This window comes from Amphibalanus amphitrite, unplaced genomic scaffold (genome assembly GCF_019059575.1).
Source record: "Amphibalanus amphitrite isolate SeventyFive unplaced genomic scaffold, NRLGWU_Aamphi_draft 002113F_arrow, whole genome shotgun sequence".
In the NCBI taxonomy this organism is placed as follows: Eukaryota; Metazoa; Arthropoda; class Thecostraca; order Balanomorpha; family Balanidae; genus Amphibalanus; species Amphibalanus amphitrite.
Genome location: NW_024883606.1, coordinates 1 through 65,484, shown reverse-complemented (window position 1 = coordinate 65,484; position 65,484 = coordinate 1). Strand labels below are relative to the sequence as shown.

The following is a 65,484-nucleotide window of genomic DNA, read 5'->3' as shown; positions in this document are numbered from 1 at the left end:
TATCAGAATTTGGCTTATTCACAATTTAGGCTCTGGCCGCCGGCTAACAAGTCCGATCAGGCTCATTTTTTGTTTACGCACTTCTATGAGTATGCACCCCTTGGTATATGCTTTAGATAGGTACCCTTAGGGTACCGAACATTTATTTCGAATTTTTCAGGTCAAGGCCAGGTCATCCTAGGTCACGGAAATTTTATATCATGTATCGGTCACGTGACGCATGTTTAATGGTCCATTTAACTCATAGGTTTCGGAAACTAGGTATCGTCTGAGTCATTTGAGGTCATTTTCAGTCGCAGTTAGCTGAGGTCAGGTCACTAATTCAAGTAAAAAAGGTCAAATTTTGAAAATGAAAGTTTTCAACAAAACAGGTGACTATCAGATGCTGTTTGAGCTCAGGAACACGATGGTGTTATTTATATCCTGCACCTACGATGTCAAAAACGCACTGAAAAATGGATTTGAAAAATAGAAAATTGTGAAATTTTGACTAGGAATGCGTACCTATAACTCAGCAATTCCTGAGGATATTGCGCACCTGGGTGACCGTCACGGCACGTGTCACGTGCTAATTCAAGGGCATCAAAATCGCTCCACAACGTCGGAAGGAAATTTTACCAGTATTACTAATTAATTGTTGGGTCGAGTGCTTATAACAGTGACCTGCACACCTCATTTTGGATTTGATCCGACAAGTGAATGTTATTCAATATGCATACCTATCCGCCGATGCAGTGGCGTAACATTCGACATGGTGATCGCCCTGATCGGTACCTATCTCTGTGGTGCATTCATTTACTCGTCTCCCTGCCGCGGAGACCCCGACCCGCTGCCTGCCCGCCCTCCCGTCCCATTTCACACTGCCGTTTACCTGTCTCCTTGCCGAAGAGACTCGCCGCCCGTCCTCCCGCCCCTGCCGGCGCTGCTGTCGTTGTTGTCGTCGTCGTCGCAAGTACAGCGGCTGTGGCGGCGAAGGCTATGGCGCCTGCCAGCGCCGCAAACCCGGCCAGCGAGCCGAGCATGCCGCCGTAGCAGTCGCACTCCTCCAGCATGCTGCGTCCGCCGGCCGCCGGCCGCGGCAGCGAGACCGGGCTGCGGGCCGCCTCAGCCAGCCGGCCGGCCGCGCCGCAGGTGACACTCAGCAGGCGGTCCGGGTCGACCAGTGCCACCCGCAGCGCCGCCCGCAGCCGGGGCGGCACCAGCGCGGCCAGCGGCGTCGCCTGCTGGCTGCGACCGGTGCCGCCGCTGGCCAGCTGCTGCACCAGCGCGGCGCCCAGCGCACCCAGCGCCGCGCCACTGGTCGCCAGCCCCAGCAGACTGAGCACCGAACAGTCGCAGCCGGCGCGCGGAGACACGGCAGCGCCTTCTGACGGTGCCGGGTGAGGTCGCTGGGCGTCTCCTGGCCCAGACTGACCTCTGCCCGACCGCTGTGCTGCGCCACTCTTGTCCTGGAGCTGGCCGTCGGCTCTGCTACGTTCCCAGCGGACTGCACGCTTTAGTCTGTGTGATCTGATGCCGTAACGAGGGCGGTACTGAGGACGTGGGCTTCTTTGCACACTAAGTTCAAAGGCTCTATTGATTTCATAATTGTTAGAGCCGACTAATTCACGGAACTGATCACTGCCCGTACCCTCATGGGATACTTTTAGTTCACTGATGGCATGAGTGTCCGTTCTACAAGACTGAGTGTGATAACGCACTGTCAGGTGACTACTCGACGGCGCTGAGGACTCTCGAGAGTGCTGGATTGACGGTGCCTGCAAGAAGCCGGCACCGCGTGTCAGCCGCTCACTCTCCGCCCGCACCGAATGGCAGCAGCACTGCACTGAGAGCGCGACCAGCAGAAGGCGGCACAGACGGCGCGCACCATGACCTCATGGTGGTCACTCGGCGAGCGGCGCACTGGCCGGGAGCGCGCTCACTCCGCTCCGCAGAGCACCACGGCACCGAGTCGCCAGCGCTCCGCTCTCGGACGACAGGGTCGTGACGACAAGCGCCGCGCACAACGATCCGCTCAGTCCCGGGTGAGCTGCCGCCCGCACCGATCCTGGCGCGCGGAGCGGGGACACGGGACTGACGCTCCGCTGCCGCCGGAACGCCCACTCCTCGCCAGTGACGTCCTACTAACGGCACGGCACCCAGCGCCGCCGCACTTTAGACGCCCCACTGCAGCTGCAGCTATGAGCGGGTCAAGTAGCCCGTCGCCAGTTCCATGATGTGGTCTGATGACTTTACGCCACTGCTGGGTGACGCGTGCCTAACGCCTCCTCTATATCTTTTCCAAGCGGGTTACTGAAAAACCGAGCGACGAAGAGACGAGGTTTTTTTTCTGGAACACACGGGGAAAATGTATCCGATCTTCCACGAGTGAGCAATGGAAAATCCTCCGACCCTTATATGTAGAGATTTATTCATACTTTTTTAAAATGTTATATTCAAATGTTTTTATTTATGAAAACGTTTCGAGCTGTTTGTTTTAATTCATACATAAAGTGAGCCATAAAGATTTAGGTACCCATCGAAAATCAACGCGCCCGAGACACGAGGGCACTATGGCACGCGCCCGCCGCACAATCTTTTCTCTTATTTTCCTCGATCACTCATGTTAGAACGATGCTGCGCCGTATGTCATTTGCGGTGTCTCAAGGACTAAGTAGACTGGCTTTTTTTGCAGGATATATCAGTTGACTAGGCCCATGGGGCTGCTGGGATAAATTGTGCCCAACATTTTTTAGGCCAAAGAGTGTTCAGCATTCAGCAGCCAACACCCAATGCCCAATGGTGATTCCTGAATTTCAGGAGCGGCGTATGTGCGTTGAGACGACCTCGCATTTCATTAGCGTAGCAAAGACAGTGGACGAGCAAATACAGAATGAGCTACACTGTGTCGCGGAGGCACCGAAGGCGAGAGACAGGTCCGAACGGGCCGAGAGGTGTATTCCGAATGAGTACAGTTTGTCAGCGTCGGTGTCGGCGCAGAGCAGCGGTGATTACAGGATACCGACCGGTCCACCGACCAAGGGCTATATTTGGGTCGGCGGCCGGGCTATGACGCGTTGGGGCGCGTCTCCGAATGACAGCGGGTCTCGAACGTGTGTGCTCTTTACCACGATATAAGAGAAGGGAATCGGTCCCACAATTGCCAGGACTGGTCATTGGATACAAATTTACGATACATAAGTATGCAAAAGATGGCCTACCTATGCCAGTCCATTTGGAAATAAGGTGAATTTATCGATGAGTAATTATTTATGGCGCACCCTGTAAGTCTCAATACAACAACCTTCGGTGCTTCGGTTATTGACCCACCATCACTTGAATGCTTGAAACCCTCGAGAGTCGAGACTCCATCTTTGCATCTCGGAGGGATGCAAAAATAACATATTCTTATCTTTGCATATCAGAGGAGTGCAAAATAGAAATATCCTTGCACTGTAGACCCAATGGGAAAGAAACCTCGAAAGATGCTAATTTCGAAACGAGAAATGGAATAATATCTTTGCTTATGGTGGTCACTGAACATGATTGGGCCGTAAAAGCTCCTGATTAGTGCAAACTGCAAATATCAGCCAAAGCTACACAACTGCTATTTTATTCCAAAACCCCATGTCAAAATTGGTATATTTCTTATAACGGTTACAATAGGTCCCATGGTCCAAATCAAATGGATTTTCGTGCATAAATTACACTCTAGTCGACGATGATTCATGTATCCTTCTATCTGCAGTCAAAGATAGGTATACATCGACAGCACGATAATGACAGGTAATGATATAAATTTGTTAAATGACATGGGTTTTATCAATGACGTTTTAAGTACGGCTCTCCAGGTATTAAGTGGTTGGTTGCCAACATCACAATAAGCGATTTGCATTGATGAATACGCCTAGGGGAGAGCGGGGCCAGTTGAACCACTTTTTATATAATGACATGCACAGCGAGATCTAGTTGTCATATCGAAAAATGCACAATGCCATGAAAAAATATGCTCTTTTGGCTTTATTTTAAGATGTGTAAAATTATGTTTCAAACATATTTTGCTGCCAAACGCATGCTTATAAAACAGCTCTACGCCCGTTTCAAATGACCCCGATGCGAGGGTCAATTGAACCAGCCCATGGGGTCAATTGCACTTATCCTTAACAATGGGATGTTTTCCTCTTTAAGGTTACTTTCTTAAGGAGATATTTTGTCCGGTTTACTTTTCCAAATGCTACATTCAATAGGTCGTTGGAAAGCTAAAAGTGCAAAGTTCCTCAAAATAGGTGACATAAAGTACATAGACTATGGTAAAATAGGCGGGTGAGAAAAATGAGAAATATCTCAGGATATAGTGTGCTTTCAAGCAAGAGGCTGGAGAAAAGGGGGTCAACAATTGAGCTCTATTAAACTACTATTTCAGTTTAAAAGCTCATTTCAAAGGTGGACTATTTCCTTTAATGTTTACAGCCCCTAAACAATAACCATTGCAAAGGTCACCGGGGTCCATTGAACCGGCCTGTGGCCCTGTTTCAGCTGACCCTCAGAGAAGCGTTTCAATTGACCCCATCCGCTCCCGCCATCTCGCACGCGCCGTAAAGCACATGTCAAACGAGCTGGAGGGACGGCAGCATGCTGAATGAAGGGCCAAATAAGGTGTTATTCCGGAGCCAGGAGTTCTTCTTTCAGCAAACAAAGATATATGAGATATCACAAAATATTCATAAGAACGATTTCTCCCAAACGCCGCTCAAAAACACAAAAACAAGTGTTAACCCGCGCCCTGATGGGGGGCCATTTTGGCCCCCCCTGTGGTTTTTCTTAAATAGCGAGAAAACGGCGGCGCGCAGCGCCGCCAAATTTTGGGTACCTTACCGGACTTCAATTTGACACCTTCACACAAAATTTCAAGTCACAGGTCACCTCAGGTCAGGAGTTATTGAGGTCAAACTGAGGTCATGTTCGAGTAAAAATGAGCAAAAAAATGACATCTTGAAACGCTCACCAATTCTACAGTTAACAAGCAATTTTAAAGTTCTTTATGTGGTTGTGTAGAGAAAAGACGGCGCTACAAAACTGCTATCTCGGATTTTCGAAATTTTTGGATTTTGACCCCCAAAAATCAAAAAATTGATTTTTTTTAGAAAAACTCAAAACAATTCCCAAAATTTTTTCGAATTTCGAAAAAAAACCGGAATATAGAGATAGTCCCTGCGCTCTTCGATTACATACCATTTTAGATCGATAACTCTTTTTTTTGGGCCAAGTTATAGCGAAAAAACTGTTAAAAAATGATAACGTCAAATTTTGAACTCAATTTTTAGCAATTCTAGACCTCGTAGCCCTCAGACCACCATTGAACTCCCCGGACGCGAGCTGCATCGAATCGATACCCATTTTATGCAAAAATATGAACTTTGAAATTTGACCTAATTTGACCTGACCTTGACCTGACCTTGACCTTACCTTGACCAAAACGTGACCTAAGCTGGCCCTTAAGTCTGTCTGACCACATAAGCGCATTTGTCATGTAAAATGGACCATAAAACATGTATCACACGACGCTTTCATATTGTGACCCCCAGTGACCTGACCTCTGTGACCTGACCTGGTATCAGTGACCTCAAATAGCAAAATATGTGTTTGAAGAACATTTCACCATCGATTATTTTCAATGAAATGCATTTTACACGATTTTACAACGCATTTCTTGAAATGCCTGTAAACGGTGAAATTCGACCTTTGACCTGACCTGTGACGTCATCGGTTTGACCGAGGTCAATGAAATTGGGTCACAAGGTAGTTCCCCGTTGGGGCTATCCAACACCGTTTACCGCTTGTCGCTATGTTGCGCGGTTCTCGAGATCTGAGGGGGGGGGGCAAAATGGCCCCCCCCATCAGACCGCGTTGCTCGGCAGACCCCATCTGGGCGCGGGTTAAATCAAAATTACCGTCCGTTTGCCGCCCAAACGCCGTTGACAAAGAAAGTGGTCGAGCGCGGATGCGCAGTGGTGTCGGCAACGCCATATGTTGCATATATGTTGAAAATAAAGCCATGTTTCATCTGACCCCGTGTTTCAACTGGCCCCGCTCTCCCCTAATGGCTGTTGATAACCATTGCCGAAGTGTGTGCACGAACCCTCTTCTCATTTTATTGAGTCATTTTACAGGAGTGTCTCTGTCATTCAAAGATATTACACCAAAAGCACATAGGCTAACCAACCACTCTTTTGCTGGAGGGCCGTACGTGAAAAGGCATACCTACCCCTACTTAGCATAAAGAAGACGGCACACAAGTGCAATGCAATCTTTTATTGGTAAATGAAGAAAGATGATCATCATATGATAAATGTCAGGCTCAGATATCACGATAGCTTGGTTCATTAGTCGATAGCGTATTTCACAAGCCCCAGGGCATTTCCGAGCTACCAAGTCATAATACAAGCGTTGGGTTATACGCATCAGGCCCCTGAAACTACCCTGTTCCCGTCAGTTTTATCAAATATGCGGTGATCAGTGCTGATCCCACTGCCGACCGCTGCGAGCAGCCTCTTCCGACGCCGTCCGATGGTGACCGCCTCTGTTGACTCTCCTCCTGGCCCCTCATCTCTGCGGACGGCGCAGAGCGGCACACGGCCTCCCTCCGGGCTCACCAGGAACGCCTTCTTATCCAGCGGCATCGGGTGTGGCGGCGTCTCTGCGGCGTCGGCTTCAGCGTCAGCTCCCGCAGCATAGTGACCAGCGCCACCTTGGCCTCGAACAGCGCGAACCGCATGGCGATGCAATTGCGCGGCCCGCTGCCGAACGGCAGGTAGGAGCACGGGTGGCGCTTCTCTTTCTCCTCGGGCAGGAAGCGGTCCGGGTCGAACCGCAGTGGGTCCGGGTAGTACTCCGGGTCCCGGTGGATGGGAAGCACGGTATCGCTAGGAGCGTGCCTACGTCGATGACCAGGTCCGAGCCGGGCAGCGTGTACTTCTTGGTGCAGAGACGCGCTCGGTGCGCGGCGCCGGCGAGTAGAGACGCAGCGTCTCCGAGATCACCCGGTCCAGGTACGGCATGTCCATGACGGCCTCGTAGGTGAGGCCGCCGTGACGCTCGACGGCGTCGTCGACCTCCTGCTGGACACGCTGCTGGATCTCCTGGTCCAGCGCCAGGCAGTAGGCGGCGAACGTTAGTAGCGTGGCGGTGGTTTCGTAGCCGGCGAACAGAAACAGGATCGACTGCGCCACGATGCTGCTGTCCGAAAGGATCCGCTTGCCATCCTTGTCCTTGGTGTCCATCAGCAGCTGGAGGAAGTCGCGGTGGAGCTGGGGTTCTTCTCGCGATGACTTATCGTCTTCAAGACTGCGCTTCGGAAAAACTCGCCAGCCTTGTCAACGGGCGTGGGGATCAGGGCGGCGAGCTTTGCTGAGACACCCTGGACAATGAATTGAAGCATAGATAGTGGATCGAAGTCACTCAGACTTGCCGACATGGCCGCAAACTTGCTATTTGGGTCGGTGAAAGAGTTGCAGTTGATCCCAAAAGCGCTAGCTGCAATATTGTCCATCGTGAATTTCCCGAAGGCTTCTTTGATCTCAACCTCACCCTTGTCTACTTGCTGAGCGTTAATGTACTTCAGCAGATTCTGAGCGTTATCCAGTGTCAGCTGATACATCGCCTTTAGTTTGCTAGCTGAGAAGGTTGGAGACATCACGGAACGTGTTTCCTTCCACTTGGCGCCCTTAAGAATGATCAGCATCTCTTTGAAAAGATCATTTCCGAGCTGGTCGCGCTGATCGGTAAAGTGGTCGAAGTCTTTGATAGTGATGGCTTTAATCATCTCCAGATCTCCCACGAAAAGCACCGCTTTCTGAGCTCAAAGTAGCCACAATACTTCTTTCCTCCGTGCTTGTGATAGAGCCAGCTGTCGAATTCACCCACCTTCGTGAACGGCGGTCCGAACTCGTTTCCCCAGGGCAGACATGGTCGCGGTCCAGGCACACCGCGCGACTTCCAATAGTCAAAGTTCTTGGTCAGCATATAGTAAACAAACGCGACGATAAGGACTATTACCGTCAGCGGGAGCGGCGAGCAGAGCCAGCGGAGCGCCGCCAGCGGCGCCGTCAGCAGACCCTCCAACATGGCGCGCTCTGTCACACCGTGACCTCTTCATTGCTCGGGGTTACATGAGCAGAGTTAATACGCATTACAAACGGACTACAATGGTGAGCGAATAGGAAAATCCGTTCCTGATACGCATTTACTTGCTCATGTAACCCCGGTAACTGTCACCGGCGGTCCTCGGGGGAGTCAGCGCGCACTCAGTGGGGGGAGGTGTCGCTCCACCGCACCTCTGGATCTGTGTGTCGTTGCAGCTGTCGGGCGGAGGTCCCGTCCGCTGCGCTCTCCCGGTGCGACTGCAGCCGCCGCCGCCGCCCATCTCCGTCAGCGCTGACCTTGGACGTCCCCATCGCGCCGGGCTGTAACGCCCACTGACCCTGGGGTGCCATATTGGCGAGACAATCTGCTGAGTCACGTCTCGGTCTCTACGACATGGCCACAGGCGGAGTCAGTGGGCGTCTGGGATCCTAAATAGCTAAAAGGTGTCTACTTGACCTTTGCTCTAAGAAATAAATTTTACAACCTTAAAACTGCATATAATGTCGAATTTCCCAGATCCCGCTACCAGCAACATATTTGCTACCGGTGCGTTCAACTATTGGGCACGATTCTATTCACCACCTTGACCTGGTCACGGCTGGATCCGCTGGTAGGCAAGGAAGAAGTTTATGCCTGCCTGGCCCGTCGCTTATCCCCGCCCTCATAGCGAGATTGAACTTGAATGAGGGCTGTAAACAGATAAGCAGATTCCGTGCTAAGTGTGCTGCGGAACTCGCTGCACCGATAGTTTCGATAGCGCTAATGCTATACCTATAGGACGCTTATGACTCCCGTACAGGGGGGGGGGGTGGAACGGACCCCCTCGGTTTTTCGCGAATAACTCGCGTAAAAAGCGGCCGATCGCGACGAAACTTTCAGTACCATCGAGGGTAAACAAGGGCTTAAAGCCCTTGTTACACTGCCGAATTTGGTACACGAATGTGCACGAATATGCAAGTCATCCTATGTTGCGAACCGATTCGGGATCTTTCTTCCACGGTCTTGGCATTTCGCAGACCAGTCGGTGCCCACCGCGCGACTTTTACGGTTCGTCACGACCGCCACGAATATTTCATGAAAATGAAAATTTCGTCGCCGTTCGCCGAACTTATGATAAACGAACATGATCGCCAAACACTCGCCGAGTCACCGCCGACATGTCGCTACGTGCGCCGACTTGTTGCCAAGGTATCGCCGACTATTCGCAACAAATTCGCCATTCATTCGCGATGTTCGCCGAATCATGGATCGGCTTCGACCCGCGCACGATTAGGGGGGCCCCCTTCCGTTGCCTGCAAATCGGGCTCTGTCGGCGAACTGTTCGCCTCTGTCGGTGAACGGTTCGCCGATTTCCTACACGACGTGATTCGGCGACAGGGTCGAGGCCAAATTTCGGCAGTGTAACACGGCCTAAGAGAGATCAAGGTAGATACCGGCTACGAGTATTGTTCTCATTTTCGAGAAAAGAATATGAAACATGGCACCGGCCCATATCACCCCCGGACCCATACCTCCCGGTGTATTTTGATGAATCGAAAAAAACGCATTATTTATTGAAAGTTATCTCGAGATAAAATAGTTGATCCCAGATGCCTAATATCAGGCACATCTAGCAGGCGAAAGGCAATTTCACGTACACAGAGTGAAAAACCGGGTCTAGTCACTGCCCACTGGAAGAAAATTGCCTTTTCCGAAAACCGGCCCATACCTCTCGGGTCTCCCCTACCTACGTCTTGGGGTAAGTTTGGGGAAAAATGGATTTCTGTGCAGTTCGTAGGTACCTACTAGCCTAGGTAGGCATACTGAATACCGAATTAAATTTTTACTTCAGATGGTTCAAACGCAAAAGTTTAAAATGACGTTGGGCCGCTTTTGTTGTAGCTCGTTTAATTCTACACCTGTTTCTGTTAACCCGCGCCTCGCTGGGCTATTTAGCCCGCGCGCCCTGCTGGGGGGAAGGGGGGCAGATTCTGCCCCCTGTCAAACTTCCGAATCGATGGTCGTAGAAAGATGGGAAAACGGCAATCGGAACACTCAACAAGGCAGATCTTAAGAGCTGATTTTTTGCTTTAGTAGGTCAGAGGTCAGGTCAAGGTCAGGTCAAGTGTACAAAATGCAAGTTTCTGCAGTATCGGCCTTGCACCGTGGTGCCAACGAATGGACTGGGACTGAGTGCCCAAAACGTGTTCTTGGCTACCAAGACAATATTCGTTGCATACAATATCATGCAAAGGTCAAGGTCAAGGTCAGGTAAAGTCACCAAAAACGAAATATAGAAAAGGCCATGTGCGCACGTATTTTATGGGTCATTTTATTCATAGAATTCAATAGGCATACTCAATAAGTGATATGGACCACATCTGGATGAATTTCAGGTTGAGGCCAGTTCAAGGTCAGGTCAACTGAGGTCAAATTTTGAAGTTGGTTGTTAACCCGCGCAGGGCCGGTGCTCCGCGACTTCCGCGCCGGGCCGGGGAGGGGGGTTTCTGAACACCCCCCTGTCTAACGTGGCTCCTGGGCCACGTATAGCGACACGCGATAAGCGGTATTCGAAAGAGCGTCAAAAATCATGACGGAAACACCTCAGTCATTTTTCGGGTCAGGTCAAAGGTCAGGTCGCCAGAGGTCATCGAAGGTCAAATGTACAGGCCATTTCAACAATTTTGGGAACTGCCAACGGCTAACTCGGGAACCAATAGAGCTACAGCGCCTCGAAAAAGCGCTTTCGATAGCCCTTTTACAGGCCTTTCTGCGTATTGTCCTAAGATTTGACCTCAGGCCAACGGTTTAGCCTCCAGAGAGCAAAAAACTGTAAAAATAGCCCTTTGCACCAAAAACAGCTTTTCGGCAATAGGTTTTGATTCAAGCAAGCCACGACATTACTTTTGACAGCATCGTGTTCCTCTCGTCGAGACGCGTCGAATGGACTATTCGCTGACCTTGAAAGGTCATTTTTAAAATTTGACCTCAGGTCAAGGTCATGACCTGACCGGAAAGGGTCATGTTGCATATCAGTCGATCCGCATCATCGAGCTGAATACATCTGACGTGTTTTCATCGCTCTAGCACGTCTCTATCAAAAGTTAGAGCCAAAAAACTGCTGGTGACCGTTTGTGACCTGAGATGACCTCAGGGGCACACAGAGGGGTCACAGGTGCATTTTTCCGATTCAGTGTGTCATGTTTACTCATGAACCGATGTTTGAGAGGGTTTTGAACACCATTCGTCCACAAGAGGCGCATTTCAATTTTCTCCCATTGACTTAGGTACCTATAGGTAGGGTATGGTGCCTAATTAGCGACCCCCTTAATTTGAACCGCCATTGCTCACGCTCTGTGGGTGCCACTGTATTACTGGCTTGATTTTCGGAGAGATCGTTCATTTTTCTATTAAAATATAGTCATTTTCTGCCCCAATATTCACTAACTTATTTGTAGTGAGCATTTTGGCAAACCATTGCAAAAAACGCTAATAGGGAACGCTTCCCGATTAGCGACCGGGGAGGGTCGCTAATAAGTCTATGGGTTTCCCCATATTAAAAATGGCAAAAAATGCGACGCCTGAAAAGATGAAATGTTATCTCAAAAAGGTAACCTATACGCAAAGCACTCAATCACTCGAACAGGAACGGTTATCCAACACATTTACGTAAGTAAAAACTGATCAAGTGATGCACCGAAGGCGAAAAGAAGGCGGAAACCCAAATTTTGCGGGCTATCTCGTATGATATTCGAGGTCCGCGCTGAATTCGGCACCCCTGCAGTCCGTGACAACATTTGACATCCCCTGCCACACATTGCTAGCTTCAGCAACACCTCATTTTCATTTCTCACTTTTCCCCTTTCTTTTCCTTCTTGAGCTATTTGCGACCATGTCAGGCGCAAATAGGAAATATGAGTTGCGACACATTTTTAACCGCCATGCTGTGCACAGTTAAGCGATTCACTATGGTAAAACGCAATCAATTGAAAAAGGAATGTCGATTCAGAATAAAAAAGATGCATCATGATAATGTGCATCGCTTTCATCAGAGAGGGCCCAAACACCACGTTTTGGATAAGAAACTCGTCATTTTTTTATTTAAACTCACCTGAAACGTCCCACCAGAAACATCGACAACCGTAAAATAATTTAATTTGATAACCAAAGTATGGCTGACCTTTTGACGATGTTTTTTACCCCGTTTTCTCCTGCCAGTTTTTCTGTAAGGAGGTAGGTCGCAAATCGGAAAGGGTCGCTAATTAGGCACCTTACCTAATGGAGAGGTCGCAAAATTGACGTGACCTTAGGTCACCGATATCAAAATTCCGAGATAAATATTTTGTACATACTGTTATTCTTATCAATCGCTAGAAGTTTGAAGGCGATCGTTCAGAATTTTGGATTTTTTTATGATTTTCCCCCAAAAGTCAGTTTTTTTAAAAAATAAAAATAGGTATTGGGCTCAAATCGAAAATTAAAAAAAAAACAGGATGGCAATTTGATAGACAAAGTAGAATAACGTATAACTTTTTGTTACGTCTTGATTCCTTTAAAAATGAAGATGTTAGCGGTGTTTGAAATTTTGCCGTTTTTTTAGGCGAAAATGGCGGACATGACGTCACTTAAACGTCATTTTCTCAAAAATTTTGTGACGGATTTCGCTCATCATTTTTCAGGGAACGTGTTACATTAATAAATGATACGGTAGGTACTGAAAGTTTGACGTCGCTGGCGTAACGTGTTTAGAAGTTATTGGCGAAAAACGGGAGGGGGACAGCTTCTGCCCCCTCATTATACGCATTACGCATTTTAGTAAAAATTTCATAAATAGGTATAGATCTTTCAAATCCATTTTCAGTACGTTTTTGACATCGCACAGCTGACAGCAATATAAATAGCACCATCGTGTTTCTGAGCTCAAATTACATCTGATAAGCCCCTTTTTTAAAATGTAAATTTCATGTTCAAGATTTGACCTTTTTTACCTGAAAGTGCCCTGACCTCAGGCAAATTCAGCTGAAATTGACCTCAAATGACACAGACGACATTGTTTTCGAAATCTTTGAGTAAAATGGACCATAAAACATGCGTCACGTGACCAATACATGATATAAAGTTTCCGTGACCTAGGATAACCTGGCTTTGACCCTAAACATTCAAAGTACAAGGTCGGTACCCTCAGAGTATCTAAGGCATATATCAAGGAGTACGTAAACAAAAGCCGGAGGCCAGAGCCTAAATTGTGGACAAGCCAAAATGCTAATAGTTTTTACTTTTGCCTGACCTGTGACGTCATCGGAGACCCAGAGGTCAATAAAATTAGGTTTCGCTCGACAATTTTTCCAGGGCTATCAGACACCGTTTAACCCTCGCCGGCCGAGGGGGGGGGCGGGTGCCGCCCCCCCCATAGGGTTTTTTCGCGATAGCTCCGAACACGCTGGCGATAGAGAGCTGAAACTTGGCATACCTGACCTTTGATCCAAGCCGGATCTTTTGACACCAACCGCATTTTTGGGTCAGGTCAGGTCACTGACCTATGACGTCATAAGTGAACCTCTGCACGGTCTTCAGATGTCGCAACTTCGCAACGCCCTCACTGCCAGAGGAGATGTCACAGGGAAATGAAACTTGCAGGATCTAGTATCCATTATGAGTCCCACAACTTGTATATCTCGGATTTTTCCTAAAGGTCATATGAGGTCAGGTCATTTTCGTGACCTCACCATTATAAGTCAATGGGGAAAAATGAAAACTGCTATTCTGGCGCCGGGAATGATCTCCAACTATCTCAAGCACACAGAATCGTGATTTGATGCACTCCTTGCAAGGTTAGATGCGTCACTTTTGCAATGTTGACCTTGCGTGACGTCATTTATGACGTCATCAAGGTCATATTAGTTTTTCGTCGATAACTCTTGATCAAATTGAGCTAGCGAGTCGGGAAAGCCACCAATGGACTCAGGAAGACCTGCCGAATCGAATGATATGCGACATGACCTCTTTCGACCAACTTCGTGACCTGGGGGTGCTGACCTGACCTTGACCTGAGGTCAAACACCCAAGTTGACCTGACCCGGACAAAAAGTATATCATTCGACGCGCCTGAGCGAGACGAACACGATGCTGCCAAAATCGGCGCTCTGCGGCCGTTTTTTGCGAAGTTATTCACCAAAAACTGAACCGTACCTTGGGGCACTTGACCTGACCTCAGAGGTCACCGGTTGACCTAGGACCTTAAATCGGGTACCAATCTCTGCGTCTCGTAACGGCGCACACGCTCGTTTTTTCCGCGACGCGCTAGCTCCACCAGGGGCGAAACGGCGAGGGGGGGTCGTACCCGCCCCCCTCGGCCGGCGCGTATGTAGAAAACCAATAGGTCCGGCGAGGGTTAACCCGCGCCCTGAGGGGGCTGCCGAGCAACGCGGTCTGATGGGGGCATTTTGCCCCCCCCCTAAGGTCTCGAGAACCACGCAACATAGCGACAAGCGGCAAACGGCGTTGGATAGCCCCAAAGGGGTACTACCTTGTGACCCAATTTCATTGACCTCGGTCAAACCGATGACGTCACAGGTCAGGTCAAAGGTCGAATTTTCACCGTTTACAGGCATTTCAAAAAATGCGTTGTAAAATCGAGTAAAATGCATTTAATTGAAAATCATCGATGGGGAAATGTGCGTCAAACACATATTTGCTATTTGAGGTCATTGATGCCAGGTCAGGTCACAGAGGTCAGGTCACCGAGGGTCGCAAATTAAAAATATCATGTGATGCATGTTTTATGGTCCATTTTATATGCCAAATGCGATTATGTAGGACAGGCAGCCCTTGGGGTCAGTTGAGATTATGTTTTGGTGAAGGTCAGGTCAAGGTCAGGTCAAGGTCAGGTCAAGGTCAGGTCAAGGTCAGGTCAAGGTCAGGTCAAGGTCAGGTCAAGGTCAGGTCAAATTAGGTCAAATTTCAAAGTTGATATTTTTGCATAAAATGGGTATCGATTTGATGCAGATCGTCATGGGGAGTTCAATGGTGGTCTCCGTTTTGCGCTACGTGGTCTAGAATTGCTAAAAATTGATTTAACCCTCGCCGGACCTATTGGTTTTCTACATACGCGCCGGCCGAGGGGGGGGGGGGGCGGGTACGACCCCCCCTCGCCGTTTCGCCTCTGGTGGAGCTAGCGCGTCGCGGAAAAAACGAGCGTGTGCGCCGTTACGAGACGCAGAGATTGGTACCCGATTTTAAGGTCCTAGGTCAACCGGTGACCTCTGAGGTCAGGTCAAGTGCCCCAGGGTAGTAGGGAAGTTGGGGCAATGCCGGAGTTGGGGCAAAGCCGAAATTCGAGATATTTCTAAAACCGTACGACATGGATGCCACGTCTCAGTGATGCTCTGAAGCTTAAGTGACTTCAATTATCGCATGTTTGTTACGAGTCGTCATTTGGAATACTTCGGCTGTGAGGGCGCCAAAAGCGTTTTCAAGGTACGTTTCCCTTGTACTACATGCGCCCTTGAAGCTGCATTTCTTACTCATTATGCTACCGTTTGTCTGGCCAATTCGGTCAAGTAATCTTCAGCATGTCTTTGCATAAGTGTGCTGCCTATTTGAAATTTATACAGCACGTTTAAAAGTTATGGATCTGCAAATGAAAGTATGGCTGGCTGGGGTAATGCCGAAAACGTGCAATTACGCACGTTAAAGCACGCTACGTGGACTTTACTGAGCTAGAATAGCAACGCGTATTTTTAGTCAAACAAATTACACTTTCAGCCGGCACAACGGCCTGTTACCTATAAGGAATGATTTACCTGGTATTTTTTATAATCACACAATTTTAACTTCCAGTGTGCACCAAGCGTCCTCAAGCTCTTAAAACGCGTGTCAGCTTTGATGAATTTTGGATAAAGTTTGAGATAAATTGGCAAAACATCAATGTCGGCATTCCTCGTAGATCATTTATCCCATTTCGGCTTTCCCCGCAGTCCGGGGCAACGACGAAAAAGTCAGTTCTTTGATATTTTAGTTTTTGCGCTTAACGGTATGCGAATTCATCAAATGCGCCTGGTATGTTTGAAAGACAAAAGACTGGCCTCTCGAATGACGCCAACAAGAATAGCTTATGTTGTCTACCTTGCGTGCTACGGGCGTCAGAAAAAAAGTATTCGGCGTTCCCCCAACTTCCCCTACGGTTCAGTTTTTGGTGAATAACTTCGCAAAAAACGGCCGCAGAGCCGCGATTTTGGCAGCATCGTGTTCGCCTCGCTCAGGCGCGTCGAATGATATACTTTTTGTTCGGGTCAGGTCAACTTAGGGTGTTGACCTCAGGTCAAGGTCAGGTCAGCACCCCCAGGTCACGACGTTTGTCGAAAGAGGTCATGTCGCATATCATTCGATTCGGCAGGTCTTCCTGAGTCCATTGGTGGCTTTCTCGACTCGCTAGCTCAATTTGATCGGGAGTTATTGACGAAAAACTATGACCTTGATGACGTCATAAATGACGTCACGGAAGGTCAACATTGCAAAAGTGACGCATCTAACCTTGCAAGGAGTGCATCAAATCACGATTTTGTGTGCTTGAGATAGTTGGAGATCGTTCCCGGCGCCAGAACAGCAGTTTTCATTATTCCCCATTGACTTATAATGGTGAGGTCACGAAAATGACCTGACCTCATATGACCTTAAGGAAAAATCCGAGATATACAAGTTGTGAGACTCATAATGGATACTAGATCCTGCAAGTTTCATTTCCCTGTGACATCTCCTCTGGCAGTGAGGGCGTTGCGAAGTTGCGACATCTGAAGACCGTGCAGAGGTTCACTTATGACGTCATAGGTCAGTGACCTGACCTGACCCAAAAATGCGGTTGGTGTCAAAAGATGCGGCTTGGATCAAAGGTCAGGTATGCCAAGTTTCAGCTCTCTATCGCCAGCGTGTTCGGAGCTATCGCGAAAAAAACCCTATGGGGGGGGCGGCACCCGCCCCCCCTCGGCCGGCGAGGGTTAAAGGTAGTGTGCCAGCTTTCCTGGACCGTATGGAGTTAATGGCCCAGATAAGGAGAACCGGATTTTTAGATCTTATCCATACCTTCAAAACTCATGGAAACGTCTTAAATTCTTCAAATTTTGAGTACCCCAGTGCGAAATTCGCCCCGACGGGTTGTCGGTCGTACCCCAACCACATTTCGCACCACTATGAACAACAAATGCACACACTGAAATCGCTATTACCGATATGCTCATCCAATCAAGTTTCGATAAACCCGTTCATCATCATCTCCTGCGGTTTCGAACACGCCTGTTTTGGTGGTGCGGTAGACCGCGCCCAAAGCCAGGGCCCCGGTAACGTGAGGTAGCCGAGTCGGGGCAGCGTGCGCTGACCCAAGCCGGGGCCGCGCGTCCTCCCGGTGTCATGTGATAGCCCGCGGCTGCCCGCGGGGATGCGGTAGACCGCGCCCAAAGCTGCGGCCCCGGCTTGGGTCAGCGCACGCTGCCCCGACTCGGCTACCTCACGTTACCGGGGCCCTGGCTTTGGGCGCGGCTCCTGTCATACTTTGTGGTGCGGTGGGTGGTCGTCGGGCCGCGCGCTCTGACTTCGGCCAAGAAATATGCGTCAGCTGATCATTGTCATTTCTGCCACTTGCGTGTGGTGAAATGGGGTCATAACTTAAGAGACGGCTTTTTCATATCAATTATTTACATAAAATCATATTTCAAACCATAAATAATGTTCGACAGCCAAATAAAGAAACAATACCAATACAGGCTTACAGTTTAAGGCTCGACATTGTGTTGTCTACGATTAGACAGCTGATAACTCATGCCCGTACGTCGTAACTCTATAATGACCTTTGCTTATTGTCACATGTGCGCCGCATTCGCGATTGTTGCCGACGCCTGTTTGCAGGTGAGCCCACTACAGTTGTTATACATATCGAAAAACCGATAAACTTTTAGGCGAAAAAGGCACTATTCCAGGCCCATTTTGATTTTTTTTTGCGATATTAGGTAAAAACAGAAGCTTATCATAGGAAAAATAAAATGGGAAATCTTTCAAAGGTGGCACACTACCTTTAACCCTATTAGTGGCAGGGGGGGGGGGGTTGTTTTTATCCACCCTCAGGTTTTTCGGGAATATCTCCGAAACCGCTGAAGCTACGATGCTGAAATTTTCTGACTTTTCCTAAAACTAAATTGGGCACATTCCCTGAAAATTTCAAGTTCATAACTTTACCAGGGGCGGCTCCAGAGCACTGGGAATTGGGGGTCCTATTCGTGAAGCGAGTCATTTGGGCGAATATCACGATGCTGCACCAGTTTTACGAACAGTGAATGAAAGGTATCATGTGATACATATACCTACAAAGTTATTGTGCATCCTTTTTTGACACGTTTTTGCTATAATAGGCGGATCCAGGCGTCCAAAAATGGGGGTTATTTTTTACCTCCCAACATAGGTTCCCTGACACCGCCTATGCATGACCAATACAATTTTAGTCGTTCTCTCATAAGAAAATTGTAACATAACAAGACCATTGCCACCCTTTTTAGAAACATTACCAACAAAAACCTTATTTACTATACTTTTTGTGTACCCCCAATCTCAATGATCTGTATCCGCCTATGATTTTTGAAAATGCATATTTTTAGGATCCATGTGAATTCCTGGTTCATTCTCTATCGATCGGCAAAAGTTGCGTTAAGATTGGTTCAGAAACCTGGCCGTGATAAACAGTATAAAATGTATCTGCAATTTGCCCGTTTTACCCCCCTCTACCCCCCCCCCTATTGACATTTTTAATTTTTTTTTTTTAAATGTAGATCTCGTTGAGCCAAATCGAATGCCGTTTGAATTTTGAAAATGGGCCGGTTGGATCTCGAGATCAAGGGGGGGTCGTAAACAGCCCCCCCTGCCACTAATATGGGGTAGCCAGGAGCCTGCCACTAATAGGGTTAAAAAATTTGACGTCATCAATTTTTAAGTTTTTTCGCTATACCGTGGCCAAAAAAAAGAGGTATCGATCTAAAATTGGGTATGTATATCGAAAAGCGCAGAGACTATCACATATATTCCAGTTTTTCGAAAATCGAATTTTTTTGGAATTTTTTAAAGTTTTTCCAAAAAAATAGATTTTTGATTTTTTTGGGAGGAAAGTCCCAAAATTTCGAAAATCCGAGATAGCAGTTTTTTAGCGCCGTCTTTTCTCTACACAACCACATAAAAAACTTTAAAATTGCTTGTCAACTGTAGATTTGGTGAGCGTTTCAAGATGTCATGTTTTTTGCTCATTTTATCTCGAACATGACCTCAGTTTGACCTCAATAACTCCTGACCCGAGATGACCTGTGACTTGAACTTTTGTGTGAAGGTGTCAAATTGATGACCGGTAGGGTACCCAAAATTTGGCGGCGCTGCGCGCCGCCGTTTTCTCGCTATTTAAGAAAAACCACAGGGGGGGGGGCAAAATGGCCCCCTCATCAGGGCGCGGGTTAAATTTTGACGAACGTTCCAGTAGTTTCGGAGGTAGGAGAGGGGGGGGGGGGGGCGTCACTCGCGTTATGGAATATACCCCAGTCATGCTCGGGTTAAAAGTGATAGGTATATTTCCTTTAGCTTAACACTCGTCATTTGGTCTTGTTGCTCAGTGATCTATGACGATTAACACACTAAAACTGATTAGGCCAATGATAATGCAGTTAAATTAGATGAACTGCTATCATGCTAAGCGTTTCGGAAGTACAGCACGACGCCCACGCTTCGCACGCTGGAGAGAGCCTCCGGCTGTGGCCTGTCACATCACAACTCGCGGGGTCTTTCGCCACGCTGGTCGTCACCGTCACGGAACGGTGACCATTGCGGACAGGTCGGGAATGCGGGAGGATCCAGCATTGAGACTAATGCGTGCACGAGCCATGCTCTGCAACTGCCCCGGCCCCCGTTCGCGGGGTCGGCCTGCACTCCTGCTCGACGAGACGTTTTACGAGCTAACGGCACTCTTTGGCTGAGTTTGACAGGAAACGAAGTAGGTAGGTACCCCGAACCCAGCCAGCGTCACGCAAGACATGGCTTGTGTCGTTTTTGAAGGATGAGGCCTGAAAACTTCTCTGCCAAGAGATGGACCACACTGATTAGGTCAGTTCTGTCAAAGGCTTCTTAACCCTATTCCTGGCGGGGGGGGGGGGGGGCCTCAGGAGCCCCCCTGAGGTTTTTGGTTATTTCTCCCAAACGCGTTGAGCTAGGAAGCTCAAATTTCTTACTTTTCCTAAAAGGCTTCTACGCAACATGTCTGAAAATTTTGAGTTGATCTGACCTCAGGTCAGGTCACCAGAGGCGGTTTGGTGACCCTACCTCAGAAAAATTTGCAATCACGCCAGAGCTAGAGTTTTTGACCGATCAATTTCTTCTCTTCAGGCTTTAGTTAGGGTACCAGTATGTGCAATTTGTATATCTCGGAATTTTGATATCGGTGACCTAAGGTCAGGTCAGTTTCGCGACCTCCCCATTATAAGTCAATGGGGGAAAAATCAACTCCTGTTTTACCACTAAAACGGGTCGGAATGGCCCCATATACCATACATGACTTCATACGATCAACCTTTACTACCTTGAGGTCTGTTTTGCTGTTGGGCAGCTGTGAGGTCATGTGACGTCATCAAAGGTCACCAAAGGTTTTGGCCAATAACTCCGTACAGGAACAAGATACAGACGCGTGGATGGTCTCATTGTGTTCAGTCGTCAAGACGCATCGAATGACATACATGATGACCTCGAGGTCACGTGACCTGAGGTCAACCTTTGACCTTGACCTTTCGAGGTCAACATATATATTCGATGCGGATTGACGAGAGGATCACGATGATGCCCTTAGTTTGTTCCTATCTTGACTAATTCGAAAGTTATTCGAGAAAAACTCTCTCCATATCTAGCGCCGCCATTTTGACTTTTTCGACCCCTGTGACGTCATCTTTGACCTGACCTGAAATGACCTGTGTAAAAATTGTAGATCTTGACCGTGCGTATCCGATGCCGTTTACCGTTTGTCGCTGCGATGTGTTTTTTGAGATCTGAAGGGGGGCCGAATCGGCCCCCGCCAGTTTCTTGTCCCGGCGGAGCCCGCCAGGAATAGGGTTAAACCCACGCCGTGCTGGGGGCGGGGGGGCGTTTTTAAAATATCTAAAAAACCGCAGCGCGCAGTGCCGCTGTTTTTGGTACATATGCTCATACATCATTTCCGCACATGTCAAAATTTCAGACCCGGGTCGTTCAAGTTCAGGTCACCAGGTCACGTCAAGTGACCTTACCTGAGAAAAAGTTCAAAGGCTCGCTATACATAGCTACACCGACTGAACGATTACTTAAGAAGCTTTCAGCGATTGATATGAGTAACAGTATGTAAAATGTATGTCTCGGAGTTTTCAGATATGTGACCTAAGGTCAGGTCAATTTTGCGACCTCTCCATTAAAAATGGGTGATAATTGAAATGCGCCTCTTTTGGACAAATGCCGTTCAAAACGCTCTCAAATACCTATCAGTTCATCGGTAAACATAACACACTGAATCAGAAAAAAAACGCACCTGGACCCCTCTGTATGCCCTGAGGTCATCTCAGGTCACAAGCGGTCACCAGCAGTTTTTTGGCTATAGCTTTTGATAGAGACGCGCTAGAGCGATGAAAACACGTCAGATGTGCTCAGATCGACGATACGGATCGACTGATATGCAACATGACCCTTTCCGGTCAGGTCATGACCTTGACCAAAGGCCAAATTTTCAAAATGACCTTTCAAGGTCAACAATTGGTTCATTCGACGCGTCTCGACGAGAGAAACACGATGCTGCCAAAATTAATGTCGTGGCTCTCTTGAGTCAAAAGTTATTGCCGAAAAACATTTTTCGTAAAAACGGTTATTTTTCCAGTTTTTGCCCTCTTGAGGCTAAACCGTTGACTTGAGGTTTAAATCTGAGAACATTAGTCAGAAAGGTCTGTAAAAGGGGCTATCGAATGCGCTTTTCCGCGGCGCTGTAGCTCTATTGGTTCCCGAGTTAGCCGTTGGCATTTTCCAAAATTATTGAAATGGACTAAATTTGACCTTTGATGACCTCTGGTGACCTGACCTTTGACCTGACCTTAAAATGACCTGAGTGTTTTTTTCCATATTTTTGACGCTCTTTCGATTGCCGAGTGCTGCTACGTGGCCCAGAGCCGAGACCGCACTCCGACTCGGCCAGAGTAAAATCACTGGACTATGCGTTGCAAAAATAATTCACACAAGGAAATTTTTTTTAAAGTGATTCTGTGTATGCTGTGTTTGGTGACACAAAGCATAAAAAACATAACCGGACTCAGGGGCGGAGCTTCCTATACAGTTGGTGGGGCGGCTGCCCCACCAACTTGCCAATTTGCCCCACCAATAAGCGTTTTGCCCCACCAACTTTAGCTGATTTCTAAAGCTTTGTTGCTTTGCAAAATAATCTTTTTCGCATTAATGAGCTTTGGAATGTCTGTTTAATGCACAATATTATATCTGTAATGATGGGAATTGATTCATTGATTTATTTTATTCAACTTCATAATCGGACATTGTGGGTTTGACGACTTTTTGCCCCACCAACTTCCCTGGGAAAGCTCCACCCATGACCGGACTGCGAGCGGACCAAAAGTTCTCGTGCTAGCTCTGTCCGCTCTGTCTGCTAATAGTGCACTGCAGTCATTGCAGTCTGCAAACAGTGAATTTTATAGTCATTTTATAGTCATTTTATATTTAAAGTCACCGTGAGAAAACCCTTTATGGTGTTTCTGCTTGGTTTCTACACAAGCTGAATACCGATCATTAAACGCTTAATTTTTAGTTAGCTTTGTTTGAAGTTATTTTTTTAGCAATCTCCACTATCTTCATAAAGAATAGACAAGATATGGCCCCTTGTTTTTGATATTTAATAAATTGGCTGCTGCATGCTTTAAGGGTTCGTAGCAGCTGCGCCATTAATGGCTTTCATTTCTGTTCGTGCCTTATGCTGAGCTCAATGCTGTGTTTTGTGTGTGTTGTGTTGGTAACTGGTGTTATTATTTTCGTTTTCCCACTTGTTTCAGTTTGTATCTGCTCACCCAGTGAGAGAAGAAAGAAGATGGACGCTTGATCCCTGACTGCTACGCCCTTATCCAACAAGAACAAGAACAAGAATTTGTAATTTGTATCTGTTGGGGATTGAATATCTGCAGGGCCCTTGGAGTCGGTGTTAATCTAAAAATAGGCATTCTTGTCACATAATTATCACATAAAATGTACATACCGTTCGATGAGGTAGCCATGCACTTCACTTTCATCACAATTATTTGTATGTTGATGTCATTGTATCAAAGTGTTACCACCATTGGTTTGAATAAATTTTTGGTTAAAGTGTGAGTGATTCTGGTATTGGTGTCAAGATTTCATGGCGACACCTATGATATGGACCGAATGCGAATGGCTCTTTGATGCCTGGATCCCACGCATGTTGTCGTATTTGTTAATTGCAGAGAAGAGATTTTAAATGGCGAATTCAAATTGGGAGGGGGGCAAATCATGTTCTGGCCGCCCTTAGTCCTGACATTGGCTCGGTTGGACCCTCTTGGATCCACCAGTGTTATTAACATTTTTGGCCCAGCACCTACCTACATTATGAATGTTGCATCACTTAAAGGGACCCTCCCACCTTAACATTAGATTTGAGTTGAGATAGCCAAAATGGGGTCCCTGGCTCACAATTACCGGTTTTGGCACTCACAACATCGAGAAATGCCTTAAATCGGAAATATTGAATTTCAAAATTGCAGCATTTTGATTCAGAGGGGCTAATGCTTAGGAATACCCCTCTGAATGTGTGACGTCAGCGCAGATATCTAACGATTTTTAAATGTTTGACTAAAACGTTTTGTAGCACGCGGTGGTATATGCTATTTGCGCGCAACATCTGCCGCAAACGCCGCACTTCTAAAATAAAGTCGCTAGAAACAGCGGAGATCCCAAAAAGTAAACAAAAGTAAAAGTCTAATATCTTGAAAACCGGTGAATATTTTTCGGTGAAATTTGGTAGATATTCGTTTTCGCTTTTCCGAACCAAGCGACATCATTTCATGCCAATTCATAAACTTTTTTGAAGGTGGGAGGGTCCCTTTAATACCATCTTACATCTTTGTTACCTATTGAATATGTTTCATTCTATCAAAGTGATCAAAAGCTTTTGACCAAAATGAAAAGCAGATGGTGGCCCTTCACCTTGATCATTGATGATATATCATTTGACTTCAGCACAATGAACACCTGAACAATGAGTCATTGAAGAACTATGAAGAGCTCAAAGTATTGTATTGCCAAAAAAGCAATAAATATGAATTCTGTCATAAATAAACTTCATTTAATAATTATGTTTCTTTCTTTGATTAAAAAGTTTTCAATCTTTCTCCAGACACTGCAATATGTTTAGGCAACTGCTTAAGCTGTGTTTCCATGTGCAATTTTAGTTCACTTCAGGTGATCTGGTTTGCTTCCTGGACATTGTTTTATATGAGCTCAATATTTTTAAGAAGTGTGTGCAATACATTCAGCTCACCTGTTGCATGTTGACACACAGATCGGAAAATGACAGCACACACCAGAAAAAAAACATGCAGTAGGCAGAAGTCTACCCCTAATCTGTCCTGGGTTCATTTTGTTGTCACATTAAGAGAATCCATCAAACTAATTGACATTCTTTCGTTTTCATAGGACTTCAAGAGTTACACAACTGGCTACTCACTTTGGTACACATTATAATATGGCAGTGTAAGAGCAGAGGAATTGTGTCATCTGGAAATCCTGGACTACTGCTTGAAATTGAATGGAGATCATGCATGAGGTGAGTAATGGTAGTTAATAGCTATGCTGTAGGGAAAAGCTACAGTATGTTGTAATTCTTTGACAGTTGTTATTATCATCAATGTGGTATATGATCCTTTTCTTGTTTCTCTTTTAAGGGATATCTGTAAAATATAGTATGCTAAGTTTTATGATGTTATGAATAAATAAAATGCATTTTTTGCTTGAGACTTAAAATGCCACTTCTTAGTATCCTGCTCAAGTGTTCAGTGAGACACTGTAAGTCTTTATGAACTCCATTTACAGTCCTTTGGATTAATATCAATTTGCTGTAGTCGATAGTACCCATTTAAAATGATGCTTACATATCAAGGACAAACAGAACTCAGAATGGCGTTTACTGTTCAATGACCCGCCGTTCCCTTCCCAGTTGCAGCCAGAGCGTCCCTCGGGCGCCGACGAGCCCGACCTGCTGGAGCTGACCGCGCAGATGGGCGATGTCCGGATCGGCGGCCGGCCCGTGTCGGCGCTGTTGGCCACCAGGCGGCCCCGCCGCGGCCCGTCCCGCTCCTCTCCCAGAGCCAGTACCGGCCACCGGAGCCTGCTGTCGTGTACTCGGTGTCTGTCAGTCCGCCGCAGCCGCCGGCCGGCCTCGGGCAGCGGCCCGGCCCGCAGCTGTCCCCGAGCCACTACCAGCCCGGCTCCGGCCTGACCGCCGAGTACCTGCCGTCTTCCAGTCCGTACCAGCCATCTGTCGGTCAATATATCCCATCTACCAGTCACTACCAGCCATCTACCAGTCAGTACCAATCTTCTACTGGCCAATACCCTCTCTACCAGTCCATACCAGCCCTCTACCAGTCCGTACCAGCCATCTACCAGTCAGTATCAGCCGCCTGGAGGCCAGTCTTTTCCATCCACAGGCTGGCCGGCTGCCCCTGCCGTGCCGTACCAGCCGTCTGCTGCCCTGTATGAGCCGCCACATGGACCGTACCGGTCCCCAGCCAGCCAGCGGCAGCAGCCGGTAGGGGTCCGACCCGGCGTGTCGGTCCCTCGGCCGCCGTCCCCGGTCAGAGTGGTCGCCCCAGCGGCACCGGCGGCGACCTCTGTACAGGAGCCACAGAGCAGTGCAGGTACGGACCAGCCGTCCAACGACAGCCCGACACAGTCAACGGTACGGGTGCACGCTGCAAATATAAGTGTTGGGTAATATGAGTTATCATGGTTTTTGACTTTATACGAGTAGCTGATCGTTTTCATAAAAAACAAGCAATTTGCTTTATGACCCAGTACCGAAGATGCAATTACTTATTTTGTTTACCAGGCTTGGCACTATTTATATTCACATACAAGTTATACACACTTCCCTTCCCTGGTGAAACTAAAACATCCAAGTAAAACCAAGTCCAAGAAAAGTTCAAACTTTTCTCAGAGCGGCTGTTGACACGTTCAGTAGGCATTGTTCCACATCAGCTCTGTGACGGTCACGGTCACTGTCACCCCTCAGAGCGACTGCGGCTGCAGCACGAGGCGTGCGGTCGCCTGCGGCTGGAGCTGGATCGCACCCGGCGCCTCTGGGACCGTCTGAATGCGGAGACGGCCGACCTGACCCGGCGGCTGGAGAGTGTGCCAGCAGCACCCCTGGTGAGCTGTTGTGGGGAGCTCCGGTGAGCTGTGGGGAGGGTGAGTGGGGGGCCTGGTGGGCTGGGGGGAGCCTGGTGGGGAGCTCTGATGAGCCAGGGGGAGCCCTGGTGAGCTGGAGAGTTTTGGTTAGCTGGGGACTGCTTTTTGGACTGGGGAAACTCATGAGGGGGGGGGGGGGGACAACTGTGGGGTATCTAGGAAACCGCATGAGCTCTCAGGGCTTATCGTATATATCTTAAGATGTGTATTGTGTATTGCTCAGGTGATTCCGTATTCTACATCATCTTGAGACTCTCTAGGCCAGTCTCGCACATGGTGTGTATCTGCTGTCTGTTGTGTAACAGTTGACCGCCTCTCTGTCAGGTGGATAACCGTCTCCGGTGGGCAGAGTCGAACCACCGCCTGCGCCGGGAGTGTGATCGCATGGTGACCGAGATACAGGAGCTGCGGACAGCACAGCAAGGTGGGCGGCCGGGGCCCCGGTGGAGGGATGGAGGGACAGGGGGCTGGGGCAGCCAGTGAACGAGGGGGGAGTGGGTACCAGTGATGTTAGAGTCTGAGCTGAGTGAGATAGAGAGGCTGGAAGGGTAGAAGGGAGAATAGATTGGTTGTCACCATCGGCAAAGAAAACAAGTGACGATTAGTGATCGAAACTCGAAAGAGTGGGATTTTAGAAGCGTTGTTTCTTTGAGTCCCCTTTTTTGTTTGTTCCACATTTGTGCCTATTTCAAAATGTTCTTAACGTAAAACTCAACTATGCAAAACTGGTGTTTACCTGCAATTGGTACTAATTACAAGCATCTGAGCATCATGTCAGTTTTACTTGCTGAATTTCGTAGCCTTACACTTCTCAATATTACCGGTTACCATCGACTTTTGAACTGTTTATACTTTATTCCCTGTTTGTTTTCTGCTTGTGACCTGTGTGTCGCCAGCGTGTAACCGTCCTATCGCGTTGGTCCACAGTCCGTCGGAGCTCTGCCAGTTCCAGCAGCGGGGTGTCGACACTGCGACATACTCAGTCAGGTGAGAACCGTACGCGTGAGAACTCGGCGAAAACCGCGCACGGCTGCCCATAACCGCCAGCCAGCGCCACCATCGCGAGTAACAGACGGACCGCCCGTCTCCCTGACTCGGCACTGCGGTGATACAGGGCCGTGCCCAGTTGCGTGGCTTGTGCCACTCAAAGACGCATGTGTGTGTCTAAGATCTGCAGGGATTAAGCCTCCGTCAGTTTGCTTAGTTTTGTCAGACGTCCGTCACATCACTCGATGTAGTGCCTACTGCCTAGAGCCGCGTATCGCCTGGTGGTTCAAGGGGTGCCGTTGAGGACAGGGGGCGCTCGCACCACCAATCGTGGCTGTGGAATCCGGACAACGCACGCGGTGGTCGGGCATGTGGTCCGATCTCGCAGTCAGTTCCCGGGCGACTCGGAATGTATGTGAGAAGTCTGTTAGATAATACCTTTTTACTAGTTGATCAATGTTTGTAGGACCTGATGAGTTTTTTTTATGGCAGAAGCCTCTTCCGATGTGTGGATCTGCGTACTCTCAATTTGCCTGCTGAAGAGATGTTGTGTATCAGGGTATCGGTATATGAGCGACAGGCTACTCTGCGTAGGTGCCATTGTGTCACTAACCGGTGTACTCTCTGCACAGGTGCCGACCCGGAGGATGTGGGCGAGGGCCCGCCGTGGGAGTGCAGCGCGTGCACGTTCCACAACCACCCGGCCATGTCCGCCTGCGAGCAGTGCGAGATGCCGCGGCCGCTGACAGGTACGCCGGCGGCCGCCGCGCCCGTGCCGGCCGCCGCGGGCGGCTCGGCGCCGGCCGCCCTCCATTCGGCCTGCTATTGCCACCCGGCGGGCGGTGCGCCGCGCGCTGCCGCTCGCAGCACCTACTGCAGCTGGCCGGAGTCAGACGGCTCGGCCGGCAGCGGCGGGGGCGGGGGCGGCCGGGCGAGCCTCCAGTACCGGCTGGGGACCCTCTGAGGCGGCCCGCCCTGCCCGTGAACAGGCTGTGAGGGAGGGACGGACTGACAGGGGCGCCGTCTGGTTCGTTTCACGCTACCCGAGTCCCCGCAGGCTTCAGTTCTAGTCGCTGCTTTGAGACGGGACTCCGGACGTTAGGTCGCTCCACAGAGCCCGATCATGTAACCGGTTTATCCAGCGCAGCAACCTGTGTGACCGACGACACGGCGCTTCTGAAGCCTGCAGGTTCAGACTCGTGGCCGCTCTCCCCCTCCGTTCAGTGTTGCGCCCTTCCAGTCAGCGAGGCGGTCAGATCTCTCAGGGTTGACAGTGTTCGGTGACGTGACTCGACAGCCGGGCGCCTCTGAGTTTGTGTGTGCGTGTCTGTGAGTGTGCATGCCTGTTGTCTGTCCCCCAGAAATAGCTGACGTTTAGGAGTGCAAACGGCACGAGAGAGGGCGGCACTGTAGTGGTACACGACCGCGTTTGTTTTGTCCCTCAGCTGAAACTATTATCGTCTCGCTAAGATAGCCGATTACTGGGCTGATGGGGCTACAATTGTGATAATCTGATCCTGGAACGTGGTCGGACGGACGGCGGGAGGCTGGCGGTTTTTTGTTTGCCACTTCAGAGCAATACTCCGATATATGTGGACGATCATCTCGGCGTGGCTGCCGAGGTATGCGGTCCGGGCCGGCGCCGACGGCCGCCGTGATTGGCTCCCGGCGCCGGCTGTTGTCGTAGGATGTCGCTCCGAGTCAGCCGAGCTGCCCGAGGTGCTGGCAGCCGGCGAATCGGGCCGCACGCCGCCAGAACTGTCATACGTGACGGGCAGCCAGTCCAGCTCCAATCGGCTAATTCAGAATACTAACGTACATACCGCGTACACTACTCATCTGGTGCTTCCTCAGTGATACGTTCAGTGTGTCGCAGTAACAGCCTGTCCTACCCTCGGTATAGCGTTCAGTCTAGGCTCAGGCGCATCCTACCTGCCGCAGGGTAACTATCCATATCACAGTTGCCGCATCATGTGCCCCTCCATTCTCAGTCAAACTCCGGAGGACTCAACTAACTCCGATTCTATCTTCCCTTCGTACCGCCGTTCATGTTATATCTATCTGCTAACAAATATAGTCATGCTGCAGGTGCTGATGTATGGTATTTGTGTGTTATACGTTAATCAAAATAGTGTCACAAGAAGGAAGTCACTTCTTGAGCGGTAGTTTGTGCGTATGTCGCATCTGTGTTGTTTCCCTGTAACCTTGACGGCAATGTTGGTTGGTCGGTACCTGTCGGACCATTGGTCCCGTGTAGTCCCGAGACCAGCGGACCGCGCGATGTCCTCGCCGCCCGCCAGGACCGTGCTGCCAATACATACCTCTCCTTGTGACCGCGTGTGTCTGAAGTGGGAGCTGGGGTAGGCGACGGTGGTCGACCAGTTCGGAGCTATCTCTAGGTCCATCCAGGTGAACTTTTTGAATCGTCGCAGGTCTTCCGTACCCCTCAGTCTGACCATTCACTTGTCCCTTTCCCCTCTCTCCTTTGTATGCCGACTATCGGTTGCCCTAGCCCCTGATTCCGTCCCTTGCCTGTCTGCATTCTGCTCCCTGGATTTTGCCAGCTCCGACCGATGGTGCAGAACCTTGCTGATCACTAATGTCACCTCCACACCGCTGCAGTGTGCCGGGTGTTTGCCCCGCCCTGTTTGCCCTGTCATACTCGGGGCTGCATCCCTCGAAGCTGAGTTGAGTAGGTCAACTGTATAGTTAGGGGCTGAAATTAGCGTGTTTTATAACATGTTATGCTTCGGGATTCCTCTCACTAACTCCGTCTTTCCGAAGCTGCCTGCTTTTCAGATCGCGTTGTGAAATTGCTTTTTTGGGATGCTGATGCAGCCTAGTTGAACCCAGCACCATTAACGGACTACCGTGCACAGATCTGATGCCTCATTTTGCCACTATTATTTATCCCGCACGTTTGTTCTCTAGGTGTGCACACTGACTGCCGGTCGCCTGTAGCCCGATTTGGGGTAGTTGCCTGCCTGAACTGCCATTTTGCTCCGTGATCACTGCACATTGGTGGCAATGCCTTCTGCTCCCTGACTGTGTTGTCTGTCTATTCGCCTGGGTGGTGTAGATAGTGCCTGTGTGTTATCTTCCACCTGCGGTCTGCAGGGCCTCGTTTCATAAAGCGAGTCCGTAACTTACGCCGGTTTTCGGTCTTGTATTGCAAGTGCATGTGAGCGATGACGATAATTTGAATCGTTGAGTTATTTGTCTTGCAAGCAAGAACAGCAGAAGGGAAAAGAGGAAATAACTTTATCGCTTCACATGCACTTGCAATACAAGCCCAAAAACCGGCGTAAGTTACGGACTCGCTTTATGAAACGAGGCCCTGCAGACCGCAGGTGGAAGATAACACACAGGCACTATCTACACCACCCGCAGGCGAATAGACAGACAAGCACAGTCAGGGAGCAGAGAGGCATTGCCACCAATGTGCAGTGATCACGGAGCAAAATGGCAGTTCAGGCAGGCAACTACCCCAAATCGGGCTACAGGCGACCGGCAGTCAGTGTGCACACCTAGAGAACAAACGTGCGGGATAAATAATAGTGGCAAAATGAGGCATCAGATCTGTGCACGGTAGTCCGTTAATGGTGCTGGGTTCAACTAGGCTGCATCAGCATCCCAAAAAAGCAATTTCACAACGCGATCTGAAAAGCAGGCAGCTTCGGAAAGACGGAGTTAGTGAGAGGAATCCCGAAGCATAACATGTTATAAAACACGCTAATTTCAGCCCCTAACTATACAGTTGACCTACTCAACTCAGCTTCGAGGGATGCAGCCCCGAGTATGACAGGGCAAACAGGGCGGGGCAAACACCCGGCACACTGCAGCGGTGTGGAGGTGACATTAGTGATCAGCAAGGTTCTGCACCATCGGTCGGAGCTGGCAAAATCCAGGGAGCAGAATGCAGACAGGCAAGGGACGGAATCAGGGGCTAGGGCAACCGATAGTCGGCATACAAAGGAGAGAGGGGAAAGGGACAAGTGAATGGTCAGACTGAGGGGTACGGAAGACCTGCGACGATTCAAAAATGTTCACCTGGATGGACCTAGAGATAGCTCCGAACTGGTCGACCACCGTCGCCTACCCCAGCTCCCACTTCAGACACACGCGGTCACAAGGAGAGGTATGTATTGGCAGCACGGTCCTGGCGGGCGGCGAGGACATCGCGCGGTCCGCTGGTCTCGGGACTACACGGGACCAATGGTCCGACAGGTACCGACCAACCAACATTGCCGTCAAGGTTACAGGGAAACAACACAGATGCGACATACGCACAAACTACCGCTCAAGAAGTGACTTCCTTCTTGTGACACTATTTTGATTAACGTATAACACACAAATACCATACATCAGCACCTGCAGCATGACTATATTTGTTAGCAGATAGATATAACATGAACGGCGGTACGAAGGGAAGATAGAATCGGAGTTAGTTGAGTCCTCCGGAGTTTGACTGAGAATGGAGGGGCACATGATGCGGCAACTGTGATATGGATAGTTACCCTGCGGCAGGTAGGATGCGCCTGAGCCTAGACTGAACGCTATACCGAGGGTAGGACAGGCTGTTACTGCGACACACTGAACGTATCACTGAGGAAGCACCAGATGAGTAGTGTACGCGGTATGTACGTTAGTATTCTGAATTAGCCGATTGGAGCTGGACTGGCTGCCCGTCACGTATGACAGTTCTGGCGGCGTGCGGCCCGATTCGCCGGCTGCCAGCACCTCGGGCAGCTCGGCTGACTCGGAGCGACATCCTACGACAACAGCCGGCGCCGGGAGCCAATCACGGCGGCCGTCGGCGCCGGCCCGGACCGCATACCTCGGGCAGCCACGCCGAGATGATCGTCCACATATATCGGAGTATTGCTCTGAAGTGGCAAACAAAAAACCGCCAGCCTCCCGCCGTCCGTCCGACCACGTTCCAGGATCAGATTATCACAATTGTAGCCCCATCAGCCCAGTAATCGGCTATCTTAGCGAGACGATAATAGTTTCAGCTGAGGGACAAAACAAACGCGGTCGTGTACCACTACAGTGCCGCCCTCTCTCGTGCCGTTTGCACTCCTAAACGTCAGCTATTTCTGGGGGACAGACAACAGGCATGCACACTCACAGACACGCACACACAAACTCAGAGGCGCCCGGCTGTCGAGTCACGTCACCGAACACTGTCAACCCTGAGAGATCTGACCGCCTCGCTGACTGGAAGGGCGCAACACTGAACGGAGGGGGAGAGCGGCCACGAGTCTGAACCTGCAGGCTTCAGAAGCGCCGTGTCGTCGGTCACACAGGTTGCTGCTCTGGATAAACCGGTTACATGATCGGGCTCTGTGGAGCGACCTAACGTCCGGAGTCCCGTCTCAAAGCAGCGACTAGAACTGAAGCCTGCGGGGACTCGGGTAGCGTGAAACGAACCAGACGGCGCCCCTGTCAGTCCGTCCCTCCCTCACAGCCTGTTCACGGGCAGGGCGGGCCGCCTCAGAGGGTCCCCAGCCGGTACTGGAGGCTCGCCCGGCCGCCCCCGCCCCCGCCGCTGCCGGCCGAGCCGTCTGACTCCGGCCAGCTGCAGTAGGTGCTGCGAGCGGCAGCGCGCGGCGCACCGCCCGCCGGGTGGCAATAGCAGGCCGAATGGAGGGCGGCCGGCGCCGAGCCGCCCGGCGCGGCGGCCGGCACGGGCGCGGCGGCCGCCGGCGTACCTGTCAGCGGCCGCGGCATCTCGCACTGCTCGCAGGCGGACATGGCCGGGTGGTTGTGGAACGTGCACGCGCTGCACTCCCACGGCGGGCCCTCGCCCACATCCTCCGGGTCGGCACCTGTGCAGAGAGTACACCGGTTAGTGACACAATGGCACCTACGCAGAGTAGCCTGTCGCTCATATACCGATACCCTGATACACAACATCTCTTCAGCAGGCAAATTGAGAGTACGCAGATCCACACATCGGAAGAGGCTTCTGCCATAAAAAAAAACTCATCAGGTCCTACAAACATTGATCAACTAGTAAAAAGGTATTATCTAACAGACTTCTCACATACATTCCGAGTCGCCCGGGAACTGACTGCGAGATCGGACCACATGCCCGACCACCGCGTGCGTTGTCCGGATTCCACAGCCACGATTGGTGGTGCGAGCGCCCCCTGTCCTCAACGGCACCCCTTGAACCACCAGGCGATACGCGGCTCTAGGCAGTAGGCACTACATCGAGTGATGTGACGGACGTCTGACAAAACTAAGCAAACTGACGGAGGCTTAATCCCTGCAGATCTTAGACACACACATGCGTCTTTGAGTGGCACAAGCCACGCAACTGGGCACGGCCCTGTATCACCGCAGTGCCGAGTCAGGGAGACGGGCGGTCCGTCTGTTACTCGCGATGGTGGCGCTGGCTGGCGGTTATGGGCAGCCGTGCGCGGTTTTCGCCGAGTTCTCACGCGTACGGTTCTCACCTGACTGAGTATGTCGCAGTGTCGACACCCCGCTGCTGGAACTGGCAGAGCTCCGACGGACTGTGGACCAACGCGATAGGACGGTTACACGCTGGCGACACACAGGTCACAAGCAGAAAACAAACAGGGAATAAAGTATAAACAGTTCAAAAGTCGATGGTAACCGGTAATATTGAGAAGTGTAAGGCTACGAAATTCAGCAAGTAAAACTGACATGATGCTCAGATGCTTGTAATTAGTACCAATTGCAGGTAAACACCAGTTTTGCATAGTTGAGTTTTACGTTAAGAACATTTTGAAATAGGCACAAATGTGGAACAAACAAAAAAGGGGACTCAAAGAAACAACGCTTCTAAAATCCCACTCTTTCGAGTTTCGATCACTAATCGTCACTTGTTTTCTTTGCCGATGGTGACAACCAATCTATTCTCCCTTCTACCCTTCCAGCCTCTCTATCTCACTCAGCTCAGACTCTAACATCACTGGTACCCACTCCCCCCTCGTTCACTGGCTGCCCCAGCCCCCTGTCCCTCCATCCCTCCACCGGGGCCCCGGCCGCCCACCTTGCTGTGCTGTCCGCAGCTCCTGTATCTCGGTCACCATGCGATCACACTCCCGGCGCAGGCGGTGGTTCGACTCTGCCCACCGGAGACGGTTATCCACCTGACAGAGAGGCGGTCAACTGTTACACAACAGACAGCAGATACACACCATGTGCGAGACTGGCCTAGAGAGTCTCAAGATGATGTAGAATACGGAATCACCTGAGCAATACACAATACACATCTTAAGATATATACGATAAGCCCTGAGAGCTCATGCGGTTTCCTAGATACCCCACAGTTGTCCCCCCCCCCCCCCCTCATGAGTTTCCCCAGTCCAAAAGAGCAGTCCCCAGCTAACCAAAACTCTCCAGCTCACCAGGGCTCCCCCTGGCTCATCAGAGCTCCCCACCAGGCTCCCCCACAGCCCACCAGGCCCCCCACAGCTCACCCGGCTCCCCACAGCTCACCGGAGCTCCCCACAACAGCTCACCAGGGGTGCTGCTGGCACACTCTCCAGCCGCCGGGTCAGGTCGGCCGTCTCCGCATTCAGACGGTCCCAGAGGCGCCGGGTGCGATCCAGCTCCAGCCGCAGGCGACCGCACGCCTCGTGCTGCAGCCGCAGTCGCTCTGAGGGGTGACAGTGACCGTGACCGTCACAGAGCTGATGTGGAACAATGCCTACTGAACGTGTCAACAGCCGCTCTGAGAAAAGTTTGAACTTTTCTTGGACTTGGTTTTACTTGGATGTTTTAGTTTCACCAGGGAAGGGAAGTGTGTATAACTTGTATGTGAATATAAATAGTGCCAAGCCTGGTAAACAAAATAAGTAATTGCATCTTCGGTACTGGGTCATAAAGCAAATTGCTTGTTTTTTATGAAAACGATCAGCTACTCGTATAAAGTCAAAAACCATGATAACTCATATTACCCAACACTTATATTTGCAGCGTGCACCCGTACCGTTGACTGTGTCGGGCTGTCGTTGGACGGCTGGTCCGTACCTGCACTGCTCTGTGGCTCCTGTACAGAGGTCGCCGCCGGTGCCGCTGGGGCGACCACTCTGACCGGGGACGGCGGCCGAGGGACCGACACGCCGGGTCGGACCCCTACCGGCTGCTGCCGCTGGCTGGCTGGGGACCGGTACGGTCCATGTGGCGGCTCATACAGGGCAGCAGACGGCTGGTACGGCACGGCAGGGGCAGCCGGCCAGCCTGTGGATGGAAAAGACTGGCCTCCAGGCGGCTGATACTGACTGGTAGATGGCTGGTACGGACTGGTAGAGGGCTGGTATGGACTGGTAGAGAGCTGGTATTGGCCAGTAGAAGATTGGTACTGACTGGTAGATGGCTGGTAGTGACTGGTAGATGGGATATATTGACCGACAGATGGCTGGTACGGACTGGAAGACGGCAGGTACTCGGCGGTCAGGCCGGAGCCGGGCTGGTAGTGGCTCGGGGACAGCTGCGGGCCGGGCCGCTGCCCGAGGCCGGCCGGCGGCTGCGGCGGACTGACAGACACCGAGTACACGACAGCAGGCTCCGGTGGCCGGTACTGGCTCTGGGAGAGGAGCGGGACGGGCCGCGGCGGGGCCGCCTGGTGGGCCAACAGCGCCGACACGGGCCGGCCGCCGATCCGGACATCGCCCATCTGCGCGGTCAGCTCCAGCAGGTCGGGCTCGTCGGCGCCCGAGGGACGCTCTGGCTGCAACTGGGAAGGGAACGGCGGGTCATTGAACAGTAAACGCCATTCTGAGTTCTGTTTGTCCTTGATATGTAAGCATCATTTTAAATGGGTACTATCGACTACAGCAAATTGATATTAATCCAAAGGACTGTAAATGGAGTTCATAAAGACTTACAGTGTCTCACTGAACACTTGAGCAGGATACTAAGAAGTGGCATTTTAAGTCTCAAGCAAAAAATGCATTTTATTTATTCATAACATCATAAAACTTAGCATACTATATTTTACAGATATCCCTTAAAAGAGAAACAAGAAAAGGATCATATACCACATTGATGATAATAACAACTGTCAAAGAATTACAACATACTGTAGCTTTTCCCTACAGCATAGCTATTAACTACCATTACTCACCTCATGCATGATCTCCATTCAATTTCAAGCAGTAGTCCAGGATTTCCAGATGACACAATTCCTCTGCTCTTACACTGCCATATTATAATGTGTACCAAAGTGAGTAGCCAGTTGTGTAACTCTTGAAGTCCTATGAAAACGAAAGAATGTCAATTAGTTTGATGGATTCTCTTAATGTGACAACAAAATGAACCCAGGACAGATTAGGGGTAGACTTCTGCCTACTGCATGTTTTTTTTCTGGTGTGTGCTGTCATTTTCCGATCTGTGTGTCAACATGCAACAGGTGAGCTGAATGTATTGCACACACTTCTTAAAAATATTGAGCTCATATAAAACAATGTCCAGGAAGCAAACCAGATCACCTGAAGTGAACTAAAATTGCACATGGAAACACAGCTTAAGCAGTTGCCTAAACATATTGCAGTGTCTGGAGAAAGATTGAAAACTTTTTAATCAAAGAAAGAAACATAATTATTAAATGAAGTTTATTTATGACAGAATTCATATTTATTGCTTTTTTGGCAATACAATACTTTGAGCTCTTCATAGTTCTTCAATGACTCATTGTTCAGGTGTTCATTGTGCTGAAGTCAAATGATATATCATCAATGATCAAGGTGAAGGGCCACCATCTGCTTTTCATTTTGGTCAAAAGCTTTTGATCACTTTGATAGAATGAAACATATTCAATAGGTAACAAAGATGTAAGATGGTATTAAAGGGACCCTCCCACCTTCAAAAAAGTTTATGAATTGGCATGAAAGTGATGTCGCTTGGTTCGGAAAGAGCGAAAACGAATATCTACCAAATTTCACCGAAAAATATTCACCGGTTTTCAAGATATTAGACTTTTACTTTTGTTTACTTTTTTGGGATCTCCGCTGTTTCTAGCGACTTTATTTTAGAAGTGCGGCGTTTGCGGCAGATGTTGCGCGCAAATAGCATATACCACCGCGTGCTACAAAACGTTTTAGTCAAACATTTAAAAATCGTTAGATATCTGCGCTGACGTCACACATTCAGAGGGGTATTCCTAAGCATTAGCCCCTCTGAATCAAAATGCTGCAATTTTGAAATTCAATATTTCCGATTTAAGGCATTTCTCGATGTTGTGAGTGCCAAAACCGGTAATTGTGAGCCAGGGACCCCATTTTGGCTATCTCAACTCAAATCTAATGTTAAGGTGGGAGGGTCCCTTTAAGTGATGCAACATTCATAATGTAGGTAGGTGCTGGGCCAAAAATGTTAATAACACTGGTGGATCCAAGAGGGTCCAACCGAGCCAATGTCAGGACTAAGGGCGGCCAGAACATGATTTGCCCCCCTCCCAATTTGAATTCGCCATTTAAAATCTCTTCTCTGCAATTAACAAATACGACAACATGCGTGGGATCCAGGCATCAAAGAGCCATTCGCATTCGGTCCATATCATAGGTGTCGCCATGAAATCTTGACACCAATACCAGAATCACTCACACTTTAACCAAAAATTTATTCAAACCAATGGTGGTAACACTTTGATACAATGACATCAACATACAAATAATTGTGATGAAAGTGAAGTGCATGGCTACCTCATCGAACGGTATGTACATTTTATGTGATAATTATGTGACAAGAATGCCTATTTTTAGATTAACACCGACTCCAAGGGCCCTGCAGATATTCAATCCCCAACAGATACAAATTACAAATTCTTGTTCTTGTTCTTGTTGGATAAGGGCGCGTAGCAGTCAGGGATCAAGCGTCCATCTTCTTTCTTCTCTCACTGGGTGAGCAGATACAAACTGAAACAAGTGGGAAAACGAAAATAATAACACCAGTTACCAACACAACACACACAAAACACACAGCATTGAGCTCAGCATAAGGCACGAACAGAAATGAAAGCCATTAATGGCGCAGCTGCTACGAACCCTTAAAGCATGCAGCAGCCAATTTATTAAATATCAAAAACAAGGGGCCATATCTTGTCTATTCTTTATGAAGATAGTGGAGATTGCTAAAAAAATAACTTCAAACAAAGCTAACTAAAAATTAAGCGTTTAATGATCGGTATTCAGCTTGTGTAGAAACCAAGCAGAAAACACCATAAAGGGTTTTCTCACGGTGACTTTAAATATAAAATGACTATAAAATGACTATAAAATTCACTGTTTGCAGACTGCAATGACTGCAGTGCACTATTAGCAGACAGAGCGGACAGAGCTAGCACGAGAACTTTTGGTCCGCTCGCAGTCCGGTCATGGGTGGAGCTTTCCCAGGGAAGTTGGTGGGGCAAAAAGTCGTCAAACCCACAATGTCCGATTATGAAGTTGAATAAAATAAATCAATGAATCAATTCCCATCATTACAGATATAATATTGTGCATTAAACAGACATTCCAAAGCTCATTAATGCGAAAAAGATTATTTTGCAAAGCAACAAAGCTTTAGAAATCAGCTAAAGTTGGTGGGGCAAAACGCTTATTGGTGGGGCAAATTGGCAAGTTGGTGGGGCAGCCGCCCCACCAACTGTATAGGAAGCTCCGCCCCTGAGTCCGGTTATGTTTTTTATGCTTTGTGTCACCAAACACAGCATACACAGAATCACTTTAAAAAACAATTTCCTTGTGTGAATTATTTTTGCAACGCATAGTCCAGTGATTTTACTCTGGCCGAGTCGGAGTGCGGTCTCGGCTCCTGGGCCACGTAGCAGCACTCGGCAATCGAAAGAGCGTCAAAAATATGGAAAAAAACACTCAGGTCATTTTTAAGGTCAGGTCAAAGGTCAGGTCACCAGAGGTCATCAAAGGTCAAATTTAGTCCATTTCAATAATTTTGGAAAATGCCAACGGCTAACTCGGGAACCAATAGAGCTACAGCGCCGCGGAAAAGCGCATTCGATAGCCCCTTTTACAGACCTTTCTGACTAATGTTCTCAGATTTAAACCTCAAGTCAACGGTTTAGCCTCAAGAGGGCAAAAACTGGAAAAATAACCGTTTTTACGAAAAATGTTTTTCGGCAATAACTTTTGACTCAAGAGAGCCACGACATTAATTTTGGCAGCATCGTGTTTCTCTCGTCGAGACGCGTCGAATGAACCAATTGTTGACCTTGAAAGGTCATTTTGAAAATTTGGCCTTTGGTCAAGGTCATGACCTGACCGGAAAGGGTCATGTTGCATATCAGTCGATCCGTATCGTCGATCTGAGCACATCTGACGTGTTTTCATCGCTCTAGCGCGTCTCTATCAAAAGCTATAGCCAAAAAACTGCTGGTGACCGCTTGTGACCTGAGATGACCTCAGGGCATACAGAGGGGTCACAGGTGCGTTTTTTTTCTGATTCAGTGTGTTATGTTTACCGATGAACTGATAGGTATTTGAGAGCGTTTTGAACGGCATTTGTCCAAAAGAGGCGCATTTCAATTATCACCCATTGACTTATAATGGAGAGGTCGCAAAATTGACCTGACCTTAGGTCACATATCTGAAAACTCCGAGACATACATTTTATACATACTGTTACTCATATCAATCGCTGAAAGCTTCTTAAGTAATCGTTCAGTCGGTGTAGCTATGTATAGCGAGCCTTTGAACTTTTTCTCAGGTAAGGTCACTTGACGTGACCTGGTGACCTGAACTTGAACGACCCGGGTCTGAAATTTTGACATGTGCGGAAATGATGTATGAGCATATGTACCAAAAACAGCGGCACTGCGCGCTGCGGTTTTTTAGATATTTTAAAAACGCCCCCCCGCCCCCAGCACGGCGTGGGTTTAACCCTATTCCTGGCGGGCTCCGCCGGGACAAGAAACTGGCGGGGGGCCGATTCGGCCCCCCCTTCAGATCTCAAAAACAACACATCGCAGCGACAAACGGTAAACGGCATCGGATACGCACGGTCAAGATCTACAATTTTTACACAGGTCATTTTCAGGTCAGGTCAAAGATGACGTCACAGGGGTCGAAAAAGTCAAAATGGCGGCGCTAGATATGGAGAGAGTTTTTCTCGAATAACTTTCGAATTAGTCAAGATAGGAACAAACTAAGGGCATCATCGTGATCCTCTCGTCAATCCGCATCGAATGATATATATGTTGACCTCGAAAGGTCAAGGTCAAAGGTTGACCTCAGGTCACGTGACCTCGAGGTCATCATGTATGTCATTCGATGCGTCTTGACGAGCTGAACACAATGAGACCATCCACGCGTCTGTATCTTGTTCCTGTACGGAGTTATTGGCCAAAAACCTTTGGTGACCTTTGATGACGTCACATGACCTCACAGCTGCCCAACAGCAAAACAGACCTCAAGGTAGTAAAGGTTGATCGTATATGAAGTCATGTATGGTATATGGGGCCATTCCGACCCGTTTTAGTGGTAAAAACAGGGAGTTGATTTTTCCCCCATTGACTTATAATGGGGAGGTCGCGAAACTGACCTGACCTTAGGTCACCGATATCAAAATTCCGAGATATACAAATTGCACATACTGGTACCCTAACTAAAGCCTGAAGAGAAGAAATTGATCGGTCAAAAACTCTAGCTCTGGCGTGATTGCAAATTTTTCTGAGGTAGGGTCACCAAACCGCCTCTGGTGACCTGACCTGAGGTCAGATCAACTCAAAATTTTCAGACATGTTGCGTAGAAGCCTTTTAGGAAAAGTAAGAAAATTTGAGCTTCCTAGCTCAACGCGTTTGGGAGAAATAACCAAAAAACCTCAGGGGGGCTCCTGAGGCCCCCCCCCCCCCCCGCCAGGAATAGGGTTAAGAAGCCTTTGACAGAACTGACCTAATCAGTGTGGTCCATCTCTTGGCAGAGAAGTTTTCAGGCCTCATCCTTCAAAAACGACACAAGCCATGTCTTGCGTGACGCTGGCTGGGTTCGGGGTACCTACCTACTTCGTTTCCTGTCAAACTCAGCCAAAGAGTGCCGTTAGCTCGTAAAACGTCTCGTCGAGCAGGAGTGCAGGCCGACCCCGCGAACGGGGGCCGGGGCAGTTGCAGAGCATGGCTCGTGCACGCATTAGTCTCAATGCTGGATCCTCCCGCATTCCCGACCTGTCCGCAATGGTCACCGTTCCGTGACGGTGACGACCAGCGTGGCGAAAGACCCCGCGAGTTGTGATGTGACAGGCCACAGCCGGAGGCTCTCTCCAGCGTGCGAAGCGTGGGCGTCGTGCTGTACTTCCGAAACGCTTAGCATGATAGCAGTTCATCTAATTTAACTGCATTATCATTGGCCTAATCAGTTTTAGTGTGTTAATCGTCATAGATCACTGAGCAACAAGACCAAATGACGAGTGTTAAGCTAAAGGAAATATACCTATCACTTTTAACCCGAGCATGACTGGGGTATATTCCATAACGCGAGTGACGCCCCCCCCCCCCCCCCTCTCCTACCTCCGAAACTACTGGAACGTTCGTCAAAATTTAACCCGCGCCCTGATGAGGGGGCCATTTTGCCCCCCCCCCTGTGGTTTTTCTTAAATAGCGAGAAAACGGCGGCGCGCAGCGCCGCCAAATTTTGGGTACCCTACCGGTCATCAATTTGACACCTTCACACAAAAGTTCAAGTCACAGGTCATCTCGGGTCAGGAGTTATTGAGGTCAAACTGAGGTCATGTTCGAGATAAAATGAGCAAAAAACATGACATCTTGAAACGCTCACCAAATCTACAGTTGACAAGCAATTTTAAAGTTTTTTATGTGGTTGTGTAGAGAAAAGACGGCGCTAAAAAACTGCTATCTCGGATTTTCGAAATTTTGGGACTTTCCTCCCAAAAAAATCAAAAAATCTATTTTTTTGGAAAAACTTTAAAAAATTCCAAAAAAATTCGATTTTCGAAAAACTGGAATATATGTGATAGTCTCTGCGCTTTTCGATATACATACCCAATTTTAGATCGATACCTCTTTTTTTTGGCCACGGTATAGCGAAAAAACTTAAAAATTGATGACGTCAAATTTTTTAACCCTATTAGTGGCAGGCTCCTGGCTACCCCATATTAGTGGCAGGGGGGGCTGTTTACGACCCCCCCTTGATATCTCGAGATCCAACCGGCCCATTTTCAAAATTCAAACGGCATTCGATTTGGCTCAACGAGATCTACATTTAAAAAAAAAAAATTAAAAAATGTCAATAGGGGGGGGGGGTAGAGGGGGGTAAAAACGGGCAAATTGCAGATACATTTTATACTGTTTATCACGGCCAGGTTTCTGAACCAATCTTAACGCAACTTTTGCCGATCGATAGAGAATGAACCAGGAATTCACATGGATCCTAAAAATATGCATTTTCAAAAATCATAGGCGGATACAGATCATTGAGATTGGGGGTACACAAAAAGTATAGTAAATAAGGTTTTTGTTGGTAATGTTTCTAAAAAGGGTGGCAATGGTCTTGTTATGTTACAATTTTCTTATGAGAGAACGACTAAAATTGTATTGGTCATGCATAGGCGGTGTCAGGGAACCTATGTTGGGAGGTAAAAAATAACCCCCATTTTTGGACGCCTGGATCCGCCTATTATAGCAAAAACGTGTCAAAAAAGGATGCACAATAACTTTGTAGGGGAGACCCGTGTAAGACGCCCAGGGTAGATAAGACGCCCACCCCCCCATAATTAAAAAAGTTCTTGAGCTATCGCTTGTTTTTGTTTTTAATGAAGCAGAAGATCCTTTCGTGTGATGACAGGCGAGATTTGGCGGCCCTGCTGTGGTTTATGCGAGGATAAGGTGGGTTTTCGTAATTTTATCTGTTTTCTTAGCGTGCAACTGTCAATTCAATCCGTCATATAACTTCATTCAATGTATTCACAACAATTTTGATGGTATTTTCATCAAAATCCGTCATTTATTCTGTCGGAAATGTATTTGCTGAATGCGTCGCGTTTGCCGAAGTTTATGGCATACGATCGCACTAAAACATTGCAAAAAGTTCAAGAAGCCCCGCCCCCTGGCCCTGTAAGACGCCTACCCGGGGCGTCTTAAACACAACGAGGGGCGTCTTACACGTTACTTCTAAACATCCGAAATTATCCGTTTAGTGAATGTATTCTTCCAAATAAAAGGCTATCAGGGACACGGGAAGTAGTTTGAAGTTTGGGTGGAAGGGAATTAGGTCCACGAGACCAACCTACCAACCAAAATTTCACTTCCTCGTCTCGCGGATTTTGGCCTCTTCATTTTGCAGAAATGACAAAATTACATTTTCAATTAATCAATAAAAAAGCTTAGCGATGAGCATCTTAAAGTTGGAGGTGGTGCCCCCCCCCCCCACCCAGCCGCCAAAATGGGAGGGATTTTGCCACCATTGCCCGTCCTCATCCCGCCCCCCGGTTCCAGTGTCCTTGAAAGTTATTTCTAAGAGTCCTTCAGCTGTGTGTAGGAACCTGTGTCCATGACATGTTATATTCGTCTTCTAATTATCATTTTATTCCGCACCTACTTTATTTTAAGTCATCCGACATCCGTTACACTGAATATATATTGTAGGTATACCTACCACTTACGTGAGGCCAATCCTTTGTCCTCTTTCACAGCATGCCAAGAGTACGGAGATCTTCGAGAGGTGCATATGGCCAGGAACGGCTTCAGAACGCCCTGCAGGATCTTCGCGATGGTGTGTCAGTACGGAGCACGGCGAATCGCTGGGGCATACCTGCGAAGACTCTGAGAAGGCACAGAGATGGAAAGGTCCGGTCACCTGGACAAATCCATCTGGGGAGATTCAGCTGCGAATTCAGCCCAGAGCAGGAGGAGTTGCTTGTTGAGAAGATCCAATTCATGGAGAAAGTCCTCTACGGCTTGACGACATTTGATCTACGCCGCATCGCGTTCCAGTTCGCTGAGAGGCTGGGCATTAAGCACCGGTTTTCCCGAGATTCGAAGATGGCTGGAAAGGAATGGTTAAATGCGTTCCTGAAACGGCATCCTGGCTTAGCCATCAGAAAGCCGGAGCCAACCAGCCTAGCGCGTGCGGTGGGGTTCAATCGGCCACAGGTAGACCGTTTTTACGCCCTTTACCGAGAGTTGCTGGATAAGAACAGCTACGGCCCGCTCCAGGTGTGGAATGCGGATGAGACAGGAGTGTCAGTTGTCCAGAAGCCGGCCAACATAGTGGCGCCAAGGGGCAAAAAGCAGGTCGGCAAGATCACCAGCGCTGAAAGGGGAAAAACTGTAACAGTCATCTGTGCAGCAAACGCAGGTGGACAGTTCGTACCTCCGGCCATGATATTCCCGCGAGCCCGCATGAACGCTTCCCTCATGAATGGTGCTCCACCGGGAGCCATCGGCATGTGCACGAAGTCAGGGTGGACTGACGAAGACTGCTTCGTGAAGTGGCTCCAACACTTCATCTCAACGGTCAGGCCATCAACAGATAACCGGCATCTGCTCATCTTAGATGGTCATGCGAGTCACAAGAGTCTTCACGCTGTGGAGCTGGCCCGAGAGAGTGGAGTGGATCTCATCACTCTACCTCCCCACTGCACGCACAGGCTCCAGCCCTTGGATGTTTCTTGGTTTAAGCCGCTCAAGGCAGCTTACAGCGCAGCGGCTGACAGCTGGATGCGGGCAAACCCGGGAAGGAGGATCTCCGAGTTCGAAATCAGTGCGATCTTTTCGACTGCCTACCTGAGGTGTGCTTCGGCGGAGAAGATTGTGAGTGGATTTCGTGTGAGCGGAATCTGGCCATTCGATGACAGCCTGTTCACCGATAATGATTTCGTGGCAGCTCTTCTCACTGAAGAACCCGAACCCCAGCCTCTCCAGGAAGCCGAGCCGACCGATCCCGTGGCCAGCAGCTCCGGCTCCTCTGGACGCGCGCAGGGATCCGTGCTCCGGGACGCCGAGCCGACCAATCCTGTGGCCAGCAGCTCCGGCTCCTCTGGACGCGCGCAGGGATCCGTGCTCCGGGACGCCGAGCCGACCGATTCTGTGGCCAGCAGCTCCGGCTCCTCTGGACGCGCGCAGGGATCCGTGCTCCGGGACGCCGAGCCTACCGATCCTGTGGCCAGCAGCTCCGGCTACTCTGGACGCGCGCAGGAATCCGTGCTCCGGGACGCCGAGCCGACCGATCCTGTGGCCAGCAGCTCCTGCTACTCTGGACGCGCGCAGGGATCCGTGCTCCGGGACGCCGAGCCGACCAATCCTGTGGCCAGCAGCTCCTGCTACTCTGGACGCGCGCAGGGATCCGTGCTCCGGGACGCCGAGCCGACCAATCCTGTGGCCAGCAGCTCCGGTTCCTCCGGACGCGCGCAGGGATCCGTGCTCCGGGACGCCGAGCCGACCAATTCTGTGGCAAGCAGCTCCACACAACAGAGTCCCAGCTCACGTAATCGCGACAGCCAACTCCTAGCAGACCTGTGCGCCTCGCCTAAGGCGCACGTTAGAAAGAGAATCCGCCGGGCTCAAAAGTCAGAGATTTTGACGTCGTCACCGATGAAGTCGCAGCTTGAAGAGAAAGCTGCAAAAAAACGAGCCAAGAAAGACACATCAAATGGTTCTCTCCCCAAGAAGTCTAAGAAAATGAAGAAGTCAGCCTCAGAGACCCCCCAGAATACTGATGACAAAACTTCGTGTCTTGTGTGTGGCATGCAATTCCGTTTGTCATGCGAAGAGTGGGTCCAGTGCGCCGCGTGTTCTCAGTGGGCTTGTGTGCCCTGTACGGACCTAGAAAAGGGCCAGCTGGGTTACACATGTGACTTCTGTCGCCCGGCGTCGTTTTGAACGGCATGCCCGTTCAGGTTCCTGTTCTTGCTTTTAGAGTGGGCTCACCTGCCATTTTCGTTTGTCATTGAGTCTGGTGATATGTACTGGTAACGTTACAAGCACGAACGTTCGTCATATCACGTTTAGCATTGTTTGAAATGTTTTTTTTTTCTTACCGAGCTTAAGAACGTTGAACTGACGCAGACCGATGTGCACAAGCTGTGCTGTCTTTCAGGTGTTGTCCTGTTTTGCTATGAAACAGTTTGTATTGTCATTGTTCGAATTAATGTGAATTGGCTGTTCAATTTCCGCTAATACAGCCAACTTCCTAGATCTCAGGCCTTCAGTCAGCAATATGATAAGATGCCCAGGGGGTGGGCGACTTATCTCCCCCTAATTGTAAGACGCCCCTTTGCAAGCCTTCAGAAAATCAATTAGATATCTCATCGCTGAGCCGTATAATAGTTTTTATACTGATTTTCTGACAGGAAAATGTTGTATCTAGACGTCCGTGAAGAAATTAGGCTGATATGTCCAACGAATAAGGAATGGGAAGAGAATTCGCTTAAGGGAGGCGTCTTGCACGGGTCTCCCCTATATGTTATCACATGATACCTTTCATTCACTGTTCGTAAAACTGGTGCAGCATCGTGATATTCGCCCAAATGACTCGCTTCACGAATAGGACCCCCAATTCCCAGTGCTCTGGAGCCGCCCCTGGTAAAGTTATGAACTTGAAATTTTCAGGGAATGTGCCCAATTTAGTTTTAGGAAAAGTCAGAAAATTTCAGCATCGTAGCTTCAGCGGTTTCGGAGATATTCCCGAAAAACCTGAGGGGTGGATAAAAACAACCCCCCCCCCCCTGCCACTAATAGGGTTAAAGGTAGTGTGCCACCTTTGAAAGATTTCCCATTTTATTTTTCCTATGATAAGAAGCTTCTGTTTTTACCTAATATCGCAAAAAAAAAATCAAAAATGGGCCTGGAATAGTGCCTTTTTCGCCTAAAAGTTTATCGGTTTTTCGATATGTATAACAACTGTAGTGGGCTCACCTGCAAACAGGCGTCGGCAACAATCGCGAATGCGGCGCACATGTGACAATAAGCAAAGGTCATTATAGAGTTACGACGTACGGGCATGAGTTATCAGCTGTCTAATCGTAGACAACACAATGTCGAGCCTTAAACTGTAAGCCTGTATTGGTATTGTTTCTTTTATTTGGCTGTCGAACATTATTTATGGTTTGAAATATGATTTTATGTAAAATAATTGATATGAAAAAGCCGTCTCTTAAGTTATGACCCCATTTCACCACACGCAAGTGGCAGAAATGACAATGATCAGCTGACGCATATTTCTTGGCCGAAGTCAGAGCGCGCGGCCCGACGCACCACCACCGCACCACAAAGTATGAGCAGGAGCCGCGCCCAAAGCCAGGGCCCCGGTAACGTGAGGTAGCCGAGTCGGGGCAGCGTGCGCTGACCCAAGCCGGGGCCGCAGCTTTGGGCGCGGTCTACCGCATCCCCGCGGGCAGCCGCGGGCTATCACATGACACCGGGAGGACGCGCGGCCCCGGCTTGGGTCAGCGCACGCTGCCCCGACTCGGCTACCTCACGTTACCGGGGCCCTGGCTTTGGGCGCGGTCTACCGCACCACCAAACAGGCGTGTTCGAAACCGCAGGAGATGATGATGAACGGGTTTATCGAAACTTGATTGGATGAGCATATCGGTAATAGCGATTTCAGTGTGTGCATTTGTTGTTCATAGTGGTGCGAAATGTGGTTGGGGTACGACCGACAACCCGTCGGGGCGAATTTCGCACTGGGGTACTCAAAATTTGAAGAATTTAAGACGTTTCCATGAGTTTTGAAGGTATGGATAAGATCTAAAAATCCGGTTCTCCTTATCTGGGCCATTAACTCCATACGGTCCAGGAAAGCTGGCACACTACCTTTAACCCTCGCCGGCCGAGGGGGGGCGGGTGCCGCCCCCCCCATAGGGTTTTTTTCGCGATAGCTCCGAACACGCTGGCGATAGAGAGCTGAAACTTGGCATACCTGACCTTTGATCCAAGCCGCATCTTTTGACACCAACCGCATTTTTGGGTCAGGTCAGGTCACTGACCTATGACGTCATAAGTGAACCTCTGCACGGTCTTCAGATGTCGCAACTTCGCAACGCCCTCACTGCCAGAGGAGATGTCACAGGGAAATGAAACTTGCAGGATCTAGTATCCATTATGAGTCTCACAACTTGTATATCTCGGATTTTTCCTTAAGGTCATATGAGGTCAGGTCATTTTCGTGACCTCACCATTATAAGTCAATGGGGAATAATGAAAACTGCTGTTCTGGCGCCGGGAACGATCTCCAACTATCTCAAGCACACAAAATCGTGATTTGATGCACTCCTTGCAAGGTTAGATGCGTCACTTTTGCAATGTTGACCTTCCGTGACGTCATTTATGACGTCATCAAGGTCATATTAGTTTTTCGTCAATAACTCCCGATCAAATTGAGCTAGCGAGTCGAGAAAGCCACCAATGGACTCAGGAAGACCTGCCGAATCGAATGATATGCGACATGACCTCTTTCGACAAACGTCGTGACCTGGGGGTGCTGACCTGACCTTGACCTGAGGTCAACACCCTAAGTTGACCTGACCCGAACAAAAAGTATATCATTCGACGCGCCTGAGCGAGGCGAACACGATGCTGCCAAAATCGCGGCTCTGCGGCCGTTTTTTGCGAAGTTATTCACCAAAAACTGAACCGTAGGGGAAGTTGGGGGAACGCCGAATACTTTTTTTCTGACGCCCGTAGCACGCAAGGTAGACAACATAAGCTATTCTTGTTGGCGTCATTCGAGAGGCCAGTCTTTTGTCTTTCAAACATACCAGGCGCATTTGATGAATTCGCATACCGTTAAGCGCAAAAACTAAAAATATCAAAGAACTGACTTTTTCGTCGTTGCCCCGGACTGCGGGGAAAGCCGAAAATGGGATAAATGATCTACGAGGAATGCCGACATTGATGTTTTGCCAATTTATCTCAAACTTTATCCAAAATTCATCAAAGCTGACACGCGTTTTAAGAGCTTGAGGACGCTTGGTGCACACTGGAAGTTAAAATTGTGTGATATAATAAGAAAATACCAGGTAAATCATTCCTTATAGGTAACAGGCCGTTGTGCCGGCTGAAAGTGTAATTTGTTTGACTAAAAATACGCGTTGCTATTCTAGCTCAGTAAAGTCCACGTAGCGTGCTTTAACGTGCGTAATTGCACGTTTTCGGCATTACCCCAGCCAGCCATACTTTCATTTGCAGATCCATAACTTTTAAACGTGCTGTATAAATTTCAAATAGGCAGCACACTTATGCAAAGACATGCTGAAGATTACTTGACCGAATTGGCCAGACAAACGGTAGCATAATGAGTAAGAAATGCAGCTTCAAGGGCGCATGTAGTACAAGGGAAACGTACCTTGAAAACGCTTTTGGCGCCCTCACAGCCGAAGTATTCCAAATGACGACTCGTAACAAACATGCGATAATTGAAGTCACTTAAGCTTCAGAGCATCACTGAGACGTGGCATCCATGTCGTACGGTTTTAGAAATATCTCGAATTTCGGCTTTGCCCCAACTCCGGCATTGCCCCAACTTCCCCTACCCTGGGGCACTTGACCTGACCTCAGAGGTCACCGGTTGACCTAGGACCTTAAAATCGGGTACCAATCTCTGCGTCTCGTAACGGCGCACACGCTCGTTTTTTCCGCGACGCGCTAGCTCCACCAGAGGCGAAACGGCGAGGGGGGGGTCGTACCCGCCCCCCCCCCCCCTCGGCCGGCGCGTATGTAGAAAACCAATAGGTCCGGCGAGGGTTAAATCAATTTTTAGCAATTCTAGACCACGTAGCGCAAAACGGAGACCACCATTGAACTCCCCATGACGATCTGCATCAAATCGATACCCATTTTATGCAAAAATATCAACTTTGAAATTTGACCTAATTTGACCTGACCTTGACCTGACCTTGACCTGACCTTGACCTGACCTTGACCTGACCTTGACCTGACCTTGACCTGACCTTGACCTGACCTTCACCAAAACATAATCTCAACTGACCCCAAGGGCTGCCTGTCCTACATAATCGCATTTGGCATATAAAATGGACCATAAAACATGCATCACATGATATTTTTAATTTGCGACCCTCGGTGACCTGACCTCTGTGACCTGACCTGGCATCAATGACCTCAAATAGCAAAATATGTGTTTGACGCACATTTCCCCATCGATGATTTTCAATTAAATGCATTTTACTCGATTTTACAACGCATTTTTTGAAATGCCTGTAAACGGTGAAAATTCGACCTTTGACCTGACCTGTGACGTCATCGGTTTGACCGAGGTCAATGAAATTGGGTCACAAGGTAGTACCCCTTTGGGGCTATCCAACGCCGTTTGCCGCTTGTCGCTATGTTGCGTGGTTCTCGAGACCTTAGGGGGGGGGGCAAAATGCCCCCATCAGACCGCGTTGCTCGGCAGCCCCCTCAGGGCGCGGGTTAACCCTCGCCGGACCTATTGGTTTTCTACATACGCGCCGGCCGAGGGGGGGCGGGTACGACCCCCCCTCGCCGTTTCGCCCCTGGTGGAGCTAGCGCGTCGCGGAAAAAACGAGCGTGTGCGCCGTTACGAGACGCAGAGATTGGTACCCGATTTTAAGGTCCTAGGTCAACCGGTGACCTCTGAGGTCAGGTCAAGTGCCCCAAGGTACGGTTCAGTTTTTGGTGAATAACTTCGCAAAAAACGGCCGCAGAGCGCCGATTTTGGCAGCATCGTGTTCGTCTCGCTCAGGCGCGTCGAATGATATACTTTTTGTCCGGGTCAGGTCAACTTGGGGTGTTGACCTCAGGTCAAGGTCAGGTCAGCACCCCCAGGTCACGAAGTTGGTCGAAAGAGGTCATGTCGCATATCATTCGATTCGGCAGGTCTTCCTGAGTCCATTGGTGGCTTTCCCGACTCGCTAGCTCAATTTGATCAAGAGTTATCGACGAAAAACTAATATGACCTTGATGACGTCATAAATGACGTCACGCAAGGTCAACATTGCAAAAGTGACGCATCTAACCTTGCAAGGAGTGCATCAAATCACGATTCTGTGTGCTTGAGATAGTTGGAGATCATTCCCGGCGCCAGAATAGCAGTTTTCATTTTTCCCCATTGACTTATAATGGTGAGGTCACGAAAATGACCTGACCTCATATGACCTTTAGGAAAAATCCGAGATATACAAGTTGTGGGACTCATAATGGATACTAGATCCTGCAAGTTTCATTTCCCTGTGACATCTCCTCTGGCAGTGAGGGCGTTGCGAAGTTGCGACATCTGAAGACCGTGCAGAGGTTCACTTATGACGTCATAGGTCAGTGACCTGACCTGACCCAAAAATGCGGTTGGTGTCAAAAGATCCGGCTTGGATCAAAGGTCAGGTATGCCAAGTTTCAGCTCTCTATCGCCAGCGTGTTCGGAGCTATCGCGAAAAAAACCCTATGGGGGGGGGCGGCACCCGCCCCCCCCCTCGGCCGGCGAGGGTTAAACGGTGTCTGATAGCCCTGGAAAAATTGTCGAGCGAAACCTAATTTTATTGACCTCTGGGTCTCCGATGACGTCACAGGTCAGGCAAAAGTAAAAACTATTAGCATTTTGGCTTGTCCACAATTTAGGCTCTGGCCTCCGGCTTTTGTTTACGTACTCCTTGATATATGCCTTAGATACTCTGAGGGTACCGACCTTGTACTTTGAATGTTTAGGGTCAAAGCCAGGTTATCCTAGGTCACGGAAACTTTATATCATGTATTGGTCACGTGACGCATGTTTTATGGTCCATTTTACTCAAAGATTTCGAAAACAATGTCGTCTGTGTCATTTGAGGTCAATTTCAGCTGAATTTGCCTGAGGTCAGGGCACTTTCAGGTAAAAAAGGTCAAATCTTGAACATGAAATTTACATTTTAAAAAAGGGGCTTATCAGATGTAATTTGAGCTCAGAAACACGATGGTGCTATTTATATTGCTGTCAGCTGTGCGATGTCAAAAACGTACTGAAAATGGATTTGAAAGATCTATACCTATTTATGAAATTTTTACTAAAATGCGTAATGCGTATAATGAGGGGGCAGAAGCTGTCCCCCTCCCGTTTTTCGCCAATAACTTCTAAACACGTTACGCCAGCGACGTCAAACTTTCAGTACCTACCGTATCATTTATTAATGTAACACGTTCCCTGAAAAATTGAGCGAAATCCGTCACAAAATTTTTGAGAAAATGACGTTTAAGTGACGTCATGTCCGCCATTTTCGCCTAAAAAAAACGGCAAAATTTCAAACACCGCTAACATCTTCATTTTTAAAGGAATCAAGACGTAACAAAAAGTTATACGTTATTCTACTTTGTCTATCAAATTGCCATCCTGTTTTTTTTTTAATTTTCGATTTGAGCCCAATACCTATTTTTATTTTTTAAAAAAACTGACTTTTGGGGGAAAATCATAAAAAAATCCAAAATTCTGAACGATCGCCTTCAAACTTCTAGCGATTGATAAGAATAACAGTATGTACAAAATATTTATCTCGGAATTTTGATATCGGTGACCTAAGGTCACGTCAATTTTGCGACCTCTCCATTAGGGTAAGGTGCCTAATTAGCGACCCTTTCCGATTTGCGACCTACCTCCTTACAGAAAAACTGGCAGGAGAAAACGGGGTAAAAACATCGTCAAAAGGTCAGCCATACTTTGGTTATCAAATTAAATTATTTTACGGTTGTCGATGTTTCTGGTGGGACGTTTCAGGTGAGTTTAAATAAAAATGACGAGTTTCTTATCCAAAACGTGTGTGTTTGGGCCCTCTCTGATGAAAAGCGATGCACATTATCATGATGCATCTTTTTTATTCTGAATCGACATTCCTTTTTCAATTGATTGCGTTTTACCATAGTGAATCGCTTAACTGTGCACAGCATGGCGGTTAAAAATGTGTCGCAACTCATATTTCCTATTTGCGCCTGACATGGTCGCAAATAGCTCAAGAAGGAAAAGAAAGGGGAAAAGTGAGAAATGAAAATGAGGTGTTGCTGAAGCTAGCAATGTGTGGCAGGGGATGTCAAATGTTGTCACGGACTGCAGGGGTGCCGAATTCAGCGCGGACCTCGAATATCATACGAGATAGCCCGCAAAATTTGGGTTTCCGCCTTCTTTTCGCCTTCGGTGCATCACTTGATCAGTTTTTACTTACGTAAATGTGTTGGATAACCGTTCCTGTTCGAGTGATTGAGTGCTTTGCGTATAGGTTACCTTTTTGAGATAACATTTCATCTTTTCAGGCGTCGCATTTTTTGCCATTTTTAATATGGGGAAACCCATAGACTTATTAGCGACCCTCCCCGGTCGCTAATCGGGAAGCGTTCCCTATTAGCGTTTTTTGCAATGGTTTGCCAAAATGCTCACTACAAATAAGTTAGTGAATATTGGGGCAGAAAATGACTATATTTTAATAGAAAAATGAACGATCTCTCCGAAAATCAAGCCAGTAATACAGTGGCACCCACAGAGCGTGAGCAATGGCGGTTCAAATTAAGGGGGTCGCTAATTAGGCACCATACCCTACCTATAGGTACCTAAGTCAATGGGAGAAAATTGAAATGCGCCTCTTGTGGACGAATGGTGTTCAAAACCCTCTCAAACATCGGTTCATGAGTAAACATGACACACTGAATCGGAAAAATGCACCTGTGACCCCTCTGTGTGCCCCTGAGGTCATCTCAGGTCACAAACGGTCACCAGCAGTTTTTTGGCTCTAACTTTTGATAGAGACGTGCTAGAGCGATGAAAACACGTCAGATGTATTCAGCTCGATGATGCGGATCGACTGATATGCAACATGACCCTTTCCGGTCAGGTCATGACCTTGACCTGAGGTCAAATTTTAAAAATGACCTTTCAAGGTCAGCGAATAGTCCATTCGACGCGTCTCGACGAGAGGAACACGATGCTGTCAAAAGTAATGTCGTGGCTTGCTTGAATCAAAACCTATTGCCGAAAAGCTGTTTTTGGTGCAAAGGGCTATTTTTACAGTTTTTTGCTCTCTGGAGGCTAAACCGTTGGCCTGAGGTCAAATCTTAGGACAATACGCAGAAAGGCCTGTAAAAGGGCTATCGAAAGCGCTTTTTCGAGGCGCTGTAGCTCTATTGGTTCCCGAGTTAGCCGTTGGCAGTTCCCAAAATTGTTGAAATGGCCTGTACATTTGACCTTCGATGACCTCTGGCGACCTGACCTTTGACCTGACCCGAAAAATGACTGAGGTGTTTCCGTCATGATTTTTGACGCTCTTTCGAATACCGCTTATCGCGTGTCGCTATACGTGGCCCAGGAGCCACGTTAGACAGGGGGGTGTTCAGAAACCCCCCTCCCCCGGCCCGGCGCGGAAGTCGCGGAGCACCGGCCCTGCGCGGGTTAACAACCAACTTCAAAATTTGACCTCAGTTGACCTGACCTTGAACTGGCCTCAACCTGAAATTCATCCAGATGTGGTCCATATCACTTATTGAGTATGCCTATTGAATTCTATGAATAAAATGACCCATAAAATACGTGCGCACATGGCCTTTTCTATATTTCGTTTTTGGTGACTTTACCTGACCTTGACCTTGACCTTTGCATGATATTGTATGCAACGAATATTGTCTTGGTAGCCAAGAACACGTTTTGGGCACTCAGTCCCAGTCCATTCGTTGGCAACCACGGTGCAAGGCCGATACTGCAGAAACTTGCATTTTGTACACTTGACCTGACCTTGACCTGACCTCTGACCTACTAAAGCAAAAAAATCAGCTCTTAAGATCTGCCTTGTTGAGTGTTCCGATTGCCGTTTTCCCATCTTTCTACGACCATCGATTCGGAAGTTTGACAGGGGGCAGAATCTGCCCCCCTTCCCCCCAGCAGGGCGCGCGGGCTAAATAGCCCAGCGAGGCGCGGGTTAACAGAAACAGGTGTAGAATTAAACGAGCTACAACAAAAGCGGCCCAACGTCATTTTTAAACTTTTGCGTTTGAACCATCTGAAGTAAAAATTTAATTCGGTATTCAGTATGCCTACCTAGGCTAGTAGGTACCTACGAACTGCACAGAAATCCATTTTTCCCCAAACTTACCCCAAGACGTAGGTAGGGGAGACCCGAGAGGTATGGGCCGGTTTTCGGAAAAGGCAATTTTCTTCCAGTGGGCAGTGACTAGACCCGGTTTTTCACTCTGTGTACGTGAAATTGCCTTTCGCCTGCTAGATGTGCCTGATATTAGGCATCTGGGATCAACTATTTTATCTCGAGATAACTTTCAATAAATAATGCGTTTTTTCGATTCATCAAAATACACCGGGAGGTATGGGTCCGGGTGATATGGGCCGGTGCCATGTTTCATATTCTTTTCTCGAAAATGAGAACAATACTCGTAGCCGGTATCTACCTTGATCTCTCTTAGGCCGTGTTACACTGCCGAAATTTGGCCTCGACCCTGTCGCCGAATCACGTCGTGTAGGAAATCGGCGAACCGTTCACCGACAGAGGCGAACAGTTCGCCGACAGAGCCCGATTTGCAGGCAACGGAAGGGGGCCCCCCTAATCGTGCGCGGGTCGAAGCCGATCCATGATTCGGCGAACATCGCGAATGAATGGCGAATTTGTTGCGAATAGTCGGCGATACCTTGGCAACAAGTCGGCGCACGTAGCGACATGTCGGCGGTGACTCGGCGAGTGTTTGGCGATCATGTTCGTTTATCATAAGTTCGGCGAACGGCGACGAAATTTTCATTTTTCATGAAATATTCGTGGCGGTCGTGACGAACCGTAAAAGTCGCGCGGTGGGCACCGACTGGTCTGCGAAATGCCAAGACCGTGGAAGAAAGATCCCGAATCGGTTCGCAACATAGGATGACTTGCATATTCGTGCACATTCGTGTACCAAATTCGGCAGTGTAACAAGGGCTTTAAGCCCTTGTTTACCCTCGATGGTACTGAAAGTTTCGTCGCGATCGGCCGCTTTTTACGCGAGTTATTCGCGAAAAACCGAGGGGGTCCGTTCCACCCCCCCCCCCCTGTACGGGAGTCATAAGCGTCCTATAGGTATAGCATTAGCGCTATCGAAACTATCGGTGCAGCGAGTTCCGCAGCACACTTAGCACGGAATCTGCTTATCTGTTTACAGCCCTCATTCAAGTTCAATCTCGCTATGAGCGGGCGGGGATAAGCGACGGGCCAGGCAGGCATAAACTTCTTCCTTGCCTACCAGCGGATCCAGCCGTGACCAGGTCAAGGTGGTGAATAGAATCGTGCCCAATAGTTGAACGCACCGGTAGCAAATATGTTGCTGGTAGCGGGATCTGGGAAATTCGACATTATATGCAGTTTTAAGGTTGTAAAATTTATTTCTTAGAGCAAAGGTCAAGTAGACACCTTTTAGCTATTTAGGATCCCAGACGCCCACTGACTCCGCCTGTGGCCATGTCGTAGAGACCGAGACGTGACTCAGCAGATTGTCTCGCCAATATGGCACCCCAGGGTCAGTGGGCGTTACAGCCCGGCGCGATGGGGACGTCCAAGGTCAGCGCTGACGGAGATGGGCGGCGGCGGCGGCTGCAGTCGCACCGGGAGAGCGCAGCGGACGGGACCTCCGCCCGACAGCTGCAACGACACACAGATCCAGAGGTGCGGTGGAGCGACACCTCCCCCCACTGAGTGCGCGCTGACTCCCCCGAGGACCGCCGGTGACAGTTACCGGGGTTACATGAGCAAGTAAATGCGTATCAGGAACGGATTTTCCTATTCGCTCACCATTGTAGTCCGTTTGTAATGCGTATTAACTCTGCTCATGTAACCCCGAGCAATGAAGAGGTCACGGTGTGACAGAGCGCGCCATGTTGGAGGGTCTGCTGACGGCGCCGCTGGCGGCGCTCCGCTGGCTCTGCTCGCCGCTCCCGCTGACGGTAATAGTCCTTATCGTCGCGTTTGTTTACTATATGCTGACCAAGAACTTTGACTATTGGAAGTCGCGCGGTGTGCCTGGACCGCGACCATGTCTGCCCTGGGGAAACGAGTTCGGACCGCCGTTCACGAAGGTGGGTGAATTCGACAGCTGGCTCTATCACAAGCACGGAGGAAAGAAGTATTGTGGCTACTTTGAGCTCAGAAAGCCGGTGCTTTTCGTGGGAGATCTGGAGATGATTAAAGCCATCACTATCAAAGACTTCGACCACTTTACCGATCAGCGCGACCAGCTCGGAAATGATCTTTTCAAAGAGATGCTGATCATTCTTAAGGGCGCCAAGTGGAAGGAAACACGTTCCGTGATGTCTCCAACCTTCTCAGCTAGCAAACTAAAGGCGATGTATCAGCTGACACTGGATAACGCTCAGAATCTGCTGAAGTACATTAACGCTCAGCAAGTAGACAAGGGTGAGGTTGAGATCAAAGAAGCCTTCGGGAAATTCACGATGGACAATATTGCAGCTAGCGCTTTTGGGATCAACTGCAACTCTTTCACCGACCCAAATAGCAAGTTTGCGGCCATGTCGGCAAGTCTGAGTGACTTCGATCCACTATCTATGCTTCAATTCATTGTCCAGGGTGTCTCAGCAAAGCTCGCCGCCCTGATCCCCACGCCCGTTGACAAGGCTGGCGAGTTTTTCCGAAGCGCAGTCTTGAAGACGATAAGTCATCGCGAGAAGAACCCCAGCTCCACCCGCGACTTCCTCCAGCTGCTGATGGACACCAAGGACAAGGATGGCAAGCGGATCCTTTCGGACAGCAGCATCGTGGCGCAGTCGATCCTGTTTCTGTTCGCCGGCTACGAAACCACCGCCACGCTACTAACGTTCGCCGCCTACTGCCTGGCGCTGGACCAGGAGATCCAGCAGCGTGTCCAGCAGGAGGTCGACGACGCCGTCGAGCGTCACGGCGGCCTCACCTACGAGGCCGTCATGGACATGCCGTACCTGGACCGGGTGATCTCGGAGACGCTGCGTCTCTACTCGCCGGCGCCGCGCACCGAGCGCGTCTGCACCAAGAAGTACACGCTGCCCGGCTCGGACCTGGTCATCGACGTAGGCACGCTCCTAGCGATACCCGTGCTTCCCATCCACCGGGACCCGGAGTACTACCCGGACCCACTGCGGTTCGACCCGGACCGCTTCCTGCCCGAGGAGAAAGAGAAGCGCCACCCGTGCTCCTACCTGCCGTTCGGCAGCGGGCCGCGCAATTGCATCGCCATGCGGTTCGCGCTGTTCGAGGCCAAGGTGGCGCTGGTCACTATGCTGCGGGAGCTGACGCTGAAGCCGACGCCGCAGACGCCGCCACACCCGATGCCGCTGGATAAGAAGGCGTTCCTGGTGAGCCCGGAGGGAGGCCGTGTGCCGCTCTGCGCCGTCCGCAGAGAGTGAGGGGCCAGGAGGAGAGTCAACAGAGGCGGTCACCATCGGACGGCGTCGGAAGAGGCTGCTCGCAGCGGTCGGCAGTGGGATCAGCACTGATCACCGCATATTTGATAAAACTGACGGGAACAGGGTAGTTTCAGGGGCCTGATGCGTATAACCCAACGCTTGTATTATGACTTGGTAGCTCGGAAATGCCCTGGTGGCTTGTGAAATACGCTATCGACTAATGAACCAAGCTATCGTGATATCTGAGCCTGACATTTATCATATGATGATCATCTTTCTTCATTTACCAATAAAAGATTGCATTGCACTTGTGTGCCGTCTTCTTTATGCTAAGTAGGGGTAGGTATGCCTTTTCACATGTACGGCCCTCCAGCAAAAGAGTGGTTGGTTAGCCTATGTGCTTTTGGTGTAATATCTTTGAATGACAGAGACACTCCTGTAAAATGACTCAATATAAATGAGAAGAGGGTTCGTGCACACACTTCGGCAATGGTTATCAACAGCCATTAGGGGAGAGCGGGGCCAGTTGAAACACGGGGTCAGATGAAACATGGCTTTATTTTCAACATATATGCAACATATGGCGTTGCCGACACCACTGCGCATCCGCGCTCGACCACTTTCTTTGTCAACGGCGTTTGGGCGGCAAACGGACGGTAATTTTGATTTAACCCGCGCCCAGATGGGGTCTGCCGAGCAACGCGGTCTGATGGGGGGGGCCATTTTGCCCCCCCCCCTCAGATCTCGAGAACCGCGCAACATAGCGACAAGCGGTAAACGGTGTTGGATAGCCCCAACGGGGAACTACCTTGTGACCCAATTTCATTGACCTCGGTCAAACCGATGACGTCACAGGTCAGGTCAAAGGTCGAATTTTCACCGTTTACAGGCATTTCAAGAAATGCGTTGTAAAATCGTGTAAAATGCATTTCATTGAAAATAATCGATGGTGAAATGTTCTTCAAACACATATTTTGCTATTTGAGGTCACTGATACCAGGTCAGGTCACAGAGGTCAGGTCACTGGGGGTCACAATATGAAAGCGTCGTGTGATACATGTTTTATGGTCCATTTTACATGACAAATGCGCTTATGTGGGTCAGACAGACTTAAGGGCCAGCTTAGGTCACGTTTTGGTCAAGGTAAGGTCAAGGTCAGGTCAAGGTCAGGTCAAATTAGGTCAAATTTCAAAGTTCATATTTTTGCATAAAATGGGTATCGATTCGATGCAGCTCGTCACGGGGAGTTCAATGGTGGTCTCCGTTTTGCGCTACGAGGTCTAGAATTGCTAAAAATTGAGTTCAAAAATTTGACGTTATCAATTTTTAACAGTTTTTTCGCTATAACTTGGCCAAAAAAAAGAGTTATCGATCTAAAATTTGGTATGTATATCGAAGAGCGCAGGGACTATCTCATATATTCCGGTTTTTTCGAAATTCGAAAAAATTTTGGAATTGTTTTGAGTTTTTCTAAAAAAAATCAATTTTTTTGATTTTTGGGGGTCAAAATCCAAAAATTTCGAAAATCCGAGATAGCAGTTTTGTAGCGCCGTCTTTTCTCTACACAACCACATAAAGAACTTTAAAATTGCTTGTTAACTGTAGAATTGGTGAGCGTTTCAAGATGTCATTTTTTTGCTCATTTTTACTCGAACATGACCTCAGTTTGACCTCAATAACTCCTGACCTGAGGTGACCTGTGACTTGAAATTTTGTGTGAAGGTGTCAAATTGAAGTCCGGTAAGGTACCCAAAATTTGGCGGCGCTGCGCGCCGCCGTTTTCTCGCTATTTAAGAAAAACCACAGGGGGGGCCAAAATGGCCCCCCATCAGGGCGCGGGTTAACACTTGTTTTTGTGTTTTTGAGCGGCGTTTGGGAGAAATCGTTCTTATGAATATTTTGTGATATCTCATATATCTTTGTTTGCTGAAAGAAGAACTCCTGGCTCCGGAATAACACCTTATTTGGCCCTTCATTCAGCATGCTGCCGTCCCTCCAGCTCGTTTGACATGTGCTTTACGGCGCGTGCGAGATGGCGGGAGCGGATGGGGTCAATTGAAACGCTTCTCTGAGGGTCAGCTGAAACAGGGCCACAGGCCGGTTCAATGGACCCCGGTGACCTTTGCAATGGTTATTGTTTAGGGGCTGTAAACATTAAAGGAAATAGTCCACCTTTGAAATGAGCTTTTAAACTGAAATAGTAGTTTAATAGAGCTCAATTGTTGACCCCCTTTTCTCCAGCCTCTTGCTTGAAAGCACACTATATCCTGAGATATTTCTCATTTTTCTCACCCGCCTATTTTACCATAGTCTATGTACTTTATGTCACCTATTTTGAGGAACTTTGCACTTTTAGCTTTCCAACGACCTATTGAATGTAGCATTTGGAAAAGTAAACCGGACAAAATATCTCCTTAAGAAAGTAACCTTAAAGAGGAAAACATCCCATTGTTAAGGATAAGTGCAATTGACCCCATGGGCTGGTTCAATTGACCCTCGCATCGGGGTCATTTGAAACGGGCGTAGAGCTGTTTTATAAGCATGCGTTTGGCAGCAAAATATGTTTGAAACATAATTTTACACATCTTAAAATAAAGCCAAAAGAGCATATTTTTTCATGGCATTGTGCATTTTTCGATATGACAACTAGATCTCGCTGTGCATGTCATTATATAAAAAGTGGTTCAACTGGCCCCGCTCTCCCCTAGGCGTATTCATCAATGCAAATCGCTTATTGTGATGTTGGCAACCAACCACTTAATACCTGGAGAGCCGTACTTAAAACGTCATTGATAAAACCCATGTCATTTAACAAATTTATATCATTACCTGTCATTATCGTGCTGTCGATGTATACCTATCTTTGACTGCAGATAGAAGGATACATGAATCATCGTCGACTAGAGTGTAATTTATGCACGAAAATCCATTTGATTTGGACCATGGGACCTATTGTAACCGTTATAAGAAATATACCAATTTTGACATGGGGTTTTGGAATAAAATAGCAGTTGTGTAGCTTTGGCTGATATTTGCAGTTTGCACTAATCAGGAGCTTTTACGGCCCAATCATGTTCAGTGACCACCATAAGCAAAGATATTATTCCATTTCTCGTTTCGAAATTAGCATCTTTCGAGGTTTCTTTCCCATTGGGTCTACAGTGCAAGGATATTTCTATTTTGCACTCCTCTGATATGCAAAGATAAGAATATGTTATTTTTGCATCCCTCCGAGATGCAAAGATGGAGTCTCGACTCTCGAGGGTTTCAAGCATTCAAGTGATGGTGGGTCAATAACCGAAGCACCGAAGGTTGTTGTATTGAGACTTACAGGGTGCGCCATAAATAATTACTCATCGATAAATTCACCTTATTTCCAAATGGACTGGCATAGGTAGGCCATCTTTTGCATACTTATGTATCGTAAATTTGTATCCAATGACCAGTCCTGGCAATTGTGGGACCGATTCCCTTCTCTTATATCGTGGTAAAGAGCACACACGTTCGAGACCCGCTGTCATTCGGAGACGCGCCCCAACGCGTCATAGCCCGGCCGCCGACCCAAATATAGCCCTTGGTCGGTGGACCGGTCGGTATCCTGTAATCACCGCTGCTCTGCGCCGACACCGACGCTGACAAACTGTACTCATTCGGAATACACCTCTCGGCCCGTTCGGACCTGTCTCTCGCCTTCGGTGCCTCCGCGACACAGTGTAGCTCATTCTGTATTTGCTCGTCCACTGTCTTTGCTACGCTAATGAAATGCGAGGTCGTCTCAACGCACATACGCCGCTCCTGAAATTCAGGAATCACCATTGGGCATTGGGTGTTGGCTGCTGAATGCTGAACACTCTTTGGCCTAAAAAATGTTGGGCACAATTTATCCCAGCAGCCCCATGGGCCTAGTCAACTGATATATCCTGCAAAAAAAGCCAGTCTACTTAGTCCTTGAGACACCGCAAATGACATACGGCGCAGCATCGTTCTAACATGAGTGATCGAGGAAAATAAGAGAAAAGATTGTGCGGCGGGCGCGTGCCATAGTGCCCTCGTGTCTCGGGCGCGTTGATTTTCGATGGGTACCTAAATCTTTATGGCTCACTTTATGTATGAATTAAAACAAACAGCTCGAAACGTTTTCATAAATAAAAACATTTGAATATAACATTTTAAAAAAGTATGAATAAATCTCTACATATAAGGGTCGGAGGATTTTCCATTGCTCACTCGTGGAAGATCGGATACATTTTCCCCGTGTGTTCCAGAAAAAAAACCTCGTCTCTTCGTCGCTCGGTTTTTCAGTAACCCGCTTGGAAAAGATATAGAGGAGGCGTTAGGCACGCGTCACCCAGCAGTGGCGTAAAGTCATCAGACCACATCATGGAACTGGCGACGGGCTACTTGACCCGCTCATAGCTGCAGCTGCAGTGGGGCGTCTAAAGTGCGGCGGCGCTGGGTGCCGTGCCGTTAGTAGGACGTCACTGGCGAGGAGTGGGCGTTCCGGCGGCAGCGGAGCGTCAGTCCCGTGTCCCCGCTCCGCGCGCCAGGATCGGTGCGGGCGGCAGCTCACCCGGGACTGAGCGGATCGTTGTGCGCGGCGCTTGTCGTCACGACCCTGTCGTCCGAGAGCGGAGCGCTGGCGACTCGGTGCCGTGGTGCTCTGCGGAGCGGAGTGAGCGCGCTCCCGGCCAGTGCGCCGCTCGCCGAGTGACCACCATGAGGTCATGGTGCGCGCCGTCTGTGCCGCCTTCTGCTGGTCGCGCTCTCAGTGCAGTGCTGCTGCCATTCGGTGCGGGCGGAGAGTGAGCGGCTGACACGCGGTGCCGGCTTCTTGCAGGCACCGTCAATCCAGCACTCTCGAGAGTCCTCAGCGCCGTCGAGTAGTCACCTGACAGTGCGTTATCACACTCAGTCTTGTAGAACGGACACTCATGCCATCAGTGAACTAAAAGTATCCCATGAGGGTACGGGCAGTGATCAGTTCCGTGAATTAGTCGGCTCTAACAATTATGAAATCAATAGAGCCTTTGAACTTAGTGTGCAAAGAAGCCCACGTCCTCAGTACCGCCCTCGTTACGGCATCAGATCACACAGACTAAAGCGTGCAGTCCGCTGGGAACGTAGCAGAGCCGACGGCCAGCTCCAGGACAAGAGTGGCGCAGCACAGCGGTCGGGCAGAGGTCAGTCTGGGCCAGGAGACGCCCAGCGACCTCACCCGGCACCGTCAGAAGGCGCTGCCGTGTCTCCGCGCGCCGGCTGCGACTGTTCGGTGCTCAGTCTGCTGGGGCTGGCGACCAGTGGCGCGGCGCTGGGTGCGCTGGGCGCCGCGCTGGTGCAGCAGCTGGCCAGCGGCGGCACCGGTCGCAGCCAGCAGGCGACGCCGCTGGCCGCGCTGGTGCCGCCCCGGCTGCGGGCGGCGCTGCGGGTGGCACTGGTCGACCCGGACCGCCTGCTGAGTGTCACCTGCGGCGCGGCCGGCCGGCTGGCTGAGGCGGCCCGCAGCCCGGTCTCGCTGCCGCGGCCGGCGGCCGGCGGACGCAGCATGCTGGAGGAGTGCGACTGCTACGGCGGCATGCTCGGCTCGCTGGCCGGGTTTGCGGCGCTGGCAGGCGCCATAGCCTTCGCCGCCACAGCCGCTGTACTTGCGACGACGACGACAACAACGACAGCAGCGCCGGCAGGGGCGGGAGGACGGGCGGCGAGTCTCTTCGGCAAGGAGACAGGTAAACGGCAGTGTGAAATGGGACGGGAGGGCGGGCAGGCAGCGGGTCGGGGTCTCCGCGGCAGGGAGACGAGTAAATGAATGCACCACAGAGATAGGTACCGATCAGGGCGATCACCATGTCGAATGTTACGCCACTGCATCGGCGGATAGGTATGCATATTGAATAACATTCACTTGTCGGATCAAATCCAAAATGAGGTGTGCAGGTCACTGTTATAAGCACTCGACCCAACAATTAATTAGTAATACTGGTAAAATTTCCTTCCGACGTTGTGGAGCGATTTTGATGCCCTTGAATTAGCACGTGACACGTGCCGTGACGGTCACCCAGGTGCGCAATATCCTCAGGAATTGCTGAGTTATAGGTACGCATTCCTAGTCAAAATTTCACAATTTTCTATTTTTCAAATCCATTTTTCAGTGCGTTTTTGACATCGTAGGTGCAGGATATAAATAACACCATCGTGTTCCTGAGCTCAAACAGCATCTGATAGTCACCTGTTTTGTTGAAAACTTTCATTTTCAAAATTTGACCTTTTTTACTTGAATTAGTGACCTGACCTCAGCTAACTGCGACTGAAAATGACCTCAAATGACTCAGACGATACCTAGTTTCCGAAACCTATGAGTTAAATGGACCATTAAACATGCGTCACGTGACCGATACATGATATAAAATTTCCGTGACCTAGGATGACCTGGCCTTGACCTGAAAAATTCGAAATAAATGTTCGGTACCCTAAGGGTACCTATCTAAAGCATATACCAAGGGGTGCATACTCATAGAAGTGCGTAAACAAAAAATGAGCCTGATCGGACTTGTTAGCCGGCGGCCAGAGCCTAAATTGTGAATAAGCCAAATTCTGATA

At 49.1% G+C, this 65,484-nt stretch overlaps 4 protein-coding genes, 1 long non-coding RNA gene and 1 pseudogene across 10 annotated transcripts; 4 read left to right on the top strand and 2 right to left on the bottom strand.

Moving 5' to 3' along the window:
- Positions 1 to 6,628: 6,628 nt before the first annotated feature.
- LOC122376364 lies at positions 6,629 to 8,394 on the bottom strand (annotated as a pseudogene).
- A 14,851-nt stretch (positions 8,395 to 23,245) lies between these two features.
- LOC122376363 lies at positions 23,246 to 25,464 on the top strand. 3 transcript variants are annotated; one of them, XR_006255620.1, is made up of 3 exons: positions 23,246 to 23,277; positions 24,838 to 24,967; positions 25,358 to 25,464. It is a non-coding gene; the product is annotated as an uncharacterized LOC122376363 (long non-coding RNA). The 3 variants fall into 3 exon arrangements; XR_006255618.1 differs by lacking the exon at positions 23,246 to 23,277 and adding an exon at positions 23,280 to 23,322; XR_006255619.1 differs by lacking the exon at positions 23,246 to 23,277 and adding an exon at positions 23,309 to 23,375.
- A 6,259-nt stretch (positions 25,465 to 31,723) lies between these two features.
- Positions 31,724 to 38,538, bottom strand: LOC122376366 (TGF-beta-activated kinase 1 and MAP3K7-binding protein 3-like). 4 transcript variants are annotated; one of them, XM_043356188.1, is made up of 7 exons: positions 38,390 to 38,538; positions 36,704 to 36,833; positions 35,608 to 36,313; positions 35,097 to 35,233; positions 34,625 to 34,724; positions 34,062 to 34,121; positions 31,724 to 33,428 (listed from the first exon to the last, which is right to left on the bottom strand). In XM_043356188.1, the coding sequence occupies exons 2-7, from the start codon at positions 36,719 to 36,721 to the stop codon at positions 33,094 to 33,096; spliced, it is 1,356 nt and encodes a 451-aa protein (XP_043212123.1). In that variant the 5' UTR covers positions 36,722 to 36,833; positions 38,390 to 38,538; the 3' UTR covers positions 31,724 to 33,093. The 4 variants fall into 4 exon arrangements, with proteins under 4 accessions (XP_043212123.1, XP_043212125.1, XP_043212126.1 ...); XM_043356190.1 differs by having other exon boundaries at positions 38,397 to 38,538; XM_043356191.1 differs by lacking the exon at positions 38,390 to 38,538 and adding an exon at positions 38,352 to 38,375.
- Positions 38,539 to 43,328: 4,790 nt separating this feature from the next.
- On the top strand, positions 43,329 to 46,736 carry LOC122376362. Its single transcript, XM_043356186.1, has 2 exons — positions 43,329 to 43,427; positions 44,234 to 46,736. Exon 2 carries the CDS (start codon positions 44,235 to 44,237, stop codon positions 46,419 to 46,421), a length of 2,187 nt encoding a protein of 728 aa, XP_043212121.1. The 5' UTR covers positions 43,329 to 43,427; position 44,234; the 3' UTR covers positions 46,422 to 46,736.
- Positions 46,737 to 57,040: 10,304 nt separating this feature from the next.
- LOC122376361 lies at positions 57,041 to 64,613 on the top strand (the record flags this gene model as incomplete). Its single annotated transcript, XM_043356185.1, has 2 exons — positions 57,041 to 57,160; positions 63,728 to 64,613. Coding segments are annotated over exons 1-2 (1,006 nt in total), but the record flags the coding sequence as incomplete, so codon positions are not given.
- Positions 57,081 to 59,358, top strand: LOC122376365 (cytochrome P450 9e2-like). The gene has a single exon (XM_043356187.1). It carries the CDS (start codon positions 57,370 to 57,372, stop codon positions 58,888 to 58,890), a length of 1,521 nt encoding a protein of 506 aa, XP_043212122.1. The 5' UTR covers positions 57,081 to 57,369; the 3' UTR covers positions 58,891 to 59,358.
- Positions 64,614 to 65,484: the final 871 nt, after the last annotated feature.

Excerpts from the sequence above, each read along its gene's own strand:
- LOC122376362 (XM_043356186.1), top strand. The coding sequence starts at position 44,235 with ATGCCAAGAGTACGGAGATCTTCGAGAGGTGCATATGGCCAGGAACGG.
- LOC122376365 (XM_043356187.1), top strand. The coding sequence starts at position 57,370 with ATGTTGGAGGGTCTGCTGACGGCGCCGCTGGCGGCGCTCCGCTGGCTC.
- LOC122376366 (XM_043356188.1), bottom strand. Across the intron at positions 35,234-35,607 it reads GGAGCCACAGAGCAGTGCAG|AGCGACTGCGGCTGCAGCAC; the intron begins GTACGGACCAGC and ends GTCACCCCTCAG. Across the intron at positions 34,122-34,624 it reads GCTGCGGACAGCACAGCAAG|TCCGTCGGAGCTCTGCCAGT; the intron begins GTGGGCGGCCGG and ends GTTGGTCCACAG.